Source organism: Porites lutea, chromosome 6, assembly GCF_958299795.1.
Source record: "Porites lutea chromosome 6, jaPorLute2.1, whole genome shotgun sequence".
NCBI lineage: Eukaryota > Metazoa > Cnidaria > Anthozoa > Scleractinia > Poritidae > Porites > Porites lutea.
Window position 1 is genome coordinate 25,588,784 of NC_133206.1, and position 60,948 is coordinate 25,649,731.

The window sequence follows — 60,948 nt, forward strand, 5'->3', positions numbered from 1 at the left end:
GGGGTTACAAGGGCTTACAAGAGGTTACAAGGGGTTAGAGCGGGTTACAAGGGGTTACAGTTGGTTACAGGGGTTAGAAGAGGTTACAAGGTGTTAGAGGGGGTCACAAGGGCTGACATGGGCTTACAAGGGGTTACAGGAGGTTACAGGGGGTTAAAATTGCTTACAGAAGGTTACAAGGGGTTACAGGGGGTTAATAGGGGTTAGAGAGGGTTACAGAGAGTTACCAGAAGTTACAAGGGGTTACAGGAGGTTACAGGGGATTACAAGGGGTTACATTGGGTTACAGACGGTTACAACAGGTTTCAAGGGGTTTCAAGGGTTTACAGAGGGTTACAAGGGGTTACGGGGCGTTACAAAGGGTTAGAATAGGTTACAGGGGTTACAACGGGTTGCTAGGGTTTACAGAGATTTGCAAGGGGTTACAGGGGTTTACAGAGAGTTACAAGGGGTTACAACGGGTTACACGGGGTTACAAGGGCTTTCAGAGGGTTACAAGGGGTTAGAGAGGGTTACAAGGGGTGACATGGGGTTACAAGGGGATACAGAGGGTTACAAGGGGTTCCAAGAGTTACAAGGGTTTACAGTGGGTTACAAAAGGTTTCAACGGGGTACAGGGGGTTACAAGGGGTTACAGGAAGTTACAGGAGGTTACAATGGGTTGCAGGGGGTTACAAGGGGTTACGGCAGAGGGTTCCAAGGGGTTACAGTTGGTTAATAGGGGTTACAGCGGATTGCAAGTGGTTTCAGGGGGTTACGAGGGGTTTCAGGAGGTTACAAGGGGTTACAGAGGGATACAAGGGGTTACAGGAGGTTACAGGGGGTTACAAGAAATAATTATGCTCCCTGGCTTACACCAGAGATAAAAAGGATGATGTTTGAGAGGGACAAACTGAAAAGGGCTGCAATTATCAACAATTCAGATGCTCTTTGGAACGAGTATAAGATTGCTCGAAACGATGTAAATGCTAATATCAGGAAAGCAAAAACTAACTAGTATAAAAGGTATTTCGTAACAAATCTAGGGGATATTAAGAAATCATGGAAAGGAGTAAACTCAATATTGGGCCGAAATTTAAATCTCTAATGCTCTTAATTATCACTTTACTCACACTGGGCCTAGGTTAGCCGATAATATTCCCAAAACTAGTGTTTGTTTCGAGGACTACATTACGCCATCAAATTCTAGTTTTACCCTGAACGAGACTCACTGCGGTGTTGTTCACCGTTTAGTGAGTTCGCTTCGAGTCGACAAAGCCACAGGTCTAGATCGTATTTCTGCAAGGCTTTTGAAAGAAGCTTGTCCTGAAATCGTGCCTTCTCTCACCCATATAATTGACCTATCCATTAGGTGTGGGTATTTTCCAGACGAGTGGAAAATTTCCAAAGTATTACCTTTATATAAGGAGGATATTAAGTCTGATCCTAATAACTATAGACCTATATCTATTCTACCAGTTGTCAGTAAAATAATCGAAAGGGTTATCTTCAAACAACTTTATGAGTACCTAACTCACAATAATTTGCTGACAGTTTCTCAGCATGGTTTCAGAACGATGCATTCTACTTTGACTGCCTTGCTTGAAGCTACTAACAACTGGTACTTAAATGACATTTATTACCAAGGGGAATAAATTATTTTATGCAGCCTGCGCGGCGTTTTTCAGTATCCCGGATGGGTACATCCGGGACTTACAATGGTAGATACTTAAACATCCGAACATGTGATTTCAGGCCTCTTTCAGTTCAGCTTCGGTGCAGGGCAAACATTTCTCTGAAAAGTGAAGAACATTTAGAAAGAAACCCCCCTTTATCCCAGTTCAGAAGGACCTTGAAAGGAGGAGCAGATTTCAACGATCAGTTAAGTAGGCTCTGTTTACTTGTTTTTAGCGCAGTTAATCGCTATCACAAATCCTGTTGTTCGAGTCACATGGCGGCTGGTGAACCAGAAACCGCGTGTGCTTATTCATTTTGCTGGTGCTTAGATCGCCGGACTGGCGATCCAAAAATCTCTTGGAAGGCTTCACTTAGAATGTGTTCAGCCTGTTTGGTAGTATTTCTCGTGATGGGGCGGCGTAGAGTGGATAAAACAAACCAGTACGATCTCGGAAACATTCGCAGCACCGCCCCCCATTTTACTGACCTTGAGCTGAGATTAGGCGATTTTATACGGGATAATGAAAGCTACCCTGAGTTAATCTCACTCTCTGCGGTCGCTTTACCTAAGCTAGTACAAAATAAAGACCGGGAATTGCGAATTTGAAGTTGTACGGAGCCACGTCATGTCTTAGACAGATAAGAAAAAGAATCTTTCAGCATAAACTTGAACTTGAACTTTATTTTTATTTAAACACGGTAAATCTATCAGATAAAATAATAATATTAAAAAAATTACAATCTGCTTTAATCTATATAAACATGCTCTAAAAATTTAAATAGTAAAGATAGAGAAAATAAAGAAATTCTGCTTTACATAGATGCCGTGTGCGTTTTATCGATTCAGTCAAAGAAATCGCGACAACCATTTCGAAAAGAATTAAGTGATTTTGCTTGCCGCAATTCAGGGGACAAGCTGTTCCAGATAACCGCACCATTATAGCTAAAGCTATTTTTCAAGAAATTGGTGCGGGGCAATGGAACAGCTAGTTTGTTTTCAGAGTTCCTTAAATTATAAGGTGGATTATATTTAGTGAAAAGAGAACCAAGATAGTCGGGCGCAAGACCATGTATAGATTTATAGACCATGGTGGCCACTTGTATTTGTCGCTGAGTATCCAACCGTTTCCAGTTGAGTTGCTCAAGAAGAGGATCAGCGCTTGTGTCATAACTGGAGAAGGTTAGAATACGGGCAGCCCGGTTTTGCAACTTTTGGAGCTTATTCGAAAGACTTTTGTTACAATGCCCCCAGACCTCGCAGCAGTAATTAAAGTACGGTTGAACTAAGGCATTGAAAACGGACTCCAATGTGGTTCGATTAACAAAAGGCCTACAACGTTTAATTACTCCAATGCCCGATGCGATTTTCTTGGCTATTTTTTCAATGTGCATATTCCATGAAAGGTTTTCGTCTATATGCACACCCAGAGATTTAACCGAGTAAGCTTGTTTAATTATGTCACCACCTATGATTAGTTTAGGGGAAGTATCGTAACATGGCCGATCCCAATAGTCGAAAGTCCCCTTAGGGAAACATTCCACGGGCGGCTCGTCGGCAGATACAGTCGTGAGAGTTGACAGAATCGGGGTTAACCGGTAGCCAACGACTAGTGTTAAACGCCCTGGTTGGAATACTTTACATCGCCATGGGAAAATAGGCCCTCCACCGAAGCAATTGGGGAGCCATTTTGAGAGCACTTTCCGAAGTGAAAGAGTTTCTTTTGTTTTGTTGTTTTGTTAATATATATGGTAAGTCAGCGAGTTATGTTGCTCACTGATACAGCTATTTTTGTCAGCCAAGATGCAATAAGTTATATTATTTGGGTTTGCCCCAGTTCTGTTATTTTGAGTGGCCGTATTATCACCACTCTGGTTGTCTATTAGAGGGATGTACAGTTCTGGCGTTTGTCAGCATGGGTCATGATACTTATTCGGCGGGAGTGTTCTTGCTCTGTGCCATTCATGTACCATTTTGTGCTGTTGCATCCTTTTGTTTGCCTATAACTACCTTGTGGTGTTATAGTACAGTTATTTGTGCCAGATTGTTTGATACTGTCATCTTCTCTGGTTTTTATTTTATTTATTGTTTAACTGAGGGCTCCAATAAGTGGCTGTTTCTTCTTTTGTCTCACGGGTGGCCAGTGAGGGCTTTGAAGCTCTTAGTAGAGCTTTACTTTTGGTTGTAATTCCAGACAACCAGATTAATGTTGGAGTTTTTGTAGTTACCAGAATGCCACCCAAGAGAGGTCAAAACTACACAGAGAGAGTTAACAAACGACGTCGTGTCGCTGACAGCAGTGCCCATACAGACGCGGTGGTGCAGCCACATCCATCACGACTTCAGCCAGTCCAGTTTCAGGAACCTTCAAATGCTGCCCGGGCAACCCCACAGCTAACCCTTTCGGCAGAAGTATTGGCAACGCTCTCAAATTCCATCTCAGCAGCAGTATCAGAAGCACTGTTGACTGTGGCACAGCCCCGGCAACCTGCAGCAACGGCAGCAGCAACAGCATTCCCAGTTGCCCATCCTTCAACATCTGCAGCAGCGGCAGCAGTCCCGGAGGTGCAGTTTGTTCCCGATCCCATATCACTTTCAAGTGCAGAGGTGGTGAACAGAGGTTCAAGCGTTGTAGAAGCAAACCCCACCACTCCCAATGCTGACCAGTCGGTCCTCAACACCGTCAACAATGCAGTGCAGCAAGTGACAAGCTCCTTACTACCTGGTGCAGCACCTCCAAGTAAGAACACTTTTTTGTCAACTGCAGTGCCACTAACCCATCGTGTACCCGATAAGGTCAAAAAACAAATATGGTCCAACGAGTATGTGGACTTTGCACTACTGTTGAATAATAGCCTTACTCACTCAGATGATCATTATACCTTCAGGGTAGAGAAAGGTGATGGCGGCAAGCCAGCTTTAGTTTTAGCACCTAATCCTAAGCGGCAGACTGTTCAATCAATTGAGCAGTGGGTCTCGGCCTTTCAGGTGTTTGTCGCCATCTATTCAGAAAAAGCCCCTTACGACACCCCGGCCGTCATGAAGTATGGGTCTGTCATTCGAGAGTTAGCCTCTCAGGGAGCCAATTGGAGGTTCTATGATGAGAATTTTCGTAGTATTAGGCAAACAGGGGGGGCCCCTTGGGACCAAATTCACTCTGAGCTATGGCTTAGGTCTCATTCCTTTCGCCCCAAACTTAGTACCCAGCCGGGAAAAAGTAAACAACAGGGATCATTTATCCCAAAGGGATTTTGTTGGAAGTTTCACAGGGGGATTACATGTCCAGGATGCTCTTACAAGCACCAGTGTTTCCGGTGTGGAAACGGCCACCCAATTTCCAAATGCCAACAAACCGCCAAACAGCCAGCTGGAAATGCGGGGCCCAAAACAACATCTTTTACCAGCCAGGGCACTCTCAACCGCACCCCTTCAATCCGAAGCACTCCCAACTCCGGTCAAAGCTAAGAGTTTAGCAAAATATTTATCAGGTTACCCAGAAAAGTTGTGTAATTATTTGTTAGGGGGCTTTTTACATGGTTTCCGTTTACATTATTATGGCCCCTTAGAGAGCAGTTTTTCTAATAATCTTGTGTCAGCATCTGAGCACCCAGATCGGGTTGATCAAAAGTTAACTAAAGAGATCCAAGAAGGTCGTATAGTGGGACCTTTTTCAGAGCCCCGACTGCCTAACCTTCGAATATCTCCCTTGGGGGTCATCCCCAAGAAAGTGCAAGGTGAATTTAGGATGATTCACCATCTTTCCTTTCCCTTTGGTGCATCAGTTAATGATTTTATTCCGCAAGAGTTTTGTTCAGTACACTATGCTAAGGTCGATGATGCAATTCGGTTTATCAAACGTTTAGGCAGAGGTTGTACTCTTGCTAAGACGGATGTTCGGAGTGCTTTCCGCATTATCCCAATACACCCTTTAGACTATCACTTACTGGGAATGCAATGGGAAGGGAACTATTATGTCGACCGCTGCCTCCCCATGGGTTGTGCTAGTTCCTGCAAGACCTTTGAGGCCCTTAGTACCGCAATGGAGTGGGTAGCTCGCAACAAATTAGCGATACCCAACATCGTACATATTTTGGATGACTTTTTGATTCTTGAAAAATCCCACGAAGCTTGTGATGCTAGCCTTCAAAGGTTTTTGCATTTTTGTGAGGACATTAGTGTTCCCATGGCTCCCGATAAAACGGAAGGCCCTAGTCCGGTATTAACTTTTGCAGGCATTGAATTAGATTGTTTAGAGATGGAGGCCAGGCTTCCGAAAGAAAAAGTTGACAAAACCCTAAACGCAATTCGCTGTCTTCTACCCAGAAAAAGAGTACAACTGAAGGAGCTCCAATCCCTTGTAGGTCTCCTGAATTTTGCCTGCTCGGTAATTACTTCGGGTCGAGTTTTTATTAGGCGCCTAATAAATCTCACTGTTGGGGTCAAGCGTGCTCACCACAGAATTCGGTTAACTTTCGAAACGAAAAAGGATTTAAGAATCTGGGAAACTTTCTTAGAATCCTTCAATGGAAAGTATTTTTTCTTAGAAGAAGCCTGGTCAACCTCTCATAACTTGCAATTTTTCACTGATTCTGCACAGTCTAGTGGGTATGGAATTGTTTTTGGCAGGCATTGGGCTTACGGTACATGGCCAGACGCATGGAAGGCACAGAATATTTGTTTTCTTGAATTTTTTCCTATTGTCGTAGCCCTTAGTACATGGTCTAGTGACCTGAGAAACAAGAGGGTGCTCTTTTTTACCGACAATGAGAGTGTAGTACATGTTATCAATAAGCAAACAACGAAGGACACTAAGATGCTAGCATTGTTGCGTACAATGGTTCTGATTTGCTTGAGAAACAATATCTTCTTTAGGGCGCGTCATATTCAAGGAGTTAAGAATGTGTTGGCTGATAGTTTATCTCGCTTACAGGTCGACAAATTCCGCACAGTGTCGCAGGGCATGGACCCAACACCAACCCCGCTGCCATCATACCTTCTACCAGAGAACTGGGAGATAGGCTAGCCAAGTTATTAGAAGTTAGTCTGGGTACAACAGCTTTAACCGTGTACCGTCGCCCCTGGCAGATGTTGCAAAAATTTATTAGGGATCGCCTGGGGCTCCAAATTCAGCTGTTTCCCCTTTCAGCACATACTTTAGCCCTGTTTATTGCCTTTTTAGCTGAGAAAAACTATGCAGCCTCCACCGTCTCTAGTTACATTTCTGCACTAAGTTTCCCCCATCGTTTAGCTTCTGTGCCTGATCCCACTAAGTCGGAAATGATCAAACTTGCATTGCGGGGTTACAGTAAAATGAACCCTTCGAGAGACACGCGGTTGCCCATTTCATTACCCATACTCGAAAATATCATTTTGGCCTGCGAACACACAAAATCATCTCTGCATAGCAAAAAATTAACTCAGGCAATGTATGCTCTTGCCTTCTTTGCTGCCCTTAGAGTTGGTGAAATAACTTATCGGGGCAATCTACCTGGTCAAAATATCATTAGTTTCGGTCAAATTGCCTTTATGGAAACCAGGGAGGGCACTGTCACAGCACTAAAGCTAACGTTAAGGAACTACAAGTATAGCGACTCTTCGAGCCCAGTAGATATTTTCATTTACCGAGAGAGACCAGTTTGCCCGGTCCATCTCCTGTCTGAGTATATAAATATTCGGGGACAATTTCCGGGACCTCTTTTCTACTGGCCAGATGCCTCTCCAATAACTCGATCCTTCTTTGTGACAGCATTAAAGGAAGACCTGCAATTTTGTGACTTGCATATTTCACACTATAAGACTCATAGCTTTAGGATTGGTGCTGCTTCCTGGGCAGCAGCAAAGGGTATGTCAGATACACAGATAAGGGATTTTGGACGCTGGAAATCTAATGCATTTTTGCGATATATATTCGAACCTCCACAATGGGGTCTCAGTCAGCCTTCCAAGCGTAACTTAGTGCCGTTTGCCCATGCTTACAGTGGTATACTAGTATAGACATAGTAAACTTCCCCAAACATGACGCAGATCTGTTGTGCAGGGGCCAATTGTATCTGTGTTATGTTTGTCTTAACATTGACAGTGAATACAGAGTATTATAGTCTGAGCCAAATCTTAGATTTACATATCTTACGTCTACTACATATAGTAGACACTCTTATATTGCTTTATCCAACCATGTGTGCATGGGCCACTTGGTCACTGGGTTAAGCAAATGTAGTTCATTATTCTTGCAGAGCTCCACAGTGTATCGTCTTTGTTTAACTTGAAAGGATTAGGTAGGGCCGGCTTAGGAGCATTTGTGCAGGGGCCAACTGTTTCCTAAAATGGCAAATTTCCTTGAGTATAACTTGAATGTATAATTCATAAGCAGGTGTAATTTAGGTGCGGCGGCTGAGCAGGGGCCAGCAGTCTGACTTTGTATGATAGGTTTATTAGGTAACATTTAGGGAACATTTGTGCAAGGGCCAAATGTTTCCCTTCAGGGTCTGCTTCTCCCGCCTTTCAGCTATTCGAGGTTAATGAATTTATTTCAGTTCACAGTTTGTCATTTCACTCTAGGATTACCTGCTTGAGGGGCGGTTGTGCATGGGCCAACTGTTCCACAAACATGACAATATTTTTCATTAGTATTAACATGTCGTTGGATACTAGGTTCCACTTTCTCATTCCCACCAGCGGGCACTAGGATTGTGTACTTGCAAGTTTAAGTTGTTTTACAGTATTTCTTGTTCAGGCACTGTGCATTGCTTGGGCTTCGGGTGGGGCGGCCCTGTCTTCAGGGGTCGATCAGGGCTTTGGCGTGTTTGCCCTCACCTTTGCTGGGATGAGGTTTTTATTTCCGGTTTTTGTGTAATTTGATTTGGTATTATCAATAAACGGCCACTTAACTGAGTGGCCAAATTACGGCAAATAATGGTGTCCGTTCAGTTCTCCCAGCAAACCGAGCTCACCCCTAGCAATGCACATTGTACAACACATGGTTTATTGGCAAGCGAGCAAGGGGCATAAATATTGATGATGGCCTAATTAACAGTGTACTCTTTCTGGATCTTAAGAAAGCCTTTGATACGGTTGACCACAGCATATTGTTAAAAAAACTGCAACTTTATGGTCTCGACCCGCATGCAGTTCAGTGGTTCAAATCATACCTATCAAATCGCTTTCAGAGTACTTACGTAAATGGAACTCTATCAGACTATCTTCCTGTTAGTTATGGGGTCCAACAAGGTTCTGTACCTGGACCCTTGTTGTTTCTCATTTATATAAATGACCTACAAGAATGCGAGCTGTCATCATCTGCACTCATGTATGCTGATGACACCTCGCTTACCCTTTCCGCCCATGACCCCGCAGCTCTTGAAGAAAAGTTAAACAAAGACTTGGATGAGGTTCAAAAGTGGCTGAGATCCAATAAACTCACATTAAATGTCAAAAAGACAAAATATATGATAATTGGAAGCCACTATCGACTAAGGCATTTAAATGGTGACTTAAACGTTACTGTTAATAGTCAACAATTGACTCGGGTGACTAATTATAGGTATCTAGGAATAGAGGTCGACGAGGCATTGGGGTGGCAATCCCATGTAGATACCATCTGTAAAAAGGTATCTTTAGGTATAGGGGCCTTAAAACGTATTCGTTCCCTGGTGCCTCGCCGAACCCTACTGAAAATGTATGATGCTGTAGTCGCTCCTTATTTGGATTATTACTTCGAAGTCTGGGGATGTATGGGAAAACGCATGTGTGACCGACTCCAGGGATTGCAAAATAGGGCTGGGAGAATTATAACATTTAGTGGTTATAATACAAGATCTGCGGATATCCTCCAAGACTTGAGATGGGATACCCTTGAGCAAAGACGCTCTAAACAGCTCGCAATAAGTGGTTTTTAAATCTCTAAATAACCTTTACCCTGAGAGTTTAAAGAACATGTTTAAACCAACCACCGGGGTTCATTCCTACAACGTGTGAGGTGCCTCGAACAACATTTTTGTACCAAGGCCCCGTACTGAAGCTGCTAAGAGGTCCTTTAGCTATAGAAAGGCAGTCACGTGGAATGGCCTAGAAAATATGCTTAAAGACGAGATAAATCTCAACTCTTTCAAGTCTGCCCTATTTTTGTCTTGAACCAGGGATTGCCTTGAGGGAGTTCAGCTGGAATTTTATCTTAGTTATTTAATGTACCTTTAAGGTTGATTCATTTTTGTGTAATTAAATAAAAGGATAGATTTTCATAATATATAGATATATTTTAGCATTAGTGTAGTTTCTCTGAAAATTTTGTTATGTAAACGGCTCACTGGAAGAGCATTTTTAATGAAGTGATACCGTTAATAAAGCTTATTGATTGATCGACAGGGGGTTACAGAGGGTTAAAAGGGGTTTCAAGAGGTTTCAGGGGGTTACAAGAGGTTACAGAGGGTACCAAAGGGCTACAGGGGGTTACAAGTGGCTACAGAGGGTTACAACGGGTTACAGGGGTGTCCAAGGTGTTACAAGGGGTTACCAGGGGATACAAGAGGTTAAAGAGGGTTACAATGGGTTACAGGGAGTTTCAAGGGAGTACAGGAAGTTACAAGTACTTATAGGGGGTTACAAGGGGTTACAGAAGGTTACACGGGATTAAAAGGGGTTACAGAAGGTTTCATAGGGGTTACAAGAAGTTACAGCGGGTAACAAGGGGTCACAGGGGGTTACCAGAGGTTACAGAGGGTAACAGGGGGTTACAAGAGGTTACAGAGGGTAACAAGGGGTTAGAGAGGGTACCAAGGGGTTACAAAGGGTTAGAAGGGGTTACAAAGGGTTGCATGGGTTTCAAAGAAATACAGGAGGTTACAGGGGGTTACGACTGTTTACAGAGGTTTACAAGGGGTTACAGGAGTTTACAGAAGGTTAGAGGGGTTCCAAGGGGTTACAGAAGGGTTACATGGGGTTACAAGAGGTTACAGGGGGTAACAAGGAGTTACAGAGGGTACCAAGGGGTTACAAAGGGTTAGAAGGGGTTACAAAGGGTTGCATGGGTTTCAAAGAAATACAGGAGGTTAAAAGAGGTTACAAGGGATTACAAGGGGTTACAGAGGGTACCAAGGGGTTACAAGTGGTTACAAGTTTGGTTACAAGAGGTTGCAGGGGGTAAAACTGGGGTTACAAGGGGTTAGAGCAGGTTACAAGGGGTTAAAGTGGGTTACAGGGATTAGAAAAGGTTACAGAAAGTTACAAGGGGTCACAAGGGCTGACAGGGGGTTACAAGGGGTTACAGAGGGATAATAGCAGTTAGAGAGGGTTACAGAGAGTTACCAGAGATTATGACGGCTTACAGGAGGTTACAGGGGATTACAAGTGGTTACATAGGGTTACTGACGGTTACAACAGGTTTCAGGGGGTTACAAGGGGTTCCAGAGGGTTAGAAGGGGTTACAAGGGGATACGGGGGGTTACAGACGGTTAGAATAGGTTACAGGGGTTACAACGGGTTGCAAGGGTTTACAGAGAGTTACAAGGGGTTACAGGGGGATACAGGGGTTTACAGAGGGTTACAAGGGGTTCGAATGGGTTACACGGGGATACAAGATGTTACAGGAGGTTACAGGGGGTTACAAGAAGTTACAGAGGACTACAATGGGTTACAGAGAGTTACAAGAGGTTACAGGATGTTATGTGGAGTTTAAAGAGGTTGCAAAAGGTTACAAGGGGTTACAAAAGGTTACAGGGGGTTACAAGGGGTTACAGGAGGTTACAGAGGGTTACAAGAAGTTACAGAGGACTACAATGGGTTACAGAGAGTTACAAGAGGTTACAGGATGTTATATGGGGTTTAAAGAGGTTGCAAAAGGTTACAAGGGGTTACAAAAGGTTACAGGGGGTTACAAGGGGTTACAGGAGGTTACAGAGGGTTACAAGAAGTTACAGAGGACTACAATGGGTTACAGAGAGTTACAAGAGGTTAGAGGATGTTATATGGGGTTTAAAGAGGTTGCAAAAGGTTACAAGGGGTTACAAAAGGTTACAGGGGGTTACAAGGGGTTACAAGAGGTTACAGAGGGTTACAAGGGGTTACAGAGGGTTAAAAGGGGTTAGAGAGGGTTAAGGGGGGTTACAGAGAGTTACAAGGGGTTTCAAGGGGTTAAAGGGGGTTACAAGAGCTTAAAAGAGGTTACAAAGGGTTAAAGGAGGTTACATGGGTTTACAAGAAGTTTACAAGGGTTTATAAGGGGTTACTGGGGGTTACAAAAGGTTACAGAGGGTTACAGAAGGTTACAGGGTGATACAAGCGGTTACAGAGGGTTACAATTGGTTACGGAGGGTTACAAGGGGTTACAGAGGGTAACAGGGGGTTAAAAGGGGTTACAAGAGGTTACAAGGGGTTACAGGAGGTTACAGGGGATTACAAAGGGTTACATGGGGTTAGAGATGATTACAAGGGGTTACAGTTGGTTACAAGGGACTACAAGGTTACAAGGTTCCAGGGAGTTCCAAGGAATTACGGGAGGTTGCATGAGGTTGAAAGAGATTACAAGAGGTTACAAGGGGTTACAGAAGATTTTAGGGGGTTACAAGGGGTTAGACGAGGTTACAGAGGGTTACAAGGGGTTACAGGCGATTACAAGTGGTTACAGAGGGTTATAAGTGGTTAGAGGAGGTTGCAGGGGGTTACAAGGGCTTAAGGTGGTTACAAGAGGTTACAGGAGGTTAATGGGGTTGCAGGGGGTTACAGAGGTTACAAGAGGTTAAAGGGGGTTACTAAAGGTCACAAGGGCTTACAAGGGGTTACAAGGGGTTACAGGGGTTTAAAGGGGTTACAAACAGTAACAGGGGGTTACAAGAGGATACAAGGTGTTACAGAGGGTTACAATAGGTTACAGGGGTTACAAGGGGTTACAAGAGTTTACAGAGGGTTAAAAAGCCTTACAGGGGGTTACATGGGGTTACAGAGTGTTAAAACGGGTTTTAAATGGTTTCTCAGGGTTACAGGAGGTTACATCGGGTTACAAGTTGTTACAGAGAGTACTAAGGGGTTTCAGGGGATTACAAGGGGTTATAGAGTCTTACATGGAATTAAAGAGGGTTACAACTGGTTACAGGGGTTTACAAGGTGTTACAAGGGGTTACAGAAGGTTACAAGGGGTTACAAGAGGTTACTGGCGGTTAGAAGAGGTCACAGGAGGTTTTATGGGGTTACAAGAGGTTAGAGGGTGATACAAAGGGTTGCAGAGGGTACCAAGGGGTTACAGGGGATTACAAGGGTTTTTTTTTCAACACGTTTTTCTTACCCACGACATTTACCCACACCCAAACCTACGACGCACACCCAGGACCCACGACATTAAGCTACACTCTACAGAAAGTTACACGGGATTACAGTGAGTTACAGGAGGTTACGTGGGGTTACAAGAGGAAAGAGGGGCTTACAAGGGGTTACAGAAGGTCACAGGGGATTAAAAGGGGTTACTCGAGGTTTCATGGGGTTACAACAGGTAACAGGGGGTTACAAAGGGTCACAAGGGCTTACACGGAGTTACAAGGGAATACAGGAGGTTACAGGGGGTTACAAGGGGTTACAGAAGGTTACAAGGGGTTACAGGGGGTTACAAGGGGTTACAAGCGCTTACAGAGAGTTGCAAGTGGTTACGGAAGATCAAGGGGTTACTGGGGGTTTCAGAGCTTACAACGGGTTACAGGGGGTTGCAAAGGGTTACAGAGGGGTACAAGGCGTTACAGGGGGTTATAAGGGGTTAAAGTAGGTTACATGGGGTTGCAAGAGGTTACAGGGGGTTACAAGGGGTACAGACGGTTACAAGTGGTTACAGGAGGTTGCAGGGTGTTACAAGGGCTTACGGGTGTTACAAGAGGTTACAGGGGGTTACAACTGGTTACCGGAGGTTACAAGGGGTTACAGAGGGTCAAAAGGGGTTAAAATAGGTTACTAGGGGTTACAGGAGGTTACAGGGGGTTACAAGGAGTTACAGAGTGTTACAAGGGGTTACATGGGGCTAGAGGCGGTTACATGGGGTTATAGAGAATTACAAGGGCTTACGGGGGTTTACAAGTGGTTAGAGCGGGTTACAAGGAGTTACAGGTGTTACCAGAGGTTACAGGGTATTACAAGAGTATTATATTAGTCGCAAGGGCTGACAGGGGTTTACAAGAGTTACTGGAGGTTACAGGAAGTTACAAGGGGTTAACAGCGGTTACAGAGGGTTAAAAAGGGTTACGAGAGGTAACCAGGGGTTACGGGAGGTTACAGGGGATTGCAAGGGGTTACATGGGGTTACAGGGGGTTACAGAAGGTTACAAGGGGTTATAGGAGGTGACAGGGGGTTACACTGGGTTACAAGAGGTTACAGGGTTTTTTTTGCAAGACTTTTTTCTTACCCACGACATTTACCCACACCCAAACCCACGACGCACACCCAGGACCCACGACATTTAGCTACACTCTACAGAAAGTTACACGGGATTACAATGAGTTACAGGAGATTACGTGGGGTTACAAGAGGTTACAGGGGCTTACAAGGGGTTACAGAAGGTTACAGGGGATTAAAAGGGGTTACAGGAGGTTTCATGGGGTTACAACAGGTAACAGGGGGTTACAAAGGGTCACAAGGACTTACACGGGGTTACAAGGAAATACAGGGGGTAACAAGAGGTTACAGAAGGTTAAAAGAGGTTACAGGGGACTAATAGGGGTTACAGATGGTTACAAGATGTTTCAGGGTGTTACAATGGGTTACAGAGGGTTAGAACGGGTTAAAAAGGGTTACAGGGGGGTTACAAGGTGTCACAGAGGGTTACAAGGGGTTACAGGGAGTTACAAGGGGGTACAGCAGGTTGTAAGAGGTTAAGAGGGTTACAAGGGGTTTCAGAGGGATACATGAGGTTTAGGGGGTTACAGGCTGTTACAAGGGGTTACAGCGGGTTACAGAAGGTTAGAATGGGTTACAGGGCTTAGAAGGGCTTACAGAGGGTTGCAAGAGGTTACGGAAGATGAAGGAGTTACAGGGGGTTTCAGGGGTTACTAGTTGGTTACGGGGGGTTACAAAGGGTTACAGAGGAGTACAAGGGTTTACAGGGGGTTACAAGGGGTTGCAGTGGGTTACATGGGGTTGCAAGAGGTTACAAGCGGTTAGAGGAGGTTGCAGAGCGTTACAAGGGTTACGGGTGTTACAAGAGGTTACAGGGGGTTACAAGGGTTACCAGAGAGATACAATCGGTTACAGAGGGTTACAAGGGGTTAGAGAGGCTTACAAGTGGTTACCGTGGATTACAGGGGGTTAAATGGGGTTACAAGAGGTTGCAGGGGGTTACAAAGAGTTACAGGGGGTTACAAGCGGTCACAGAGGGTTACAAGGGGTTACGGGGGTTACAAGGGGTTAAAGAGTGTTGCAAGGTGTTACAAGGGGTTACAGGGGGTTACAAGAGGAGTTAGAGTGGGGTTACAGCGGGTTACAAGGGGTTACAAGAGGTTACAGGGGGTAAAAAGAGAAGTCTCAGCGGGTTACCAAGGGTTACAGAAGGTTACACGCGTTTACAAGTGGTTACAGGAGGTTGCATGGCTTTACAAGAGGTTAAAGGAGGTTACAATGGGCTACAGAAGGTTACAGGGGATTAAAAGGGGTTACAATAGGTTTCATGAGGTTAAGGGAAGTTACTTGGGGTTACAAGGGGGTACAGAGGTTTACAAGGTGTTAAAGTGGGTTACAAGGGGTTACAGGAGGTTATAAGAGGGTACATAGGGTTACAAAAAGTTACAGAGGGTTACAAAGAATTACAGGGGGTTACAAGAGGTTACAGGGGGTTACAGGGGGTTACAAGGGCTTTCAGGGGGTTGCAGCGGGTTAGAATGGGTTAAAGGGGTTACTGGGGGTTACAGAGGGTCACAAGGGCTTACACGGGGTTTCAAGGGAATACAGGAGGTTGCAGGGGGTTACAACGGGTTAGAAGCGCTTAGAGAGGGTTGCAAGAGGTTACGGAAGGTTACAAGGGGTTATAGGGGGTTACAAAGGGTTACAGAGGGTACAAGGCGTTAAAGGGGTTTAAAAGGGGTTACAGTAGGTTACTTAGGGTTACAAGAGGATACAGGGGGTTACAAGGGGTTACGGAGGGTTACAAGTGGTTACAGGAGGTTGCAGATTGTTACAAGGGTTACTGGTGTTTCAAGAGGTTACAGGGGGTTACCACTGGTTACAGGAGGTTACAAGGGGTTACAAGGGGTTACGAGGGTCAAAAGGAGTTACAATAGGTTACTATTGGTTACAGCAGGTTACATGGGGTTACAAGGGGTTACAAAAAATTACAATGGGTTACATAGGGTAACAAGGGGTTACAGAGGGTTGCAAAGGGTTACAAGAGGTTACAAGGGGTTACAAGGGGTTACAGAAGGTTACAAATGGTTCCAGGTGTTAAAAGGCGTTACAGAGGGATTCAACAAATTAGTGGGGGTAGCAAGGGGTTACAGATGGTTACAAGGGGTTGCAGGGGGTTAATAGGGGTTACAGAGGGTTACAATAGGTTACAGGAGTTACAAAGGGTTTCAAGGAGTTACAGGGGGTTACTGCGAGTTGCAAGAGGTTACAGAGTATCAGAAGGGGTTGCAAGGGCTTACAGGGGTTTATAAGGGGTTAGAGAACGTTACAGGGTGTTACAAGGGGTTACAGAGGGTTACAAAGGGTTTCAAGAAGTTACAAGGGGTTACAGGAGGTTATAGGGGATTACAAAGGGTTACTTGGGGTTTCGGAGGGTTGCAAGGGGTTCCAGGGGTTACAAGGGGATACAGAGGGTTACAATGGGTTACAAGAGGTTAACACGGGTTACAGGAAGTTACATAGGATTACAATGGGTTACTTACGGTTACAGAGGGTTATAAGGGTTCCAGGGGTTACAGGGCGTTACAAGGGGTTACCAGGGGATACAAGTGGTTACAAAGGGTTACAAGGAGTTACAGAGGGTTACAAGTGGTCACAGGGGGTTACAAAGGCTTACAGAGGGTTGAGGGGTTGCAGGGGGATACAGGGGGTTACAAAGGATTACTTGGCTTTACAGAAGGGTTACAAGGAATTAAAAGGGGTTACAAGGGGTTTGAGCTGGTTACAAGGGGTTACAGTGGGTTACAGGGGTGACAAGAGCTTAAAGGGGGTTGCAAGGGGTCAAAAGGGCTGACAGGGGATTACAACGGCTTACATGGGGTTAGGGACGGTTATAAAAGCTTAAAGGGGGTTACAAAGGGTTACACGAGGTTACAGGGGGTTACAAGTGGTTACAAAACGCTGACAAGGGGTTACGGAGGGTTACAAGGGCTTACAGCGGGTTACCACGGGTTACAGAGGGTTACAAGGGGTTACAGAGGGTTACAGAGGGTTACCATGGGCTACAGGGAGTTTCAAGGGGGTACAGGAAGTGACAAGTACTTACAGGGGGTTACAAGGGGTTACAGAAGGTTACATGGCATTACAAAAGGTTACAAAAGGTTTCAAAGGGGTTACAAGAGGTTACAGAGGGTAACAAGGGGTTACAGTGGGTTACAAGAGGTTACAGAGGGTTACAAGTGGTTAAAGAGGGTAACAAGGGGTTACAGAGGGTACCGAAGGGTTACAGGGGGTTACAAGTGTTTACAGAGGTTTACAAGAGGTTACAGGGGTTTTCAAGTTGTTACAAGGGGTTAAAGTGGGTTACAGATTGTTACAGAAAGTTGGAGGGGGTTCCAAGGGGTTACAGGAGGTTCCATGGGGTTACAAGAGGTTACACGGGGTAACAAGAGGTTACAGATGGTACCAAGGGATTACAAAGGGTTACAAGGGGTTACAAAGGGTTCCAAGGGGTTACAGAGGGTTATAGGGGGTTACAAGGGGTTAAGAGCGCTTACAGAGGTTATGGAAGATAAGAGGTTCCAAGAGGTTATGGAAGATAAGGGGTTACAGGGAGTTTCAGGGGTTACTAGGGGTTACAAAGAATTACAAACGGTTACAGAGGGTTACAGGGGGTTACAAGGAATTACAAAAGGTTGCAGGGGGTTACAAGGGGTTACAGCGGGTTACAAGCGGTCACAGAGGGTAACAAGGGGTTACGGGGCGTTGCAAGGGGTTAAGGAGGGTTACAAGGGGTTACAAGCGGTTACAGGGGTTGAAAGGGGTTACAGAGGGTTAGAAGGGCTTGCAAGAGGTTACAGGGGGTTACAAGGGGTTACAGAGGATTGCAACGGGTTACAACAGGTTGGAAGGGGTTACAAGAGGTTACACAGGATTGCAAGGTTTTACGTGGGGTTGCAGACGGTTGCAAGGGGTTTCAAGGGGTTTTAGGGGGTGCAAGATGTTACAAGATGTTAAGGAGGTTACATAGGGTTACAAGAGCTTACAGGGGGATAGAACGGGTTACCAAAGGTTTCATGGGGATACAAGAAGTTTCAGAGGGTAGCAGGGGGTTACAGAGGTTACAGGTGCTTACAGGGGGTTACAAGGGGTTACAGCGGGGTAAAGGGGTTACAGGTGGTTACTGGGGATTACAAGGAATTACAGGGAGTTTAAGGGGTTACAAGAGGTTACAGCGGGTTACAAGTGGTTACAGGAGGTTGCAGGGTGTTACAAGGGCCTGCGGGTGTTATAAGAGGTTTCAGGGGGTTACAAGGGGTTACAGGAAAATACAATCGGTTACAGAGGCTAACAAGGGGTTATAGCGGGTTACAAGGGGTTACCGAGAGTTACAGGGGGTTAAAAGGGGATACAAGAGGTTGCTGGGGGTTACAAGGGGTTACAGGGGGTTAGGAGCGGTCACAGAGGATTACAAGGGGTTACGGTGGGTTACAACGCGTTACAGAGGGTTACAAGGGGTTACAGGGTTTTACAAGAGGGGTTTCAGGGGGGTACCAAGGGTTACAGAAGGTTACACGGGTTTACAAGGGGTTAAAGGAGGTTACATAAGGTTACAAGAGGTTAAACGGGGTTACAATGGGCTACAGAAGGTTACAGGGGATTAAAAGGGGTTACAGGAGGTTTCATGAGGTTATGGGAGGTAACTGGGGGTTATTAGGGGTTAAAGAAGGTTACAAGGGGTTACAGGGAGTTACAGGGGGTTACAAGAGGTTACAGGGTGTTACAAAGGGTTACAGGAGGTAACATGGGGTAACAATAGGTTTCAGGGGGTAACAAAAGGTTACAGATTGTACCAACGGGTTACAGGAGGTTACATTGGGTTTTAGAGGGTTACAAGGGGTTACAAGAGGTTAATGGGTGTTACAAGGGGTTACAGGATGTTACAGGGGGTTACAAGGGGTTACAGGAGGTTACAGGGGGTTACAAGTGGTTACATTGGGTTACAGAGGGTAACAAGGGCTTACAGAGGGTAACAAGGGTTTAGAGCAGTTTACAAGGGTTGACAGGGGTTTACTGCGGGTTGCAAGAGGTTACAGAGTATTAGAAGGGGTTGCAAGGGCTTACAGGGGTTTATAAGGGGTTACAGAAAGTTACAGGGTGTTGCAAGGGGTTACAGAGGGTTACAAAGGGGTTCCAAGGGTTACAAGGGGTTCCACGGGCTACAAGGGGTTAGAGAGGGTTACAATGGGTTACAGGGGGTTACAAGGGGTTACTAGTACTTTCAGGGTGTTACAAGGGCTTACAGGGGGTTACAACGGGGTGCAGAGGGTTACAAGGGGTTAAAGGGGGTTACAGAGGGCTACAGAAGGTTACAAAGGGTTACAAGAGGTTAACACGGGTTACAGGAAGTTACGGAGGATTACAATGGGTTACTTGCTTTACAGAGGGTTATAAGGGTTATAGGGGTTACAAGAGGTTACAGGGGGTTACAAGAGGTTACCGAGGGATACAAGCGGTTACAAAGGGTTACAAGGGGTTAGAGAGGGTTACAAGTGGTCACAGGGGGAAACAAGGGCTTACAGAGGGTTAAGGGGTTGCAGGAGGATGCAGGGGGTTACAAGGGGTTACTTGGGGATACAGAAGGGTTACCAGGAATTAAAAGGGGTTACAAGGGGTTTGAGCTGGTTACAAGGGGTTACAGTGGGTTACAGGGATGACAAGAGCTTAAGGGGGGTTACAAGGGGTCAGAAGGGCTGACAGGGGATTACAAGGGCTTACATGGGGTTACGGACGGTTATAACTGCTTAAAGTGAGTTACAAGGCGTTACACGAGGTTATAGGGGGTTACAAGTGGTTACAAAACGCTGACAAGGGGTTACGGAGGGTTACAAGGGCTTACAGCGGGTTACCACGGGTTACAGAGGGTCACAAGGGGTTTCAGGGGGTTACAGAGGGTCACAAGGGGTTTCAGGGAGTTACAGTGGGTTACAAGGGGTTACAGAAGGTTACAGGGGATTAGAACGGGTTGCACGAGGTTACAGATGGTTACCAGAGGTTTTGGTGGGTTACAAGGAGTTACAGATCGTTTAAATGGGTTACATTGGGTTACAAGGGGTTACAGGGGGTTAAAAAGGGTTACAAGGGGTTTGTATGGGTTACAGGCGGTTACAACGGGTTACAGGGGGTTACCTGGGGTTGCAAGGGAATACAGAGGGTTACAAGGGGTTACATAGGGCTGCAAAAGGTTACTAGAGGTTAGAAGGGGTTACAGGAGGTCAGAGGGGATTACAAGGGATTACATTGGGTTAGGTGGATTAAAAAAGGTTCCAGGGGTTACAAGGGACCACAGTAGGTTACAGGGGGTTACAAGGGGTTACAGGAGGTTATATAGGGCTTAAAGACGTTAGAGGAGGTTACAAGCTTTTCAGAAGGTTACAGGGGGTTACAACGTGTGTTACAGGCGGTTACAGTGGGTTACAATAGGTTACAGGGGTTACAAGGGGTTGCGAAGGGTTTAAAGAGCGTTACAAGGGGTCACAGGAGGTTATATGGGGTTTAAAGAGGCTAGAGGAGGTTACAAGGGTTTTCAGAAGGTTACAGTGGGTTACAAGGTGTTACAGGCGGTTACAGAGGGTTACAATAGATTACAGTCGTTACAAGGGGCTGCAAGGGTTAACAGAGGGTTAAAAAGGCTTACAGGGGGCTACATGGTGTTACAAAGGGTTACAGAGTATTTTATGGGGTCACAGGGGGTTATATAGAGTTACAAGAGGTTACAGTGTTTTACAAGGGGTTGCAGATTGTACCAAGGGGTTACAGGGGGTTACAAAGGGTTACGGAGGGCTGCAAAGGGTTACAAGAGGTTACAAGGGTTTACAAGGGGTTACAGAGGGTTACAAGGGGTTAGTTGGGTTTACAAGGTGTTACAAGGGGTTACAAAGGGTACAAAGGGTCACAGGAGGTTACATGGGGTACCAGGGGTTACAAGGGGTTACAGAGGGTTACAATGGGTTACAGGGAGTTTCAAGGGGGTACAGGAAGTGACAAGTACTTACAGGGGGTTAGAAGGGGTTACAGAAAGTTACAGGGGATTAAAAGGGGTTACAGAAGGTTTCATAGGGGTTACAAGAGGTTACAGAGGTTTACAAGTGGTTACAGGGGTTTTCAAGGTGTTACAAGGGCTTAAAGTGGGTTACAGATTGTTACAGAAGGTTATGGGGGGTTCCAAGGGGTTACAGGAGGTTGCATGGGGTTACAAGAGGTTACAGGGGGTAACAAGAGGTTACAGAGACTACTAAGGGGTTACAAAGTGTTACAAGGGGTTAGAAAGGGTTGCAGGGGTTTCAAAGAAATGCAGGAGACTACAAGAGGTTACAGGGGGTTACAAGGGGTTACAGAGGGTACCAAGGGGTTACAGGTGGTTACAAGATTGGTTACAAGAGTTTGCAGGGGGTAACACGGGGGTTACAAGGGATTAAAAGAGGTTACAAGGGGTTAGAGCGGGTTACAAGGGGTTAAAGTGGGTTACAGGGGTTAGAAGAGGTTACAGGGTGTTACAAGGGGTCACAAGGGCTGACAGGTAGTTACAACGGGTTACAGGATGTTACAGGTGGTTACGAGGGCTTACAGTGGTTTACAGAGGGTTACAAGGGGTTAGAGATGGTTACAGAGGGTTATTAGAGGTTACGAGTCGTTACAGGAGGTTACAGGGAATTACAAGTGGTTACATAGGGTTACAGACGGTTAACCACTCTTAACCCCCTAAAACCTGTTGTACGGAGGGTTACAAGGGGATACGGGGGTTTACAGAGGGTTAGAAAAGGTTACAGGGGTTACAACGGGTTGCTAGGGTTTACAGAGATTTGCAAGGGATTACAGGGGTTTACAGAGGGTTAAAAGCGGTTCGAATGGCTTACACAGGGTTACAAGGGGTTACAGGGGGTTACAAGAAGTTACAGAGGAATACAAGGGGTTACAGAGCGTTACAAGGGGTTACAGGGGGTTATATGGGGTTTAAAGAGATTGCATTAGGTTACAAGGGGTTACCGAAGATTACAGGGGGTTACAAGAGGTTACAAGGGGTTACAAGGGGTGACAGGGAGATACAAGGGGTTACATAGGGTTAAGGAGGGTTAAAGAGAGTTACAAGAGGTTTCAAGGGATTAAAGGGAGTTAAAAGAGCTTGCAAGGGGTTACAAAGGGTTAAAGGAGGTTAAATGGGTTTACAAGAAGTTAGAGAGGGTTACAGGGGGTTACAGGGGGATACAAGGTTTTTGAGAGGGTTACAAGAGGTTACTGGGGGTCACAAGAGGTTACATAGGGTTACAGAGGGTTAAAAAGGGTTACAGAGGGTTACAAAGGGTTATTGGGGGTTTCAAGGGGTTAGAGAGGGTTACAAGTAGTTACAGGTGGTTGCAAGGGGTTACATTGAGTTACAAGGGGTTACAAGGGGTTACAGTGGGTTACAGAGAGATAGAACAGGTGACAAGGGTTACAATAGGTTACAAGAGTTTACAGGGGCTAACAGGGCTTTACAGAGGGATACAAAGGGGTTTGAATGGGTTGCAGGGGGTTACAAGGGGTTACAGAGGGTAGCATGGGGTTTGAATGGGTTACAGGTGGTTACAAGAGGTTACAGGGTATTAAAAGGGGCTAAAAGGGCTTACAGGGAGTTACAGAGAGTTACAATGAGTTACAGGGCTTACAAGAGGTTACAGAGGGTTACAAGGGGTTACAGAGGGTTAATAGGAGTTACAAGGGGTTACAAGCGGTTACAGGGGTTAAAAGAGGTTACAGGGGGTTAAAAGGGGTTACAAGGGGTTACAAAGGGTTACCGGGGATTATAGAGGGTTACAATGGGTTACAAGAGGTTACAGGGGGTTACAAGGGGTTACAGGAGGTTAAAAGGGGTTACAAGGGGTTACAAAGGATTACCAGGGGTTACAGAGGGTTAATGGGGGTTACAAGAGGTTACAGAGATTAAAAGGGATAACAGAGGGTTAGAATAGGTTACATTTGGTTACAAGAGGTTATAGAGGGTTACAAGGGGTTACAGGAGGTTACAAGTGGTTACAGAGGGTACCAAGGCATTACAGGTGGTAACTGGGGGTTACAAGAGGTTAAAGGAGGTTACAAGGGGTTACAGAAGGTAACAGGGGATTACTGAAAGGGGTTACTGAAGGTTTCATGGGGTTAGAACAGGTAACAGGGGCTTACAAAGGGTCACAAGGGCTTACACGGGGTTACAGGGAATACAGGAGGTTACAGGGGGTTACAAGAGGTTACAGAAGATTAAAAGGGGTTACAAAGGGCTAATAGAAGTTACAGAGGGTTACAAACGGTTACTAGTGGTTAAAAAGGGTTACAGGAGGTTACAGGGCATTACAAGGTGTTACATGGAGTTTCAGATGCTTACAAGGGGTTTCAGGGTGTTACAATAGGTTATAGAGGGTTACAACGGGTTAGAAAGGGTTACTGGGGGTTACAAGGGCTTACAGAGGGTTACAAGGGGTTACAGGGGGTTACAATAGGTTACAGAAGGTTATAAGAGGTTACAGAGGGTTACAAGGGGTTTCAGAGGAATACATGAGGTTATAGGGGCTTACAAGAGGTTACAGAGTGTTACAAGGGGTAAAAGGGAGTTAAAGGGGTTAAAACGAGTTAGAGGGGGTTACATTTTTTTACAAGCGACTACAGGGGGTTACAGAGGGTTAGAATGGGTTACAGGGCTTACAAGAAGTGACAGAGGGTTCCAAAGGGGTTACAGGGAGTTAGAGAGGGTTACAAGGGGTAACAAGCGCTTACGGAGGGTTGCAAGAGCTTACGGAAGATCAAGGGGTTACAGGGGGTTTCTAGGGTTACTAGGGGGTACCAATGGGTTACAAAGGGTTACAGAGGGGTACAAGGGGTAACAGGGGGTTACAAGGGGTTCCAGTAGGTTACATGGGGTTGCAAGTGGTTACAGGGGGTTTCAAGGGGTTAAAGAGGGTTAGAAGTGGTTACAGGACGTTGCAGGGTGTTAAAAGGGTTACGGGTGTTACAAGAGGTTACAGGGGGTTACAAGAGGTTACAGAGGCTTACAAGGGGTTACCGAGGGTTACAGGGGGTTACAAGGGGTTACAAGAAGTTGCAGGGGGTTACAAGGGGTTAGAGGGGGTTAAAAGCGGTCACATAGGATTACAAGGGGTTACAAGGAGTTACAAGGGGTAACAGAGGGTTACAAGGGGTTACGGGGGGTTACAAGAGTGGTTTTAGGGGGTTACCAAGGGTTACAGAAGGTTACACGGGTTTACAAGGGGTTACAGGAGGTTACATGGGGTTACAAGAGGTTACCGGGGGTAACAAGGGGTTACAGTGGGTTACAAGGGACTACAGAAGGTTCCAGGGGGCTATAAGGAGTTACGGGAGGTTGCATGAGGTTTAAAGAGATTACGGGAGGTTACAAGGGGTTACAGAAGGTTTTAGGGGGTTACATGGGCTTAGAGGAGGTTACAGAGGGTTACAAGGGGTTACAGGCGGTTACAAGTGGTTACAGAGGGTTATAAGTCGTTAGACTAGGTTGCAGGGGGTTACAACGGGCTTTAAATTGTTATAAGCGGTTACAAGAGGTTACAGGAGGTTAATGGGGTTGCAGGGGGTTAAAGAGGTTACAAGAGGTTAAAGAGGGTTACTAAAGGTCACAAGGGCTTACAAGGCGTTACAAGGAGTTACAGGGGTTTAAAGTGGTTACAAACAGTAACAGGGGGTACAAGAGGATACAAGGTGTTGCAGAGGGTCACAATAGGTTACAGGGGTTACAAGGGGTTACAAGGGTTTACAGAGGGTTACAAAGCCTTACAGGGGCTTACATGGGGTTACAGAGTGTTAAAACGGGTTTTAAAGGATTTCCCGGGGTTACAAGAGGTTACATCGGGTTACAAGTTATTACAGAGGGTACTAAGGGGTTACAGGGGATTACAAGGGGTTATAGAGTCTTGCAAGGAATTAAAGAGGGTTTAAGAGGCTGGTTATAGCGGTTTACAAGGGGTTACAGAGGGTTACACGGGGTTACAAGAGGTTACTGGGGGTTACAAGGAGTCACAGGAGGTTATATGGGGTTACAAGAGGTTAGAGGGTGTTATAAAGGGTTGCAGAGGGTATCAAGGGGTTACAAGGGGTTATAGGGTTTTTTTTTTAACACGTTTTTCTTACCCACGACATTTACCCACACCCAAACCCACGGCGCCCACCTAGGACCCACGACATTTAGGTACACTCTACAGAAAGTTACACGGGATTACAGGGAGTTATAGAAGGTTACGTGGGGTTACAAGAGGATACAGGGGCTTACGAGGGGTTACAGAAGGTTAAAAGGAATTAAAAGGGGTTACTGGAGGTTTCATGGGGTTACAACAGGTAACAGGGGGTTACAAAGGGTCACAAGGGCTTACACGGGGTTACAATGGAATACAAGAGGTTACAGGGGGTTACAAGGAGTTACAGAAGGTTACAAGGGGTTACAGAGGGTTACAAGGGGTTACAAGCGCTTATAGAGGGTTGCAAGTGGTTACGGAAGATCAACGGGTTACAGGGGGTTTCACGGGGTTACAAAGGGTTACAGGGGGTAACAAAAGGTTTGCAGAGGGTACCAAGGGGTTGCAGGGGGTTTTCAGGGGTTACAAGAGGTTACAGAGGGTTACAAAGGGTTACAGAGGGGTACAAGGCGTTAGGGGGGGTTACAAGGGGTTACAGTAGGTTACTTGGGGTTACAAGAGCATATAGGGGGTTACAAGGGGTTACAAAGGGTTACAAGGGGTTACATAGGGTAACAAGGGGTTACAGAGGGCTACACGGGGTTACAGAGGGTTACAAAGGCTTAAAGGGGTTTACAAGTGGTTAGTGCGGGTTGCAAGGGGTAACAGGGTGTTACAGGGGCTACAAGTGGTTACTCAGGTAAATTAAGGCATGGGTCAACAGCCATTTTCCTGTAAAAATGAGGGGGGTGGTCTATAATATGAATGGTTCATCATGAAGCAGAAAATACCAAAAAATATTACACAACACCAAAATTGATGCTTTCAAACAGACCAAAATTATGCAAATTAGGGCACGTGACCTTACAGCTCCTCAAAGTTTCAATATCTTTAAGAAAAAATGGGCACACTTTTTAGCAAGAGTTATCTTACTTTACTACCCTAAGAAGATACAAAATATAAGCCGCTACAAAACTGTGCTTGGCAACTTTCAAATATCTCATCTATTTTGAAAATAAACGGGTTTTTCGACTAGTACCCAGTCTCCCAATACAAATGTATCATTTTAACATGCCTTTCCTTTGAAAACTCTTGACATTGCCAAGCGCAGAAATGACATACTTAACGGCCTTAAAATTATGAAACTAGTAGTGCCCATTTAAGTTCAAGGGATTTTTGGGCGTGGCGTGTCACGTGACCTTATTTGCATAATTAAAGCATAGCAAATAGATAAAAACTAGCCGTTTATGTGTCTGACAAGTTTTCAGCTTGCCACTGCTAATGTACCGAAAGATAGACCACCCCCCTACTTTTTGACTTAAGACCTGGGGACCCATGCCTTAATTACCTTGAGTACAGGAGATTGCAGGGTGTTACAAGGGTTACGGGTGTTACAAGAGGTTACAGCGGGTTACAACTGGTTACAGGAGGTTACAAGGGGTACAAGGGGTTATACAGTGTGAAAAGGAGTTACAAGAGGTTACTAGGAGTTACAGGAGTTTACAGGGGGTTACAAGGTGTTACAAAGGGTTACAAGGGGTCACATAGGGTAACAAGGGGTTACAGAGGGTAACATGGGGTTACAGAGGGTTACAAAGGCTTAAAGGGGTTTACAAGTGGTTAGAGCGGGTTGCAAAAGGTAACAGGGTGTTACAGGGGTTACAAGAGGTTACACGGGGTTACAAGGTGTCACAAGGGCTGACAGGGTTTTACAAGGGGTTAATTGAGGTTACCGGGGGTTACGAGGGGTTACGAGAGGTTACATCGGGATTCACAAAGTTACAGGGGGTAGCAGGGGGTTAGGGACGGTTACAAGGGGTTACAGGGGGTTAATAGGGGTTACAGAGGGTTACAATAGGTTACAAGAGTTACACAGGGTTTCAAGGGGTTAAAGGAAGTTACAAGAGGTTACAAGGGGTTACAGGAGGTTGCATGGGATTACAAGAGGTTACGGAGAGTTACAAGGTGGTACGAGGGGTTACAAGGGGTTAAAGAGTTTTACAAGTGGTTACAGGGTTTTACAAGGGGTTACAAGAGGCTACTGGGGGTTACAAGAGGTTAGAGAGGGTTAGGCGTGTTACAAGGGCTTACAGGGGGTATAAGGGGTTATCAGGAGGTTACAGGGTGTTACAAGGGGTTACAGAACATTGCAAAGGGTTACAAGAGGTTACAAGGGTTTACAAGGGGTTACATGGGGTTACAGAAGGTTACAAGTGGTTCTAGGGGTTAAAAGACTTTACAGAGGGTTACAATGGGTTACATTATGTTAAAAGGGATTACAAGTACTTAGAGGGGGTTACAAGGGGTTACAGAGGGTTACAAGAGGTTACTAGGGGTTGCAACGGGTTACAGAAGGTCACATTGGATTAAAAAGGGTTACAGAAGGGTTTATAGGGTTACAAGAGGATACAGAGGGGTTACAGGGGGTTAATAGAGGTTACAGAGGGTTACAATACGTTACAGGGGTTACAATGGGTTACAAGGGTTTACAGAGAATTACAAGGGGTTACCGAAGATTACAGAGGGTTACAAGGGGTTACAAGATGTTACATCGGGTTACAAGACGTTACAGGGGGTTACACGGGGTTACAGAGGGTAACATTGGGTTTTAGAAGGTTACAAGGGGTTACAAGAGGTTACTGGGGTTACAATGAGTTACAAGGGGTTACAGGAGGTTACAGGGGGTTACAAGTGGTTACATTGGGTTACAGAGGGTAACAAGGGCTTACAGAGGGTAACAAGGGGTTACAGCGGCTTACAAGGGTTGACAGGGCTTTACTGCGGGTTGCAAGAGGTTACAGAGTATTAGAAGGGGTTGCAAGGGCTTAAAGGGGTTTATAAGGGGTTACAGGAGGTTAGAGGGTGTTACAAGGGGTTACAGAGGGTTAAAAGGGTTTTAAGAGGTTACAAAAAGTTACAGGAGGTTATAGGGGATTACAAAGTGTTAAATAAGGTTTTGGAGGGTTGCAAGGGGTTCCAGGGGTTACAAGGGGTTACAGAGGGTTACAATGGGTTACAGGGGGTTACAAGGGGTTACAAGTACTTTCAGGGGGTTACAAGGCCTTACAGGAAGTTACCGGGGGTTACAAGAGGTTACATGGGCTTACAATTGGGTGCAGAGGGTTACAAGGGGTTAAAAGGGGTTACAAGGGGTTAAAAGGGGTTACAGGAGGTTACAGGAGGTTACACGGGGTTACAGAGGGTAACATTGGGTTTTAGAAGGTTACAAGGGGTTACAAGATGTTACTGGGGTTACAATGAGTTACAAGGGGGTACAGGAGGTTACAGGGGGTTACAAGTGGTTACATTGGGTTACAGAGGGTAACAAGGGCTTACAGAGGGTAACAAGGGGTTACAGCGGCTTACAAGGGTTGACAGGGCTTTACTGCGGGTTGCAAGAGGTTACAGAGTATTAGAAGGGGTTGCAAGGGCTTAAAGGGGTTTATAAGGGGTTACATGAGGTTAGAGGGTGTTACAAGGGGTTACAGAGGGTTAAAAGGGTTTTAAGAGGTTACAAAAAGTTACAGGAGGTTATAGGGGATTACAAAGTGTTAAATAAGGTTTCGGAGGGTTGCAAGGGGTTCCAGGGGTTACAAGGGGTTACAGAGGGTTACAATGGGTTACAGGAGGTTACAAGGGGTTACAAGTACTTTCAGGGGGTTACAAGGCCTTACAGGAAGTTACCGGGGGTTACAAGAGGTTACATGGGGTTACAATTGGGTGCAGAGGGTTACAAGGGGTTAAAGGGGGTTACAAGGGGTTACAAGGGGTTACAGGAGGTTACGGGGGGTTTCAAGGGCTTACAGAAGGTTAGAGAGGGTTACAAGGGATTACAGGAGGTTAGGTGGGTTAAAAGGGGTTCCAGGGATTACAAGGGACCACAGAAGGTTAGAGGGGTTTACAAGGGGTTACAGGAGGTTATATGGGGCTTAAAGAGGTTACAGGAGGATAGAAGGGTTTACAGAAGGTTACAGGAGGTTACAAGGTGTTACAGAGGGTTACAGAGGGTTACAAAGGGTTACAAGAGGTTAACAAGGGTTACAGGAAGTTACAGAGGATTACAATGGATTACAAGCGGTTACAGAGGGTTATAAGGGGTTCCAGGGGTTACAAAGGGTTACAAGGGGTTACAGAGGGTTCCCATTGGTCACAGGGGGTTACCAGGGGTTACAGAGGGTTAAGTGGTTGCAGGGGGATACAGGGGGTTACAAGGAATTACAAGGGGGTTACAAGGGGTTTGAGCTGGTTAGAAAAGGTTACAGTGGGTTACAGGGCTGAGAAGAGCTTAAAGGGGTTACAAGGGGTCACAAGTTCTGACAGGGGATTACAAGGGCTTACATGGGGTTACGGACGGTTATAAGGGCTTAAAGGGGGTTACAAGGGGTTACACGAGGTTACAGGGGGTTACAAGTGTTTACAAAACGCGTACAAGGGTTTACGGAGGGTTAAAAGGGCTTACAGCGGGTTACCACGGGTTACAGAGGATTACAAAGGGTTACAGGGGGTTACAAGGGGTTACACGAGGTTACAGGGGGTTACAAGTGTTTACAAAACGCGTACAAGGGTTTACGGAGGGTTAAAAGGGCTTACAGCGGGTTACCACGGGTTACAGAGGATTACAAAGGGTTACAGGAGGTTACGGTGGTTTACAAGGGGTTTCAGAAGGTTACAGGGGATTACAACAGGTTGCACGAGGTTACAGATTGTAACAAGAGGTTACAGGGGGTTACAAGGGGTTACAGGAGGTTACAAGAGGGTTACAAGGGGTTACATGGGGTTAATGACGGTTACAAGAGGTTTCGGGGGGTTACAAGGAGTTATAGAAGAATACAAGGGGTTACCGGGGGTTACAAGGGGTTACAGGGGGTTACAGAGGGTTACAAGGGGTTTGCATGTGTTACATGCGGTTACTAGGGGTTACAGGGGGTTACCTGGGGTAAGAAGGGGATACATAGGGTTACAAGGGGTTACATAGGGCTGCAAAAGGTTATAAGAAGTTACAAGTGGTTACACGAGTTCAGAGGGGATTACAATGGGTTACAGGAGGTTAGGTGGGTTAAAAGGGGTTCCAGGGATTACAAGGGACCACAGAAGGTTAGAGGGTTTTACAAGGGGTTACAGGAGGTTATATGGGGCTTAAAGAGGTTACAGGACGATACAAGGGTTTACAGAAGGTTACAGGAGGTTACAAAGGGTTACAGGAGGTTACATGGGGTTACAAGGTGTTACAGGGGGTTACAGAGGGCTAAAATAGGTTACAGGGGTTACAAGGGGTTGCAAGAGTTTTTAAAGAGGGTTACAAAGGGTTACAGGGGGCTACATGGTGTTACAACGAGTTACAGAGTATTTTAAGAGATCACAGGTTACATGGAGTTAAAGGAGGTTACAGTGTTTTACAAGGGGTTGCAGATTGTACCAAGGGGTTACAAGGGGTTACAGAGGGTTGCAAAAGGTTACAAGAGGTTACAAGGGTTTACAAGGGGTTACAGAGGTTTACAAGGGATTAGAGGGGTTTACAAGGTGTTACAAGGGGTTACAGAGGGTTACAAGGGGTCACAGGAGGTTACCTGGGGTTACAAGAGGTTACCGGGTTTTACAAGGGGTTGCAGATTATACCAAGGGGTTACAGAGGGCTGCAAAGGGTTCCAAGAGGTTCCAGTGGGTTAAAAAGGAGGTTAGAGGGTGTTACAAGGGGTTACGGAGGGTTAAAAGGGTTTTAAGAGGTTACAAAAAGTTACAGGAGGTTATAGGGGATTACAAAGTGTTAAATAAGGTTTCGGAGGGTTGCAAGGGGTTCCAGGGGTTACAGGGGGTTAACAAGGGTTACAATGGGTTACAGGGGGTTTAAAGGGGGTACAGGGGGTTACAAATATTTAGAGAGGGTTACCAGGGGTTAGAGGAAGTTAAGGGGGGTTAAAAGGGGTTACAGGAGGTTACAAGGGGTTACAAAAGGTTACAAGGGGTTAGAGACGGTTGCAAGGGGTTAAAGAGGGTTACAGGGGGTTACAAGGGGCTACAACGGGTTATAGAAGGTAACAAAAGGTTACAGGGGGTTATAAGGGGTGACAGAGGGTTACAAGGGGTTACAGAGGGTTACAAGCGGTCACAGAGGGTTACAAGGGGTTACAGGGGTTAGAAGAACTTACAGAGAGTTTGATACAGGGAAGATACAGGGGTTTACAGGGGATTACAAAGGGGTTACATGAGGATACAGAGGGTTACAAGGGGTTCCAAGGGTTACAAGGGGTTACAGAGGGTTACAATGGGTTACATAGGGTTACAAGGGGTTACAGAGTGTTGCAAGGGCTTACAAGAGGTTACAGCTGGTTTATAGGGGTTACAGAGGATTACAAGTGGTTTCAGTGGGTTACAAAAGGTTTCAGGGGGTTACAAGAGGTTACAAAGGGATACAAGAGGTTACAGGAGGTGGCAGGGGGTGAAAGAGGGTTACAAGGGGTTACAAGGGGTTACATGGGGTTACAGGGGTTACAACAGGTTACAGAGGCTTATAAGTCGTTACAGAGGGTTTCAAGGGGTTACAGAGTGTTTCAGAGGGCTAGAAGGGGTTAGCAAAGGTTACAAGGGGTTACAGGGGCTCATTTGGGGTTAAAAAGACTTACAGGGGATCATTGGAGGTTAAAAAGAGTTTCGGGGGGTTACAAGAGGTTACATGAGTTACAAGGGGATACAGCGGATTACAAGAGGTTACAGAGGGTTACAGGGGTTTACAAGGTGTTACAAAAGATTAAAGTGGATTACAGAAGGTTAGAGGGGGTTCCAGGGGGTTACATGAGGTTACATGAAGTTACAAGAGGTTACAGGAGGTAAAAAGGGGTTTCAGAGGGAACCAGGGGGTTACAGGGGGTTTAAAGAGGTTACAGGGGGTTACAAGAGGTTTTAGAGGGAACCAAGGGGTTACAGGGGGTTACAAGGGGGTACAGAGAGTACCAAAGGGTTACAGGGGGTTAAAAGAGGTTACAGAGGGTTACATGGGGTTACAGGGGTGTCCAAGGTGTTATAAGGGGTTACAGTGGGTTACAAGGGGTACCAGGGGTTACAATTAGTTACAGAAGGTTACAATGCGTTACAGGGAGTTACAAGGGGTAACAGAAGGTTACAGGGGATTAAAAGGGGTTACAAAAGGTTTCAAAGGGGTTACAAGAGGTTAAAGAGGGTAACAAGGGGTTCCAAGGGGTTACAAGAGGTTAAAGTGGGTTACAGAGGGTTATAAGAGGTTACAGGGGGTAACAAGGGGTTACGGAGGGTACCGAAGGGTTACAGTGGGGTTACAAGTGTTTACAGAGGTTTACAAGGGGTTACAGGGATTTTCAAGGGGTTACAAGGGGTTAAAGTGGGTTACAGATTGTTAGCGAAGCTTAGAGGGGGTTCCAAGGGGTTACAGGAGGTTACGTGGGGTTACAAGAGGTTACACGGGGTAACAAGAGGTTACAGAGGGTTCCAAGGGGTTTCAAAGGGTTACAACTGCTTACATGAGGTTGCAGGGGGTAACACAGGGGTTACAAGGGATAACAAGAGATTACAAGGGGTTAGAGCGGGTTACAAGGGTTGAAGTGCTTTGCAGGGGTTAGAAGAGGTTACAGGGTGTTACAAGGGGTCACAAGGGCTGACAGGGGGTTACAAGGGGCTACAAGAGGTTACAGAGGGTTACGAAGGCTTACAGGGGTTTACAAGAGGGTTACAAGGCGTTAGAGAGTTTTACAGTGAGTTACCAGAGGTTACGAGGGGTTACAGGAGGTTACAGTGTTTAGAGGTGGTTACATAGGGTTACAGACGGTTACAACAGGTTTCAGGAAGGCACAAGGGGTTACAGAGGGTTACAAGGGGTTAAAAGGGGATACTCGGGTTTACAGAGGGTTAGAATAGGTTACAGGGGTTACAACGGGTTGCAAGGGTTTAGAGAGAGTCACAAGGGGTTACAGGAGGTTACAGGGGTTTACAGAGGGTTACAAAGGGATCGAATGGGTTACACGGGGTTACAAGGGGTTACAGGAGATTACAGGGGGTTACAAGAAGTTACAGAGGAATACAAGGGGTTACAGAGCGTTACAAGGGGTTACAGAAGGTTATATGGGGTTTAAAGAGGTTGCAAAAGATAAAAAGGGGTTACAGAAGATTACGGGGGGTTACAAGGGGTAACAGGAGGTTACATAGGGTTAAAATGGGTGAGAGGGAGATACAAGGGGTTACGTAGGGTTAAGAGGGGTTAAAGAGAGTTACAAGGGGTATTAAAAGATTAAAGGGAGTTACAAGAGCTTAGAAGGGGTTAAAAAGGATTAAAGGAGGCGACATGGGTTTAGAAGAAGTTAGAGAAGGTTACAGGGGGTTACAGGGGGATACAAGGTGTTACAGAGGGTTACAAGGGGTTACTGGGGGTTACAAGAGGTTACAGACGGTTACAGAGGGTTAAAAAGGGTTATTAGGGGTTTCAAGGGGTTAGAGAGGGTTACAAATAGTTACAGGAGGTTGCAGAGGGTTACAGAGAGTTACAAGGGGTTACAAGGGGTTAGAGGGGGTTACAGAGGGTTACAAAGGGGTTTGAATGGGTTGCACGGGGTTACAAGGGGTTACAGAGGGCTGCATGGGGTTTGAATGGGTTACAGGAGGTTACAAGAGGTTACAGGGTATTAAAGGAGGTTACACGGGGCTAAAAGGGCTTACAGGGGTTACAGCGGGTTAGAATGGGTTACAAGGCTTACAAAGGGTTACAGACGGTTACAATGGGTAACAGAGGATTATAGGGGGTTACAAGAAGTTACAAGCGCTTACAGAGAGTTGTAAGAGGTTACGCAAGATGAAGGGAATACAGGGGGTTTTAAAGGTTACAAGGGGTTACAAGGAGTTACAAAGGGTTACAGAGAGCTACCGGGGGTTACAAGGGGTTACCAAAGGTTGCAGGGGGTTAAATGGGGTTACAGTGGGTTACAAGGGGTACCATGGGTTACAATGGGTTACAGAGGGTTACAATGGGTTACAGGGAGTTTTAAGGGGGTACAGGAAGTGACAAGTACTTACAGGTGGTTAGAAGGGGTTACAGAAAGTTACAGGGGATTAAAAGGGGTTACAGAAGGTTTCATAGGGGTTACAAGAGGTTACAGAGGTTTACAAGTGGTTACAGGGGTTTTCAAGGTGTTACAAGGGGTTAAAGTGGGTTACAGATTGTTACAGAAGGTTATGGGGGGTTCCAAGGGGTTACAGGAGGTTGCATGGGGTTACAAGAGGTTACAGGGGGTAACAAGAGGTTACAGAGGCTACCAAGGGGTTACAAAGTGTTACAAGGGGTTAGAAAGGGTTGCAGGGGTTTCAAAGAAATACAGGAGTCTACAAGAGGTTACAGGGGGTTACTAAGGGTTACAGAGGGTACCAAGGGGTTACAGGTGGTTACAAGATTGGTTACAAGAGTTTGCAGGGGGTAACACGGGGGTTACAAGGGATTAAAAGAGGTTACAAGGGGTTAGAGCGGGTTACAAGGGGTTAAAGTGGGTTACAGGGGTTAGAAGAGGTTACAGGGTGTTACAAGGGGTCACAAGGGCTGACAGGTAGTTACAACGGGTTACAGGATGTTACAGGTGGTTACGAGGGCTTACAGGGGTTTACAGAGGGTTACAAGGGGTTAGAGATGGTTACAGAGAGTTATTAGAGGTTACGAGTCGTTACAGGAGGTTACAGGGGATTACAAGTGGTTACATAGGGTTACAGACGGTTAACCACTCTTAACCCCCTAAAACCTGTTGTACGGAGGGTTACAAGGGGATACGGGAGTTTACAGAGGGTTAGAAAAGGCTACAGGGGTTACAACGGGTTGCTAGGGTTTACCGAGATTTGCAAGGGGTTACAGGGGTTTACAGAGGGTTACAAGGGGTTCAAATGGCTTACACAGGGTTACAAGGGGTTACAGGAGGTCACAGGGGGTTACAAGAAGTTACAGAGAAATACAAGGGGTTACAGAGCGTTACAAGGGGTTACAGGAGGTTATATGGGGTTTAAAGAGATTGCAAAAGGTTATAAGGGGTTACAGAAGATGACGGGGGGTTACAAGGGGTTACAGGAGGTTACAGAGGGTTACAAAGGGTTACAGAGGGTTGCAAGGGGTGACATGGAGATACAAGGGGTTGCGTAGGGTTAAAGGGGGTTAAAGAGAGTTACAAGAGCTTACAAGGGGTTACAAACAGGGGTTAAAAAGAGAGGGAACCAAGAGGTTACAGGGGGTTACAAGAGGGTACAGAGGGTACAAAAGGGTTACAGGGGGTTAAAAGAGGTTACAGAGGGTTACAACGGGTTACAGGAGTCTCCAAGGTGGTAGAAGGGGTTACAGTTGGTTACAAGGGGTACCAGGGGTTACAATTGGTTACAGAGGGTTACAATGGGTTACAGGGAGTTTCAAGGGGGTACAGGAAGTGACAAGTACTTACACGGGGTTACAAGTGGTTACAGAAGGTTAAAGGGGATTAAAACGGGTTACAAAAGGTTTCAAAGGGGTTACAAGAGATTACAGAGAGTAAGAAGGGGTTACAGGGGGTTACAAATGGTTACAAAGGGTTACAAGAGGTTACAGGGGGTAACAAGGGGTTACAGAGGGTACCGAAAGGTTACAGGGGGTGACAATTGTTTACACGGGTTTACAAGGGGTTATTGGGGTTTTCAAGGTGTTACAAGGGGTTAAAGTGGGTTACAGATTGTTACAGAAGATTAGAGGGGGTTCCAAGGGATTACAGAAGGTTACATGGGGTTACACGAGGTTACAGGGGGTAAGAAGAGGTAACAGAGGGTACCAAGGGGTTACAAAGTGTTACAACGGGTTACAAGGGGTGACAGGGAGATACAAGGGGTTACGTAGAGTTAAAGGGGGTTAAAGAGAGTTACAAGAGGTTTCAAGGGATTTAAGGGAGTTACAAGAGCTTACAAGGGGTTACAAAGGGTTAAAGGAGGTTAAATGGGTTTACAAGAAGTTAGAGAGGGTTACAGGGGGTTACAGGGGGATACAAGGTTTTTGAGAGGGTTACAAGAGGTTACTTGGGGTTACAAGAGGTTACATAGGGTTACAGAGGGTTAAAAAGGGTTACAGAGGGTTACAAAGGGTTATTGGGGGTTTCAAGGGGTTAGAGAGGATTACAAGTAGTTACAGGTGGTTGCAAGGGGTTACAGGAAGTTACAAGGGGTTACAAGGGGTTACAGTGGGTTACAGAGAGATAGAACAGGTGACAAGGGTTACAATAGGTTACAAGAGTTTACAGGGGGTTTACAGACGGATACAAAGGGGTTTGGATGGGTTGCAGGGGGTTACAAGGGGTTACAGAGGGTTGCATGGGGTTTGAATGGGTTACAGGGGGTTACAAGAGGTTACAGGGTATTAAAAGGGGTTACACGGGGCTAAAAGGGCTTACAGGGAGTTGAAGAGGGTTAGAAAGAGTTACAGGGCTTACAAGGGGTTACAGAGGGTTACAAGGGGTTACAGAGGTTTAATGGGAGTTACAAGGGGTTACAAGCGGTTACAGGGGTTAAAAGAGGTTACAGAGGGTTACAAGGGGTTTTAAGAGGTTACAGGGGGTTAAAAGGGGTTACAAGGGGTTACAAAGGGTTACCGGGGGTTATAGAGGGTTACAAGGGGTTATGGTGGGTTACCACGGGTTACAGAGGGTTACAAGGGGTTAAAGGAGGTTACATGGGGTTACAAGGCGTTACAGGAGGTTAAAAGGGGTGACAAGGGGTTACAAGGGGTTACAAAGGATTAGCAGGGGTTACAGAGGGTTAATGGGGGTTACAAGAGGTTACAGAGATTAAAAGGGGTAACAGAAGGTTAGAATAGGTTACATTTGGTGACAAGAGGTTACAGAGGGTTACCAAGGGGTACAGAGGGGTACAAGGCGTTAGGGGGGGTTACAAGGGGTTACAGTAGGTTACTTGGGGTTACAAGAGCATATAGGGGGTTACAAGGGGTTACAAAGGGTTACAACGGGTTACATAGGGTAACAAGGGGTTGCAGAGGGTTACATGGGGTTACAGAGGGTTACAAAGCCTTAGAGGGGTTTACAAGTGGTTAGAGCGGGTTGCAACGGGTAACAGGGTGTTACAGGGGTTACAAGAGGTTACACGGGGTTACAAGGTGTCACAAGGGCTGACAGTGTTTTACAAGGGGATAATTGAGGTTACAGGGGGTTACGAGGGGTTACGAGAGGTTACATGGGGATTCAAAAAGTTACAGGGGGTAGCAAGGGGTTACGGACGGTTACAAGGGGTTACAGGGGGTTAATAGAGGTTACAGAGGGTTACAATAGGTTACAAGAGTTACACAGGGTTTCAAGAGGTTACAGGAAGTTACAGGAGGTTACAAGGGGTTACAGGAGGTTGCATGGGATTACAAGAGGTTACAGAGAGTTACAAGGTGGTGCGAGGGGTTACAAGGGGTTAAAGATTTTTACAAGTGGTTACAGGGTTTTACAAGGGGTTACAAGAGGTTACTGGGGGTTACAAGAGGTTAGAGAGGGTTAGGTGTGTTACAAGGGCTTACAGGTGGTATAAGGGGTTATCAGGACGTTACAGAGTGTTACAAGGGGTTACAGAGCGTTGCAAAGGGTTACAAGAGGTTACAAGTGTTTACAAGGGGTTACATGGGGTTACAGAAGGTTACAAGTGGTTCTAGGGGTTAAAAGACGTTACAGAGGGTTACAATGGGTTACATTATGTTAAAAGGGGTTACAAGTACTTAGAGGGGGTTACAAGGGGTTACAGAGGGTTACAAGAGGTTACTAGGGGTTGCAACGGGTTACAGAAGGTTACGATGGATTAAAAAGGGTTACAGAAGGGTTTATAGGGTTACAAGAGGTTGCAGAGGTTAACAAGGGGTTACAGGGGGTTAATAGAGGTTACAGAGGGTTACAATAGGTTACAGGGGTTACAATGGGTTACAAGGGTTTACAGAGAATTACAAGGGGTTACCGAAGATTACAGAGGGTTACAAGGGGTTACAAGATGTTACATCGGGTTACAAGACGTTACAGGGGGTTACACGGGGTTACAGAGGGTTACATTGGGTTTTAGAGGGTTACGAGGGGTTACAAGAGATTACTGGGTGTTACAAGGGGTTACAGGAGGTTACAGGGCGTTACAAGTGGTTACATTGGGTTACAGAGGGTAACAAGGGCTTACAGAAGGTAACAAGGGGTTACAGCGGCTTACAAGGGTTGACAGGGGTTTACTGCGGGTTGCAAGAGGTTACAGAGTATTAGAAGGGGTTGCAAGGGCTTATAGGGGTTTATAAGGGGTTACAGGAGGTTAGAGGGTGTTACAAGGGGTTACAGAGGGTTAAAAGGGTTTTAAGAGGTTACAAAAAGTTACAGGAGGTTATAGGGGATTACAAAGTGTTAAATAAGGTTTCGGAGGGTTGCAAGGGGTTCCAGGGGTTACAGAGGGTTACAATGGGTTACAGGGGGTTACAAGGGGTTACAAGTACTTTCAGGGGGTTACAAGGCCTTACAGGAAGTTACCGGGGGTTACAAGAAGTTACATCGCTTTAAAATTGGGTTCAGAGGGTTACAAGGGGTTAAAGGAGGTTACGGGGGGTTTCAAGGGCTTACGGAAGGTTAGAGAGGGTTACAAGGGATTACAGGAGGTTAGGTGGGTTAAAAGGGGTTCCAGGGATTACAAGGGACCACAGAAGGTTAGAGGGGGTTACAATGGGTTGCTTGCTTGCTTGCTTGCTTGCTTATTTCGAGCGAACTCGAACTCCATTAACTAGCTTCATCCATTCCTTCCGGTTTTCCATGATGTTCTTCAGTTCAGCTATGCTCAAACCAGTATCATTTTGCAGCTGGTCTACGTATGTTAATGCTGGTCTTCCTCTCTTTCTTGCGCCGTGCTTTGGTTCCCAGAGTAGTAAATCACTTATCACCTCATCCTTTTTTCTCCAACAGTGTCCTATAAACCGCAGCCTCCTGATCATCAGTGTATCTGTAATCTTAGGAAGATTGCCGTACAGTTCTTTGTTGGTTTTATGCTCCTTCCAGGAAACTCCAAGAACTGCTCTGAGCATTCTTGTGTACGTACCATCTAGTCTATTCATCATCTTTCCAGTCATCGTCCAGCATTCAGCACCATAAAGCAGTACACTTTCAACTGTGGCCCGAAAGAAACCTATTTTGAGATGATTTTTAGGTTTGATTTCCACACTTTCATCATTTTGTTGAGTGCACTCCAAGCGTGTCCAATTCTTATATTCATGTCCTTTTCACCGGATTGTATCCACGAACCAAGGTATTTGAAGTTATCTACTTGCTTCAATTTGTTCCCTGCCAGTGTGACAAGATCACCTACAGGTTGATTGTACAGCATGTATTCCGTTTTCTTGTAGTTAACATGCAGACCCACTGTTTTCGCAGCAACCTCCAGTCTTAATAAGAGAAGTTGTGCCTCTTCAAGATAGTCAGAAATTAGGGCAAGATCATCCGCGAAATCAGTGTCGGTGATGTATGTTGCTACATGACGGGAGCTCTGCCGTGGTGTAAGAGTGAACCCAGTGTGTGTTTCTCTAGTAGCTTCTCTAAGGGCATAATCCAAGGCTATGATAAATAGGAAAGGTGCGAGTGTGTCTCCTTGCAGAACTCTCGCAAGAATTTAAACAACCCATTTACAATGGGTTACAGGAGGTTATATGGGGCTTAAAGAGGTTACAGGACGATACAAGGGTTTACAGAAGGTTACAGGAGGTTACAAAGGGTTACAGGACGTTACATGGGGTTACAAGGTGTTACAGGGGGTTACAGAGGGCTAAAATAGGTTACAGGGGTTACAAGGGGTTGCAAAAGTTTTTAAGAGGGTTACAAAGGGTTACAGGGGGCTACATGGTCTTACAACGAGTTACAGAGTATTTTAAGAGGTCACAGGAGGTTACATGGAGTTACAAGAGGTTACAGTGTTTTACAAGGGGTTGCAGACTGTACCAAGGGTTTACAAGGGGTTACAGAGGCTTACAAGGGATTAGAGGGGTTTACAAGGTGTTACAAGGGGTTACAGAGGGTTACAAGGGGTCACAGGAGGTTACCTGGGGTTACAAGAGGTTACAGGGTTTTACAAGGGGTTGCAGATTATACCAAGGGGTTACAGAGGGCTGCAAAGGGTTCCAAGAGGTTCCAGTGGGTTAAAAAGGGTTCCAGGGGTTACAAGGGGTTACCGAGGGTTACAATGGGTTACAGGGGGTTTCAAGGGGATACAGAGGGTTACATTGGGTTTTAGAGGGTTACAAGGGGTTACAAGAGGTTACTGGGTGTTACAAGGGGTTACAGGATGTTACAGGGGGTTACAAGTGGTTACATTGGGTTACAGAGGGTAACAAGGGCTTACAGAGGGTAACAAGGGGTTACAGCGGCTTACAAGGGTTGACAGGGGTTTACTGCGGGTTGCAGAGTATTAGAAGGGGTTGCAAGGGCTTAAAGGGGTTTATAAGGGGTTACAGGAGGTTAGAGGGTGTTACAAGGGGTTACAGAGGGTTAAAAGGGTTTTAAGAGGTTACAAAAAGTTACAGGAGGTTATAGGGGATTACAAAGTGTTAAATAAGGTTTCAGAGGGTTGCAAGGGGTTCCAGGGCTTACAGAGGGTTACAATGGGTTACAGGGGGTTACAAGGGGTTACAAGTACTTTCTGGGGGTTACAAGGCCTTACAGGAAGTTACCGGGGGTTACAAGAGGTTACAGGGGGTTACAATTGGGTGCAGAGGGTTACAAGGCGTTAAAGGGGGTTACAAGGGGTTACAAGGGGTTACAGGAGGTTAGAAGAACTTACAGAGAGTTTGATACAGGGAAGATACAGGGGTTTACAGGGGATTACAAAGGGGTTACATGAGGATACAGAGGGTTACAAGGGGTTCCAAGGGTTACAAGGGGTTACAGAGGGTTACAATGGGTTACATAGGGTTACAAGGGGTTACAGAGTGCTGCAAGGGCTTACGAGAGGTTACAGCTGATTAATAGGGGTTACAGAGGATTACAAGTGGTTTCAGGGGGTTACGAAAGGTTTCAGGGGGTTACAAGGGGTTACAAAGGGATACAAGGGGTTACAGGAGGTTGCAGGGGGTAACAGAGGGTTACAAGAGGTTTCAAGGGGTTTGGGAGGTTACAAGAGGTCACAGGGGGTTAAAAGGGGTTACACAGGGTACCAAAGGGTTACAGGGGGTTAAAAGGGGTTACAGGGGTGTCCAAAGTGTTACAAGGGGTTACAGTGGGTTACAAGGGATACCAGGGGTTACAAGTGGTTACAGAGGGTTACAATGGGTTACAGGGAGTTTCAAGGGGTACAGGAAGTTACAAGTACTTACAGAGGGTTAAAAAGGGTACAATAAGTTACAGGGGATTACTTTGGGTTATAGGAGGTTACAAGGGGTTACAAGGGGTTTCATGGGGTTACAAGAGGTTACCGAGGGTAACAAGGGGTTACAGTGGGTTACAAGGGACTACAGAAGGTTCCAGGGGGCTATAAGGAGTTACGGGAGGTTGCATGAGGTTTAAAGAGATTACGGGCGGTTACAAGGGGTTACATGGGGTTACAGGGGTCACAACAGGTTACAGAGAGTTATAAGCCGTTACAGAGGGTTTCAAGGGGTTACAGAGTGTTACAGAGGGCTAGAAGGGGTTAGCAAAGTTAAAAAGGGTTACAAGGGGTTACAGGGGCTCATTTGGAGTTAAAAAGACTTACAGGGGATCATTGGAGGTTAAAAAGAGTTTTGGGGGGTTACAAGAGGTTACAGGAGTTACCAGGGGATAAAGGGGATTACAAGAGGTTACAGAGGGTTACAGGGGTTTACAAGGTGTTACAAGGGATTAAAGTGGGTTACAGAAGGTTAGAGGGGGTTCCAAGGGGTTACATGAGGTTACATGAAGTTACAAGAGGTTACAGGAGGTAAAAAGGGGTTTCAGAGGGAACCAGGCGGTTACAGGGGGTTTAAAGAGGTTACAGGGGGTTACAAGAGGTTTTAGAGGGAACCAAGGGGTTACAGGGGGTTACAAGGGGGTACAGAGGGTTACATGGGGTTACAGGGGTGTCCAAGGAGTTACAATGGGTTACAGTGGGTTACAAGGGGTACCAGGGGTTACAAGGAGTTACAGAAGGTTACAATACGTTACAGGGAGTTACAAGGGGTTACAGAAGGTTACAGGGGATTAAAAGAGGTTACAAAAGGTTTCAAAGGGGTTACAAGAGGTTAAAGAGGGTAACAAGGGGTTCCAAGGGGTTACAAGAGGTTAAAGTGGGTTACAGAGGGTTATAAGAGGTTACAGGGGGTAACAAGGGGTTACGGAGGGTACCGAAGGGTTACAGGGGGGTTACAAGTGTTTACAGAGGTTTACAAGGGGTTACAGGGATTTTCAAGGTGTTACAAGGGGTTAAAGTGGGTTACAGATTGTTAGCGAAGCTTAGAGGAAGTTCCAAGGGGTTACAGGAGGTTACATGGGGTTACAAGAGGTTACACGGGGTAACAAGAGGTTACAGAGGGTTCCAAGGGGTTTCAAAGGGTTAAAACTGGTTACATGAGGTTGCAAGGGGTAACACAGGGGTTACAAGGGATAACAAGAGGTTACAAGGGGTTAGAGCGGGTTACAAGGGTTAAAGTGGGTTACAGGGGTTAGAAGAGGTTACAGGGTGTTACAAGGGGTCACAAGGGCTGACAGGGGGTTACAAGGGGCTACAAGAGGTTACAGAGGGTTACGAAGGCTTACAGGGGTTTACCAGAGGGTTACAAGGGGTTAGAGAGTTTTACAGAGAGTTACAAGAGGTTACGAGGGGTTACAGGAGGTTGCAGGGTTTACAAGTGGTTACATAGGGTTACAGACGCTTACAACAGGTTTCAGGAAGTCACAAGGGGTTACAGAGGGTTACAAGGGGTTACAAGGGGTTACAAGGGGATACTCGGGTTTACAGAGGGTTAGAATAGGTTACAGGGGTTACAACGGGTTGCAAGGGTTTAGAGAGAGTCACAAGGGGTTACAGGAGGTTACAGGGGTTTACAGAGGGTTGCAAAGGGATCGAATGGGTTACACGGGGTTACAAGGGGTTACAGGAGATTACAGGGGGTTACAAGAAGTTACAGAGGAATACAAGGGGTTACAGAGCGTTACAAGGGGTTACAGAAGGTTATATGGGGTTTAAAGAGGTTGCAAAAGATAAAAAGGGGTTACAGATGATTACGGGGGGTTACAAGGGGTTACGGTGGGTTACAGAGAGATAGAACAGGTGACAGGGGTTACAACAGGTTACAAGAGTTTACAGAGGGTTACAAGGGGTTAAAGGGGGTTACGGAGGGTTACAGAGGGTTACAAATGGGTTTGAATTGGTTGCAGGGGGTTACAAGGGGTTACAGAGGGCTGCATGGGGTTTGAATGGGTTACAGGGGGTTACAAGAGGTTGCAGGGTATTAAAGGAGGTTACACGGGGCTAAAAGGGCTTACAGGGGGTTACAGAGGGTTAGAATGGGTTACAAGGCTTACAAAGGGTTACAGACGGTTACAAGGGGTAACAGAGGATTATAGGGGGTTACAAGAAGTTACAAGCGCTTACAGAGAGTTGCAAGAGGCTACGCAAGATGAAGGGAATACAGGGGGTTTTAAAGGTTACAAGGGGTAACAAAGAGTTACAAAGGGTTACAGAGGGTTACTGGGGGTTACAAGGGGTTACCAAAGGTTGCAGGGGGTTAAATGGGGTTACAGGGGGTTACAAGCGGTCACAGAGAGTAACAAGGGGTTACGTGGCGTTGCAAGGAATTACAGAGGGTTACAAGGGGTTACAAAAGGTTGCAGGGGGTTACAAGAGGGGTTCTAGGGGGTTACCAAGGGTTAAAGAAGGTTACACGGTTTTACAAGGGGTTACAAGAGGTCACATGGGGTTAAAAGGGGCTACAGAAGGTCACAGGAGATTAAAAGGGGTTACGGGGGGTTACAAGTGGTTAAAGAGGGTTACAACGGGTTAAACGGGGTTACAAGGGGTAAAAGGCGGTTATAAGAGGTTACATAGGGTTACAAGGGGTTACAGTGCGTTGCAAGGGGTTAAAGGGGGTTACAAGAGGTTACCGAGTGTTAGAAGGGGTTACACTGAGTTACAGGGATTAATAGGAGTTACAAGGGGGTACAAGAGGTTACAGAGGTTAAAAGGGGTTACAGAGGTTTACAAGGGGTTACAAGAGGTTAAAGGGGGTTAAAAGAGGTTACAAGAGGTTACAAAGGGTTGAAAAGGGTTACTAGTGGTTATAGAGGGTTACAAGGGGTTACGGCGGGTTACCAGGGGTTACAGAGGGTTACTGGGGGTTACAAGAGGTTACAGAGGTTAAAAGGGGTAACAGAGGGTTAGTAGGGGTTTTAGGGGTTAGAGAAAGGTCACATGGGGTTACAGGGTGTTACAAGGGGTTACAATAGGTTACATTTGGTTACAAGAGGTTACAGAGAGTTACAAGAGGTTACAGAGGTTTACAAGCTGATAGAAGGGGTTAAGGTGGGTTACAACGGGTTACAGAAGATTAAAGAAGGTTACAAGGGGTTAGAGGAGGTTACATGGGGTGACAATAGGTTACAGGGGTTACAAGGGGTTACAAGGGCTTACCAGGGTTTCTAAGTGGTTACAGGAGGTTACAGGATGTTACAAGGGGTTAAGGAGGGTTGCAAAGGGTTACAAGAGGTTGCAAGGGGTTACAGGAGGTTAGAGAGGATTACAATGGGTTACATGGGGTTACAGACGGTTGCAAGGGGTTTCAAGGAGTTTTAGGGGAGAAAATACAATCGGTTACAGACGCTTACAAGGGATTATAGAGGGTTATAGGGGGTTACCGAGGGTTACAGTGGGCTACAAGTGGTTACAAGAGATTTCAGGGGGTTACAACGGGTTACATGGGTTTAAAAGCGGTCACAGAGAATAAAAGGTGTTACGGGGGGTTACAAGGGGTTACAGAGGGTTACAGAAGGTTACACGAGTTTACAAGGGGTTACAGGAGGTTACATGGGGTTAAAAGAGGTTAAAGGGGTTTACAAGGGGCTACAGAAGGTTACAGCGGATTAAAAGGGGTTACAGGAGGTTTCATGAGGTTAAGGGAGGTTACTGGGGGTTACAAGGGGTTAAAGGGGGTTACAAGGGGTTACAGGAGGTTATAAGACGTTACATAGGGTTTCAAGGGGTTACAGAGGGTCACAAGGGGTTACAGGGAGTTACAGGGGGTTACAAGAGGTTACAGGGGGTTACAGGGGTTTACAAGGGCTTTCGAGGAATTACAGCGGGTTAGAATTAGTTACAGTGGTTACAGGGGGGTACAGAGGGTTACAAGGGGTTACATGGGGATACTAGGGGCTACAAGAGGTTACGGGGGTTACAAGGGGTTACAGAGGGGTACAAGGCGTTAGAGGGGGTTACAAGGGGTTACAGTAGGATACTTGGGGTTACAAGAGGTTACAGGGGGTTACAAGGGGTTACGGAGGGTTACAATTGGTTACAGGAGGTTGCAGGGTGTAACAAGGGTTACGGGTGTTGCACGAGGTTACGAAGGGTTACCAGGGGTTACAGAGGGCCAAAAGGAGTTACAAGTGGTTACTAGGGGTTACAGGGGGTTACAAGGGGTTTAAGGGGTTACAAGAGGTTACGGGGGTTACAAGGAGTTACAGGGAGGTGACAGGGGATTACAAGGGGTTACAGGTGGTTACAGGGGGTTTTTTGCAAGCCGTTTTTCTTACCCACGACATTTACCCACACCCAAACCCACGGCGCCCACCCAGGACCCACGACATTTAGCTACACTCTATAGAAAGTTACACGGGATTACAATGAGTTACAGGAGCTTATGTGGTGTTACAAGAGGTTACAGGGGGTTACAAGGGGTTACAGAAGGTAACAGGGGATTAAAAGGGGTTACTGAACGTTTCATGGGGTTACAACAGGTAGCAGGGGGTTACAAAGGGTCAAAAGGGCTTACACGGTTTTACAAGGGGATTACAAGAGGTTACAGAAGGTTAAAAGGGGTTTCAGGGGGCTAATAGTGGTTACAGAGGGTTACAAAGGGTCACCAGAGGTTAAAAGGGGTTACAGGAGGTTACAAGGGGTTACAAGATTTTGCAGGGGGTTACAAGGGGTAACGGGGGGTTAAAAGCGGTCACATAGGATTACAAGGGGTTACGGGGGGTTACAAGGGGTTACAGAGGGTTACAGGGGGTTAAAAGGGGTTACAGGAGATAACAGGAGGTTACAAGGGCTTACAGAGGGTTGCAAGGGGTTACAGAGGGTTAATAGGGGTTAGAGAGGGTTACTGAGAGTTATTAGAGGTTACGAGGGCTTACAGGAGGTTACCAAAGATGACAAGGGAATACATAGGGTTACAGACGGTTACAACAGGTTTCAGCGGGTTACAAGGGGTTACTGAGGGTTACAAGGGGTTACAAGGGGATACGGGGGGTTACAGACGGTTAGATTAGGTTACAGGGAATACAATGCGTTGCAAGGGTTTACAGAGAGTTACAAGGGTTACAGGGGGATGCAAGTGTTTAAGGAGGGTTACAAGGGGTTCGAATGGGTTACACGGGGTTACAAGGGGTTACAGGATGTTACAGGGGGTTACAAGAAGTTACAGAGGAATACAAGGGGTTACAGAGTGTTACAAGGGTTTACAGGAGATTATATGGGGTTCAAAGAGGTTGCAAAAGGTTACAAGGGGTTACAGAAGATTACGGGGGGTTACAAGGGGTTACAGGAGGTTACAGAGGGTTACAAGGGGTTTCAAGGGATTAAAGGGAGTTACAAGAGCTTACAAGGGGTTACAAAGGGTTAAAGGAGGTTACATGGGGTTACAAGGGGTTACAGGAGGTTACAGCAGGTTACAAGGGGTTACAGAGGGTTACAAGGGGTTACAGAGGGTTACAAGGGGTGACAGGGGGTTACAAAGGGTTACAGAGGGTTAAGGGGGGTTACAGAGAGTTACAAGGGGTTTCAAGGGGTTAAAGGGGGTTAAAAGAGCTGAAAAGGGGTTACAAAGGATTAAAGGGGGTTACATGGATTTACAAGACGTTTACAAGAGGTTACTGGCGGCTACAAGAGGTTACAGAGGGTTACAGGGGGTTACAGGGGGATACAAGCGGTTACAGAGGGTAACAATTCGTTACGTAGGGTTACAACGGGTTACAGAGGGTTACAGGGGGTTAAAAGGGGTTACAGGATGTTACAAGTGGTTACAGGAGGTTACAGGGGATTACAAGGGGTTATATAGGGTTACAGAGGAATACAAGGGGTTACAGTGGGTTACAAGCAGTTACGGGAGGTTGCATGAGGTTAAAGAGATTACAGGAGGTTACAAGGGGTTACAGAAGGTTTTAGGGGGTTACAAGGGGTTAGGAGAGGTTACATAGGGTTACAAGGGGTTACAGAGGGTTATAAGTGGTTAGAGGAGGTTGCAGGGGGTTGCAAGGGCTTTAGGGGGTTACGAGAGGTTACAGGGGGTTACAACGGGTTACAAAGAGTTACAAGGGGTTACAAGAGGTTACAGGAGGTTAATGGGGTTGCAGGGGGTTACAGAGGTTACAAGAGGTTAAAGGGGGTTACTAAAGGTCAGAAGGGCTTACAAGTTGTTTCAAGGGGTTACATGGGTTTAAAGGGGTTACAAACAGTAACAGGGGGTTACAAGAGGATACAAGGTTTTACAGAGGGTTACAGAGGGTTACAATAGGTTGCAGGGGTTACAAGGGTTTACAGAGGGTTACAGAGCCTTACAAGGAGTACATAGGGTTACAGAGTGTTATAACGGGTTTTAATCGGTTTCCCGGGGTTACAAGAGGTTACATCGGGTTACAAGTTGTTACAGAGGGTAGTAAGGGGTTACAGGGGATTACAAGGGGTTATAGAGTCTTACATGGAATTAAAGAGAGTTACAACTGCTTGCAGGGGTTTACAAGGTGTTACAAGGGGTTACAGAGGGTTACAAGATGTTACAAGAGGTTACTGGGGGTTACAAGGGGTCACAGGAGGTTATATGGGGTTACAAGAGGTTAGAGGGTGTTACAAAAGGTTGAAGAGGGTACCAAGGGGTTACATGGGGTTACAGGGGTTTTTTTTTTGCAACACGTTTTTCTTACCCACGACATTTACCCACACCCAAACCTCAGGACCCACACACATTTACATTACAGGGGTTACAATGTGTTGCAAGGGTTTACTGCGAGTTACAAGGGGTTACAAGGGGATACAGGGGTTTACAGAGGGTTACAAGGAGTTCGAATGGGTTACACGGGGTTACAAGGGGTAAGAGGAGTTTACAGGGGGTTAAGAGAAGTTACAGAGGAATACAAGGGGTTACAGAGTGTTACAAGGGTTTACAGGAGATTATGTGGGGTTCAAAGAGGTTGCAAAAGGTTACAAGGGGTTACAGAAGATTACGGGGGGTTACAAGGGGTTACAGGAGGTTACAGAGGGTTACAATGGGTGACAGGGAGATACAAGGGGTTACGTAGGGTTAAGGTTGGTTAAAGAGAGTTACAAGGGGTTTCAAGGGATTAAAGGGAGTTACAAGAGCTTACAAGGGGTTACAAAGGGTTAAAGGAGGTTACATGGGGTTACAAGGGGTTACAGGAGGTTACAGCAGGTTACAAGGGGTTACAGAGGGTTACAAGGGGTTACAGAGGGTTACAAGGGGTGACAGGGGGTTACAAAGGGTTACAGAGGGCTAAGGGGGGTTACAGAGAGTTACAAGGGGTTTCAAGGGGTTAAAGGGGGTTAAAAGAGCTGAAAAGGGGTACAAAGGATTAAAGGGGGTTACATGGATTTACAAGACGTTTACAAGGGGTTACTGGGGGTTACAAGAGGTTACAGAGGGTTACAGGGGGTTACAGGGGGATACAAGCGGTTACAGAGGGTAACAATTCGTTACGTAGGGTTACAACGGGTTACAGAGGGTTACAGGGGGTTAAAAGGGGTTACAAGATGTTACAAGTGGTTACAGGAGGTTACAGGGGATTGCAAGGGGTTATATAGGGTTACAGAGGAATACAAGGGGTTACAGTGGGTTACAAGGAGTTACGGGAGGTTGCATGAGGTTTAAAGAGATTACAGGAGGTTACAAGGGGTTACCGAAGGTTTTAGGGGGTTACAAGGGGTTAGGAGAGGTTACATAGGGTTACAAGGGGTTACAGGCGGTTACAAGTGGTTACAGAGGGTTATAAGTGGTTAGAGGAGGTTGCAGGGGGTTGCAAGGGCTTAACGGGGTTACGAGAGGTTACAGGGGGTTACAACGGGTTACAAAGGGTTACAAGGGGTTACAGGAGGTTACAGGAGGTTAATGGGGTTGCAGGGGGTTACAGAGGTTACAAGAGGTTAAAGGGGGTTACTAAAGGTCAGAAGGGCTTACAAGGGGTTTCAAGGGGTTACATGGGTTTAAAGGGGTTACATGGGTTTAAAGGGGTTACAAACAGTAACAGGGGGTTACAAGAGGATACAAGGTTTTACAGAGGGTTACAGAGGGTTACAATAGGTTACAGGGGTTACAAGGGTTTACGGAGGATTACAAAGCCTTACATGGAGTACATAGGGTTACAGAGTGTTATAACGGGTTTTAATCGGTTTCCCGGGGTTACAAGAGGTTACATCGGGTTACAAGTTGTTACAGAGGGTAGTAAGGGGTTACAGGGGATTACAAGGGGTTATAGAGTCTTACATGGAATTAAAGAGAGTTACAACTGCTTACAGGGGTTTACAAGGTGTTACAAGGGGTTAAAGAGGGTTACAAGATGTTACAAGAGGTTACTGGGGGTTACAAGGGGTCACAGGAGGTTATATGGGGTTACAAGAGGTTAGAGGGTGTTACAAAAGGTTGCAGAGGGTACCAAGGGGTTACATGGGGTTACAGGGGGTTTCTTTTTGCAACACGTTTTTCTTACCCACGACATTTACCCACACCCAAACCTCAGGACCCACACACATTTACATTACAGGGGTTACAATGTGTTGCAAGGGTTTACTGCGAGTTACAAGGGGTTACAAGGGGATACAGGGGTTTACAGAGGGTTACAAGGAGTTCGAATGGGTTACACGGGGTTACAAGGGGTAAGAGGAGTTTACAGGGGGTTACAAGAAGTTACAGAGGAATACAAGGGGTTAGAGAGCGTTACAAGAGGTTACAGGATGTTATATGGGGCTTAAAGTTGCACAAGGTTACAAGGGGTTACAGAAGGGTACAGGGGGTTACACGGGGTTACAAGAGGTTACAGCGGGTTACAAGGGGTTACAGAGGGTTACAAGGGGTTACAGAGGGTTACAGGGGGTGACAGGGGGTTACAAGGGGTTAGAGAGGGTTAAGGGTTGTTGGGGATAAGCACAGATTTCTTCGACTCAAACGGTGAAAACTAAAACAAAAATACAAAACATGTAGGTAGAGGGCAAAATAGAACTGAAAAACGAACCAAATACTTACAAGTTCTGTGCTCTCTCTACCATACAAACAACGCAACAACTATCACAGATCAACAAACTAGTCACATGGAAAAAGAAGTCACGTGACCAGTGCTCAGGTCCCTATCAAAAAAACCTAACAGTTTTCGGATAATTTTCATGTCCGATTTTTAAATTAGATTTGTCCCGAACATCCCGGCCGCCTTGGGGCGATCGCGTAGAACGTCCCAACAGTTAAACTCAGCATCTACACCGCATCTACTTCTTTCACATCGTTCTCAAGCAAGCACAACTTCTGTATAGGACGAACATAGACAGCATCCTTGGTCTTGATTTTCACAGTCCGTACTAGACCATCTGCTCCCGGTACGTCTCCAACACTCTGCCGAGATTCCAATGCCCTCTAGGGGTGTTGTCGTTAACAAGAAGAACCAAGGCGTCGGGTTTGATATTAGGCAGCACTCTTCGCCATTTACCTCGTTGTTGGAGGGTTGGGATGTACTCCTTTAACCACCTTTCCCAAAACAAATTAGCCAAAAATTGAACCTGCCTCCACTTCTTTCTGTAAATGTCAGTCTTCTCAAAGACTCCAGGAGGCAAACAGATGATCTTCCTCTGCATCAATAGGTGGGCCGGTGTTAGCGGTTCGAGATCGTTCGGATCGTCCGAGTTCGCTGTGAGGGCTCTTCCGTTAAGGATACGCTCAACCTCAGTAACGAGTGTTCGTAGAACCACATCTGTCACAGTTTGCGCCCCCAAAATGGACTTTAAGACTGTCTTTGCACTTCGAACCATACGTTCCCACACGCCAGACATACTTGATGCAGTCGGGGGTTGAAATATCCATTTACAGCCTCGTTGTATCAGCTCTCTCTCTACCTGCCCTTGGTTCCATTCCTGGAGACTCTTCTTCAATTCTCGTTCGGACCCAACGAAGTTAGAACCGTTGTCACATCGTAACTCTTTCACGTCTCCCCTTCGATTTATAAAACGCCTTAAACACATGATGAACTCATCAGTATCCATAGAGTTAACCACTTCAAGATGCACGTTACGGGTGGTCAAACAGGTAAACAAGCAACACCACCGTTTCGCGGTCCCTCGGCCATGTTTCACATAAATCGGGCCAAAGAGGTCCATACCAGTGAACGAAAACGGTGGCTGATAGGCTGTAAGTCGACATTTGGGTAAGGGTGCCATCTGCTGGGTCATAGGTTTGGCGTTAAGTTTCTTGCAGGTAAGGCATCGATTAAGGACCGATCTAACCAATACACGCACTTGAGGGATCTAGAAATCTTCCCGCAACTTTGCAATAACATGTTCCCGTCCCAAGTGACCAATAAGGTGGTGAACGTGACGTACAACCAACTTGGCGACCGGATGGTCTCTGGGAAAAATCATTTGTTGGCCGAGTGTACAGGAGGTCGGCTTGATCTGACCACGGCCATTAACTCTCAGGATTCTGCCTTCGTCAAGTTTGGGATTCAGTGACGCAACCTTGCTTGACGGCTTGACCGCACCGATGGACTTCAAATCTTTAATCTCCTGTGCATACGCCAATCCTTGGACAATCCTCACAATTGCTGCAGTTGCCGCGTCAAAATCGTCAACACTGAGACGTCCAGTTTTGGCGTTCTGTTTGTCCTTAACAAATTGTACAAAACGCAGGAGCCAGGCCATTCTGCGCCTGAGGCGGGACCAATCTGAACAGGTAGTTAATAACACTCGGAAGGGCGGTTCTTCACAGCTTTCGACGGCCGTAGGCCTTGTATCTTCCTTCTTCGTCACGGACGGATTAGGGGAAAGTTGGACGGAGTGCACGAGAGCTTCCTTCGTTAACTCCAGACCTTCATCGGGTACGAATTGGCACTTGTCTGTGGGCCAACAAGTTTCCGGCTCCCACAAGAAGTCAGGTCCACGAAGTCACCTATGGTCAGCAGTTAGCGAAGACGGGCTCATTCCTCGCGACACATAGTCTGCCGAGTTTAAGGATCCTGGCACATGATGCCAATCCTCTACAAGTGTGTGCTCCTTTATTTCTTCCACTCTGTTAGCTACAAAGGTCTGAAGTCTTCGTTTCTCGTTTCTCAGATAGTGCAGCACTATTTCACTATCAGTCCAAAGATACGTCCTGGAAATGTTCAGTTCAAGTTCCTCTCGCAACATCTTAAACATCCGGGATGCGAGTACAGCTGCTTGCAATTCCAGTCTTGGAATACTAACAAATTTCACAGGTGCATTTCTGGCCTTACCAATAATGAAGGCGCAATGAACTCGTCCATCGGGGTACTCGCTTCGCAGATATGATGATGCGCCATAACCAATCTCTGACACATCTGAAAACACATGAAGCTGTAACTTGCATTGACGCGGGTCACTGTCCGACAGGAAATAGGACCGAGGGATGGACAACTCGGACACAAGGGGTAACTCAGTGTTCCATGCTCTCCACTTAGACAGAAATTCTTCGCTCAGGGGCTCATCCCATCCTATGTTAGCCTTCCATAGGTCTTGAATCAGGCGTCGTGCAGACAAAGCCACTGGTGCTGCGAAACCCAGAGGATCAAACAATGAACAAACAGTGGAGAGTATACCGCGCTTTGTTTCAGGGCGAACTAGGCTTCTTATTTCGAACCCCAACGTATCATCTCCAACAGACCAACGTACTCCGAGTGCACGCTCTATAGGTAGCTCGTCCAGGTCAAGGTTTAGATCTGGCTTAGATCGCTTATCATTTGGGACAGCACTTAGTAGTCTCTTGGAGTTCGATGTAAACTTGGTCAAGTTAAATCCGCCTCGAGCGAGCAGTTCTACCATGTCATGGGCTAGGCGAATTGCGCACTGTTCATCATTCTCAGAGGGAAGAGCATCGTCAACATAGAAATTTCTTTTCACAGCTGTAATAACACTAGAGCTGTACTCTTCGGCATTGTCGTCGGCCACACGGCGCAAAGTTGAGTTTGCAATATAGGGGGAGGAAGCCGCTCCGAAAATATGCACTTGCATGACGTATGTATCAGGGGGATTATCATATCCATTTGTCCACCACAGGAACCTCAAGGAATCCTGGTCTTCCTCAGCACACGTATCTGATGAAACATCTTTTCGATGTCGGCAGCGAACGCTATTTTTCCCTGGCGGAAACGTAGGAGAACACCAACCAAGTTGTTGGCTACATCTGGTCCAGTCAGCAAGTTCTTATTAAGCGAAGTTCCCTCGCATTCAGCTGCTGCATCGAACACAATGCGCACCTTGCCTGGTTTGGTAGGACTGGTTACAGGGTGATGCGGAAGATACCAACGTGTTTTAGACTCTTTGTTTAACTCTTCTTCTGACAACTTGCGAGCGAACCCACTGCTGATATAACTATCCATAACTTCGCGGTACTTAACGGCCATTTCTTCGTTGCCAGGTTTCGTAAGACGGCGTCTCAGGCACTCTAGACGGTGCTTGGCCATGGCTACATTATTCGGAAACTGGCGTTCTTTCTCCTTCCACAGCATACCGACTTCATACCGACCGTCCACGCAGCGGGTGGTGTTCTCAATTATCTTCAAGGCTATTTTGTCTTCCACCGAGAGGGGTTTCTCATTTGATTTCAGTGTCCCGTAATCCTCCAGATTCCAAAATTTTTCAGTGAGAGAACGCGGTTCAGGGTCAATCGAGACAAAGTTTGCTGAAACCCCTTGACGACAATTGGCGCCATAAGGACCACAAACGCACCAGCCCAAGGGATAACGACAGCCATAGAGCCCTTTCTTCTTATCTTCAGGGACTCTAACTTCCTTCTGTAAATGTGCATAGGGAATATTGTTTCCAACAAGTATAGAGACTCTCTTGATGTCAACCTCCGGGAACTCCACATCACGTAAGTGCGGGTACTCAATAGTGTCAATCTGCTCCGGAAGAGTACAGCGCGACTGGTTGAGGTTAGGCAGGACATAGGCCTCCGAAACGTCAATACTCTCCCCGGAAGTATCCACCGAAGTCAAGGTAAAGGACACACGTTTCGACTCTACCACATTGTCACTACTTGAAATCGTGTTAATTCCGATTTGCAAGGGTGTTCCTTGAATACCAAGGTGATCAACTAAATCTTGTTCAATGAGGGTATCAGTGCAGCCACTGTCTAAGAAGGCGTAAGTGGATACAGTGTTACCATTCTCAGCAGATATAACAACAGGTATAACGTTCAACAGCACTTTCGCTTGCACAGTCGCAACGGCAGCGGACGATATTGGCACCTTTCCCACAGACTCGTCATACTTGTCTCCGCTCGCGGCTGGAGTGACATTTCCCCTTTCGCTGTTTGGGGATTTAGGCGTCGCCAATGGCTTGTCAGACTTACCACTAGACTCTCTATTATTCCGTGGGATGAAGCGACGACCACCATAATTACTTTCAGAGTGCAGAAGAGGAATGTGTCGACCGGAACATACTGAACATGCTGGTGGGTCCGGACAGGAGCCAGAACCGTGTCCGGGCCTTTCAAGACCACAATTAAAACAAAATCCATAGGATGCTGCATACTGTCTTCGCACTGCCACGTGTTTGCACTGTTTGATAATAGGGCATTCTTGAAGTTTGTGACGCTTACTTGATTTGCAAATTCCGCAGTGTTCAGTGTTCTCAGAAGCAGGAGTTTTATGATCAATGCCGGTAGTACTGATTGTGGTGTTCTTTACTGGAAGCTTTGGAGGAAGTTTCGTATTCTTGTTTTCCCGCTTAAATGTCTGCAACCCGAACACCGGGTCATTTCTGATAGACACTTGTTTGTGCACAAAATCAGCGACGTCCTTTAATCGAACGGATCTTCCGGACTTCACGAGCTCGTAGTTCACGGTTTGCCACTTCAGGATTAAGTCGTTAGGTAAACGGTTCACGATGCGCCTGAGGTTCGTCACTACGCTCGCCTCGCTTTCAACGTCTCCCTTGGGGATCCTGGTGGCTGCATTTAAGTTCTCAGAGAAATTGAGATGACCAGTATTGTCACCGTACGCCAACCTGGGGCCAGATGCGAGCTCTTCCACACATGCTTGCGTCACTCTCACCGCTTGGCCAAAACGTTCCTCCAACGTTTTCATAATCTCGTTAAACGTACAACCTCTATTACGCTTCACAACCTCTAACGCTTCTCCCGCCACGAATTTAGGCAGATACTCCTCTTGCTGGGCATCAGTGAGCAGGTCGCTTTCGAGGTGCGTACGAACTTGTTCACGAAAAAAGGGGAACTCGGCTGGATTACCACTGAACTGTGTCGGCTTTATTCCGCTAAGATATTGTGCTTTCCACATTGCGGCAACATGATCACGGGGAGCCTGGTCCATGCTGGAGACGGTCTGCGACCTCCCGAAGTTAATACGTTCAGGGGACTGGGTCGAGTTAATCCCCGCAGAGGGAGTGGTGGTGTTTAATCCCTTCACAGACGATTCATTGTGGCTCAACATAGTGTCTGACGGCCTTGAAACTGCTGGATACTTTGGCTCCGTTGATTGAGGTGTTCCACTGGATATCACATACACGGCACTCGGTTGACTGTTAAACCCATCTCTAGAAACATACTCAGACGTAACTGGGGTGGAGTGTGATTGCTTGTTAACAATAAACGTAGAAGTGTTCAAGGCACTAGGCACAACAGGGGGAGTTTACTTTCAGTCAAGTTATCCATTTCAATTTTCCATTCAAGCTCAGCCAATGTTGCTTCCTCTTCAAGGCGCCTAAGTTCCATTCTTTGCTTATATTTATGAGCCACTCTTGCTGCTTCTGCATCTTCCTTTGCCCTAGCTCTTGCTAAGTCTAGTTTCATTTTAGACACCAGTGCCCTCTTTAGTGATTTCTTCTGTGAGGAAACTGATGATGCCTCAAAATGTTTGGTAACATGAGTAGCAACGCTGTGCACTGACTTATTGTCATCTTGTTTCGGATCCCAGACTGGTAGTCCGCGGTCCATTCCAAGTTCGTCATGCCGGGGGTCCTCCTCTTCTAAACAAACCCTCACACTCATTGATAATATCGTCCACTTCACGTTTCAGAGTAGAATAACGTTTTTGTACATGTTCTAAGCGTTTTCTCTCGTTAATTCCTGCAAGGTACCTCCCATGAAGTCCCTCGAGCCTGTCCCATTTTTCCAAGAACAAGTCAACAGATTTCTTAGCTTCCTCTGGACTCAGTGTTACATGAATTTCAGACTGAATTTCTTTCAATAAACTGTCTATTTCCTTGCTAATATTTGACCACTGCATTGCCGTACTCCGCTGGTCCCGTGAGTCCCTTTTCCGATCCGATTCCAAAAATTCAACGCGAGTAGTCGGCGGGGGCCTGGGACGAAAATGACAGCCATTGCCTTCCCGCGAAGCGCTCAATGGCTGTGAAAACACATTCGTAGAAACACAAGAAGGTAAAAAAATATCGCTCCGAGTTGAAACCGCAGGTAACTGAATCGAAAAATCGGGCAATCCACGATCCATTCCAGACCCAGCGTAATCCAAACTTATACCACGACCACTGTCGAAGCCAACGTTCAATCTATTCGAAGCATCCATCGATCACACTTGAATCTTGAATTCAGGATTTTGGAAACCTAAGATCTTGAAATTGTCCGAAATCTTGTATTCAGGATTTTAGAAAGCTAAGATCTTGAAATCGGTCGAAATCTTGAATTCAGGATTTTGAAGAGCTAAAATCTTGAAATTGGCTAGAATCGTGAACTTAGGATTGTAAAAAGCTGAAATCTTGAAATAGGTCAAGATCTTAAATTAAGGATTTTAAAAAACTAAAATATTAAGATCGGTGAAAATCTTGAATTCAAGATTATAGGAAACTAAAATCTTGAAATCGGCAAAAATCTTGAATTCAGGACTTTGGAAAGCTAAAATCTAGAAATCAGCCAGAATCTTGAATTCAGGATTTTGAAAAGCTAACATCTTGAAATCGGCCAAAATCTTGAATTCAGGATTTTGGAAAGCTAAAATCTTGAAACCGGCCAAAATCTTGAATTCAGCAGTTTGGAAAGCTAAAATCTTGAAATCGGCCAAAACCTTGAAATCAGGATTTTGGAATGCTAAAATCTTAAAATCGGCCAGAATGTTGAATTCAGGATTTTTGAAAGCTAAAATCCTAAAATCAGCCAGAATCGTAAATTCAGGATTTTGGAAACCTAAAATCTTAAAATCGGCCAAATTCTTCAATTCAGTATTTTGGAAAAGAAAAGTCTTCAAATCGGAAAAAATTTAAATTCAGGATTCTGGAAAGCTAAAATCTTATAATCCGCAAAAATCTTGAATTCAGGATTTGTTAAAGCCAAAATCTTGAAATCCGGCAAAATCTTGAATTTAGGATTTTGGAAACCTAAAATCTTGAAATCCTTCGAAAACTTGTATTGAGGATATTGGAAAGCTAAGATCTTGAAATCGGTCGAAATCTTGAATTCAGGATTTTGGAGAGCTAAAATCTTGAAATCGGCAAGAATCGTGAACTTACGATTGTGGAAAGCTAAAATCTTAAAATAGGTCAAGATGTCAAATTGACGGTGTTTAAAAACTAAAATCTTGAAATCGGCGAAATTCTTGAATTCAGGATTTTTGAAAGCTAAAATCTTGAAATCGGCCAAAATATTGAATTAAGGATTTTGGAAAACTAAAATCTTCAAAGCGGCGAAACTCTTGAATTCAGAATTTAGAAAAGCTAAAATCTTATAATCGGCAAAAATCTTGAATTAACGTTTTTGGAAAGCTAAAATCTTGAAATCGGTCAAGATCTTAAATTGAGGATTTTAAAAAACTAAAAGCCTTAAATCGGCCAAAAAATCTTGAATTCAGCATTTTGGAAAGCTTAAATCTTGAAATCGGCCAGAAACTTGAAATGTGGATTTTGGAAAGCTGAAATCTTGAAATAAGCCAAAATCTTGAAATCGGACAAAATCGTGAATTCAGGATTTTGAAAAGCTAAAGTCTTCAAATCGGTTAAAATCTTGAAATCAGGCTTTTGGAAAGCTAAAATCTTGAATTCGGCAAAATTTGAGTTCAGGATTTTGCAAAGCTAAAATCTTATAATCGACAAAAATCTTGAATTCCGGATTTTTGAAAGTTAAAATCATGAAATCGGCCAAAATCTTTAGTTCAGGATTTTGAAAAACTAAAATCTTGAAATCGGCCAAAATCATGAATACAGGATTTTGAAAAACTAAGATCTTGAAATCGGCCAAAATCTTCAATTCAGGATTCTGGAAAGCTAAAATCTTGAAATCGGCCAAAATCTTGAATTGAGGATTTTGGAAATATAAAATCTTGAAATCGGGCAAAATCTTGAATTCAGGATTTTGGAAAACCAAAATCTTGAAATCGGCCAAAATCTTCAATTTAGGATTCTGGAAAGCACAAATCTTGAAATTGGCCAAAATCTTGAATTGAGGATTTTGGAAATATAAAATCTTGAAATCGGGCAAAACCTTGAATTCAGGATTTTGGAAAACTAAAATCTTGAGATTTGCAAATCTTGAATTCAGGATTTTGGAAAGCTAAAATCTAGAAATCGGTCAAAGTCTTGAATTCAGCATTTTGGAAAGCTAAAATATTGAAATAGGCCAAAATCTCGAATTAAGGATTTTGAAAAGCTAAGATCTTGAAATCGTCCAAAGTCTTGAATTCAGGATTTTGGAAAGCTTAAATCTTGATATCGGTCCAAATCTTGAAATCGACCAAAACCTTGAATTCACGATTTTGGAAGACTAAAATCTTGAATTCAGGTTTTTGGAAAACTAAAATACAGAAATCGGCCAAAGTCTTGAATTCAGGATTTTTGAAAGCTAAAATATTGAAATCGGCCAAAATCTTAAATTCAGGATTTTGGAAACCTAAAATATTAAAATCGGCCAAAATCTTGAATTAAGAATTTGAAAGCTAAAATCTTGAAAACGTCCGAAATCTTGAATTTAGAATTTTAGACAGCTAAAATCTTGAAATCGGCCAGAATCGTGATCTTAGGATTTTAGAAAGCTAAAATTTTGAAAAGGGTCAAGATCTTTAATTGAGGATTTCAAAAACCTAAAATCTTGAAATCGGCCAATATCTTGAATCAGGATTTTGGAAAGCTAAAATCTTGAAATCGGTCAAACCCTTGAATTCAGGATTTTGGAAAGCTAAAATTTAGAAATCTCCCAGAATCTTGAATTCGGGATTTTGGAAAGCTAAAATCTTCAAATCGGCCAAAATCTTGAATTCAGGATTTTGAAACGCTAAAATCTTGAAATCGGCAAAATCTTGAATTCAGGATTGTACAAAGATACAATCTAATAAGCGGAATAAAATCTTAAATTCAGGATTTTGGAAAGCTAAAATATTGAAAGCGGCCAAAATTTTGAATTCAGGATTTTGGAAAGCTAAAATCTTGAAATCGGCCAAAATCTTGAATGCAGGATTTTCGAAAGCTTAATATTAAAGTCGTCCCGAATCTTGAATTCAGAATTTTCGAAAGCTTAAATCTTGATATCGGTCCAAATCTTGAAATCGGGCAAAACCTTGAATTCACGATTTTGGAAAACTAAAATCGTGAAATCGGCCAAAATCTTGAATTTAGCATTTTCGAAAGCAAACATCTTCAAGTCAGCCTAAATCTTAAATTGCGGATTTTGGAAAGCTAAAATCTTGAAATCGGCCAAAATCTTGAATTCAGGATTTTGGAAAGCTAAATTCTTGAAATCGGCCAAAATCTTCAATTCAGGATTCTGGAAAGCTAAAATCTTCAAATCGGCCAAAATCTTGAATTGGAGATTTTGGAAATATAAAATCTTGAAATCGGGCAAAATCTTGAATTCAGGATTTTGGAAAGCTACAATCTTGAAATCGGCCAAAGTCTTGAATTCAGGATTTTGGAAAGGTAACATATTCAAATGGGCCAAAATCTCAAATTCAGGATTTTGGAAAGCTAAGATCTTGAAATCGTCCAAAATCTTGAATTCAGGATTTTGGAATTCTTAAATATTGATATCGGTCAAAATCTCGAAATCGGCCAAAACCGTGAATTCACGATTTTGGAAAAGTAAAATCTTGAATTCAGGATTTTGGAAAACTAAAATCTTGAAAACGTCCGAAATCTTGAATTCAGGATTTTGGAAAGCTAAAATTTTTTAATCGGCCAACATCTTGAATTAAGGATTTAGGAAAGCTAAAATTTTTTCATCGGCCAAAATCTTGAATTCAGGATTTTGGAAAGCTAAAATCTTGAAATCGGCCAATATCTTGAATTCAGGATTTTCGAAAGCTAAAATCTTGAAATCGGTTAAAATCTTGAATTGAGGAATTTTAAAAAACTGAAATCTTAAAATCGGTCAAAAGCATGAATTCAGGATTTGGGAAAGC

The 60,948-nt window shown here is 45.3% G+C and overlaps 6 protein-coding genes across 6 annotated transcripts; all 6 read right to left on the reverse strand.

Moving 5' to 3' along the window:
• Positions 1–2,499: 2,499 nt before the first annotated feature.
• Positions 2,500–3,578, reverse strand: LOC140940672 (uncharacterized). The gene is made up of 2 exons (XM_073389656.1): positions 3,551–3,578; positions 2,500–3,278 (listed from the first exon to the last, which is right to left on the reverse strand). Exons 1-2 carry the CDS (start codon positions 3,576–3,578, stop codon positions 2,500–2,502), a joined length of 807 nt encoding a protein of 268 aa, XP_073245757.1.
• Positions 3,579–38,909: 35,331 nt separating this feature from the next.
• LOC140942073 (uncharacterized) lies at positions 38,910–39,281 on the reverse strand. The gene has a single exon (XM_073391053.1). It carries the CDS (start codon positions 39,279–39,281, stop codon positions 38,910–38,912), a length of 372 nt encoding a protein of 123 aa, XP_073247154.1.
• Positions 39,282–50,941: 11,660 nt separating this feature from the next.
• On the reverse strand, positions 50,942–51,805 carry LOC140942074 (uncharacterized). The gene has a single exon (XM_073391054.1). The coding sequence runs from the start codon at positions 51,803–51,805 to the stop codon at positions 50,942–50,944; it is 864 nt and encodes a 287-aa protein (XP_073247155.1).
• Positions 51,806–51,880: 75 nt separating this feature from the next.
• On the reverse strand, positions 51,881–52,273 carry LOC140942075 (uncharacterized). The gene has a single exon (XM_073391055.1). The coding sequence runs from the start codon at positions 52,271–52,273 to the stop codon at positions 51,881–51,883; it is 393 nt and encodes a 130-aa protein (XP_073247156.1).
• A 243-nt stretch (positions 52,274–52,516) lies between these two features.
• LOC140942076 (uncharacterized) lies at positions 52,517–53,599 on the reverse strand. The gene has a single exon (XM_073391056.1). It carries the CDS (start codon positions 53,597–53,599, stop codon positions 52,517–52,519), a length of 1,083 nt encoding a protein of 360 aa, XP_073247157.1.
• Positions 53,600–53,649: 50 nt separating this feature from the next.
• Positions 53,650–56,543, reverse strand: LOC140942077 (uncharacterized). Its single transcript, XM_073391057.1, has 2 exons — positions 56,243–56,543; positions 53,650–56,165 (listed from the first exon to the last, which is right to left on the reverse strand). The coding sequence occupies exons 1-2, from the start codon at positions 56,541–56,543 to the stop codon at positions 53,650–53,652; spliced, it is 2,817 nt and encodes a 938-aa protein (XP_073247158.1).
• Positions 56,544–60,948: the final 4,405 nt, after the last annotated feature.

Coding starts and splice junctions, on each gene's coding strand:
- LOC140942073 (XM_073391053.1), bottom strand. CDS start 39,281: ATGACTGGAAAGATGATGAATAGACTAGATGGTACGTACACAAGAATG.
- LOC140942074 (XM_073391054.1), bottom strand. CDS start 51,805: ATGACCCAGCAGATGGCACCCTTACCCAAATGTCGACTTACAGCCTAT.
- LOC140940672 (XM_073389656.1), bottom strand. CDS start 3,578: ATGACCCATGCTGACAAACGCCAGAACT. Junction 3,279..3,550: donor TGCTGACAAACGCCAGAACT/GTACATCCCTCT, acceptor TATTCCAACCAG/GGCGTTTAACACTAGTCGTT.
- LOC140942077 (XM_073391057.1), bottom strand. CDS start 56,543: ATGGACCGCGGACTACCAGTCTGGGATCCGAAACAAGATGACAATAAG. Junction 56,166..56,242: donor AATGGATAACTTGACTGAAA/GTAAACTCCCCC, acceptor ACTCCACCCCAG/TTACGTCTGAGTATGTTTCT.
- LOC140942075 (XM_073391055.1), bottom strand. CDS start 52,273: ATGGCCTGGCTCCTGCGTTTTGTACAATTTGTTAAGGACAAACAGAAC.
- LOC140942076 (XM_073391056.1), bottom strand. CDS start 53,599: ATGCAAGTGCATATTTTCGGAGCGGCTTCCTCCCCCTATATTGCAAAC.